This window comes from Hyalella azteca, unplaced genomic scaffold, assembly GCF_000764305.2.
Source record: "Hyalella azteca isolate HAZT.00-mixed unplaced genomic scaffold, Hazt_2.0.2 contig2234, whole genome shotgun sequence".
Taxonomy (NCBI): domain Eukaryota; kingdom Metazoa; phylum Arthropoda; class Malacostraca; order Amphipoda; family Hyalellidae; genus Hyalella; species Hyalella azteca.
The window spans coordinates 132,620-204,708 of record NW_025932517.1 but is presented as its reverse complement, the minus strand read 5'-3'; the positions used below and the strand labels follow the sequence as shown (position 1 = coordinate 204,708).

The following is a 72,089-nucleotide window of genomic DNA, read 5'->3' as shown; positions in this document are numbered from 1 at the left end:
ATTTCTTACTTGTGACCCACGAGGGACTATACTTACCTCGGCTGCGTTGGGCTCGCCAATAAGCGGAATTCTGTTATTTAAGGAGCAGTCAGCGATGCCAATATGGAACGTCGGTGCTAAATTTCCCTAAGCTGATGTTCGCGATGCTAAACACAACATAAAAATACTGGTACTATTGTTGCTGAGTAATAATTTAGTTTGCCTGACGATTTTAACATAACTAGTTTTTTTTCGATAATGATAAAAGACATTTATTGTACGTGAAGAATCCAGTTCATATGCATTCTCGTATCGAAAGAAATAAAATTATGATACATCATAAATCATTTTGGATTAGTACAGTACGTCAGAACCAAAAACTGAAAGCATAAAAAAACGTACTGAGTAATTGAGCACAATAAATCCACAGTAAGTAAGTTACAGACAAAAAAATACGAGGTCATCAGTCAAACAAATTATAAAGTTTTCAAATATTCAAAAATTCTAAATGAAGATGGTTTAAAAATAACAGTTGCGAAAATGAATAACCACCACGCCACCGATTTTCTCCAGTTTCGAATGCTAGTTAATTCGTGAACACATCACCAGAATTATATGTCATGAATGACAAGGTTACATTTATTATATTCTATGAAAGAAATAATTTTAACGTAAATTTCATCTCCCAGCATTCGTAATGAATGAGCTTGTTAGGATCACATCAGCACGTCACATCATATGTATGCACACAACAGATCTATTCCATGCACTGACTCACACAAATTCATGTACATAGTAAAGTCACCCTGGGTTCACAGCTCGCAACAAAACATCAAATATTGTTTGACTCAATCTGTGTAATATTGTATTATCTTAAATTTATTATATATATGTATATCATATTTCTTACATATTTTATATTATAAAAATCAAAAATTTCACGACCCAATCTGTGTCTTACCCATCATCTTATATTTAGTGTATATATATTATATTTCTTATACATATATTATTTTATAAAATCAAAGATTTTTTGACCCAATCTGTGCAATATTATATTATCTTATATTTATTATATATATATTATATATCTCATACATATATTACATTATAAAATCGAAAGATTTCTTGACCCAATCTGTGCAATATTATATTATCTTATATTTATTTTATATATATTATATTTCTCATACATATATTATATAATAAAATCAAAAATTTATTGACCCAATCTGTGTAATATTATATTATCTTATATTTATTATATATATATTATATTTCTTATACATATATTATATTATAAACATCAAAAATTTCTTGCCCCAATCTGTGTAATTATCGCAGATTTACCGGACGCAAATAAGGGGCGGCCATGCCTCACCAGACGCTGACTTGCAGCACGTGTCTCTGCCGTCACGCCACCTGCCAGTCTTTGTCTATCACACGACAAATTAATAATATCTCTCTTAATTGCGAGGAATAATTAATTACTTCTAAAATGCCAGTAAGCAAATGGAGAAAGTCTTTATTGTTTGAAAGATATTAGTAAGTAATTGCACAAATGATTAAATGAATAAAACACCGAAAAGTTAGTGAAGAAATGTTCTGTACAAACTGAAAATTATAATTAAAACTCTGAATAAAACTAAATCTCAAGAAATAGAATGAAAAATTTTAATAATCCATTGGAGTTATATAAGAATGTGAAAATTTAGACAAACCATATCATGATTGATCGATCATATAGACAATTTCTTGTCCCAAATAAATGTTTTCTGCAGGTATGGACTCGTATCAGCGATACGTCGATCGCTCTGCGCACAAGGCCCATTTGATTTAATTACACATCTGAACCTGGTCGCCTCATCACAAAATCATTTACATTTTGCATGAATACCAATCCGAAGAACAATTTCGGAGGAAATTGCCCAATGATTGCGTGGAGGCTTGGGCGAGGAGCTGCATGAACACCGACCTGTAGGATGGCAATGCAAGCAGACTCACTTTATTTACTTACAAGTTTTACGAATAAACGGTGCTGAGAACGGTAGGCCGTGAGTACAAATAGCGCTCAGAAATGTGCTGAAAATATAGAATAGTGTTAAGTAACTAGAAATTAATTTTAACCATCATTGATAGCTGGCTCTTTGCCCTCATCATACAAATCATTGTGTGATCTCGACAATCGGAAATTACTTGCAATCATTCATTCATGCACCAAAGAATTAATGAATAATTAATTGATTATTAGGGCTAAATGTAAAGCACGTAAAAAAAAGAAATTTCCAACCGAATTTTTCTTTGAACATTGTGAAATAGAAAATTTAATATGAGGCGAGCAGCTGAGGGTTTCGATAACTTTTAGGTTCACAGAAATCAGCTTACGAAATTTAGGTCGACTGCGCAAGCAAGCCATGCTATGTCCAGACGTTAGGCATAGTCCTCCCTATAACAAAGCATTGAATTTAAGTCTGTAATATGAGCAAACCTTGCCGCTCATTACGCCGACATCCACGTAGAAATACAAGCAGCAATTGCCTGTGTTTACAGGGCGTGATAAACGCGGCAGCGGCGACGTTGCGGTGGCACAGCAGCAAACGAAAAACAGTCTTGGCAGCTAACAAGAACAGTCTTAGCAACAAACAAAACAGTCCTAGCAACAAACAAAACAGTCCTAGCAACAAACAAAACAGTCCTAGCAACAAACAAAACAGTCTTAGCAACAAACAAAACAGTCTTAGCAACAAACAAAACAGTCCTAGCAACAAACAAAAACAGTCTTAGCAACAAACAAAACAGTCTTAGCAACAAACAAAACAGTCTTAGCAACAAACAAAACAGTCTTAGCAACAAGCAAGACAGTCTTAGCAACAAACAAAACAGTCTTAGCAACAAACAAAACAGTCTTTGCAACAAACAAAACAGTCCTAGAAACAAACAAGAACAGTCTTAGCAACAAACAAGAACAGTTTTAGCAACAAACAAGAACAGTCTTAGCAACAAACAAGAACAGTCTTAGCAACAAACAAAACAGTCTTAGCAACAAACAAAACAGTCTTAGCAACAAACAAAACAGGCTTAGCAACAAGCAAGACAGTCTTAGCAACAAACAAAACAGTCTTAGCAACAAACAAAACAGTCTTTGCAACAAACAAAACAGTCCTAGAAACAAACAAGAACAGTCTTAGCAACAAACAAGAACAGTTTTAGCAACAAACAAGAACAGTCTTAGCAACAAACAAGAACAGTCTTTGCAACAAACAAAACAGTCTTAGCAACAAACAAAACAGTCTATGCAACAAACAAAACAGTCTTTGCAACAAACAAAACAGTCTTTGCAACAAACAAAACAGTCTTTGCAACAAACAAAACAGTCTTTGCAACAAACAAAACAGTCTTTGCAACAAGCAAGAACAGATTGAACAGTAAATACTAACAGTCTCAACAGCAAACAACAGAGAAACTAGCACATTGGAAAAAGAAAGAGAACATGCAAAGAGAATAGAAACTAGGAGAGTAGAAAAGGTGATAAATAAGAATCGAAAGGAAACAAAGCAAACGGATAAAAAACGATTGTAAGAGAAATTGAAAACCATTTTTATTCCAAACGAGAGAAGAAAATTAACTAAAACATATAATGATGAGATGTAGGAGAAATAAACTCGAGGGTCTCAAAGATCGGCAATTCTTCAAACAAATACAAATGACACTTAATCAATGCATAGAAACAAGAAATGACAAATGAAAACATGATCAATACGAGGTAATGAATCTGTTTGACATATTCCAGCGGTGCTTAACGATTAAACGTCACCACAAACGAGACATCTATAACAGGAAAACAACATCAACGGCATCATCAATAGAAGCAGCGAAATCAACAACACCATACACTGGTATCAATAGTTGAATGAGTAGCGGCAGAAACAACAATATCATCGACATCATTAGTAGGAGCATCACTTGAAACAACACCAGCATCGAAAGCGGAAGCAAAATAATTAGAAGCGCATTGACGTAAGCAGCTGCGCTGACACAAATTATTTATTGAACTTTTTCACAACGAAGTGGCTTGTTCAATGCTCACAATTATAATACTCCGCCAGAACTTTGCTCTGCGAACTTTTTTCGCCATTTACCGATACCAGTTTCCAGTGTCGGCATCGAATGAAAATAATCTATTATTAATTTGATGACATACAGAATTTGTTCAGAGGCAATTCTTTGATCGCGCTTAAAATAAACTGATCAGGATCACTGTGCTCCATAGATGCCACCTCGTTGACCTGACAGCATCGCGATCGCGTGTGTGAATTCTACTGCGGTGGTGGAACTTTTTTAGGGAGTGAGTGGCAGCTACAGCCTTGCTACACCAGCAACACTAGCGGTAGCACTGGCATAAAAGTACCAACACTACCATTACCGACACTATATAGCAGCACTAGTGTAACGTTACTAATACCAGAAGCGATACCATGCTTACATAGCAACCTAAGAACCATAAGTAGAACCATCAGCACAAGCGACAGGTCTAATCCCAGGACCAGCAGCCGCGTCAGTGACAGCAGCCGAAATGCCAGCACCAACACAGGCAGGTCGGGACATGTTTAGCGCGTGTCACGCGGCCCTCGCATTTAGAATTGTTCTAATTATGGCGGTAATTAGTTAGCGCTCTAGGCCGCCTTATTAGCGCGTCTGCAGCAGCTGCAGCATACGCAATGACCGCCGTCGACCGCTCGCAGATGTCAGGGAAGTTGATGTCAGTCCTTCTTAATGAGGTGACCTGAGGGTAGACTGCGTACAGGATAACCTCGATTATTATGAGACATGGAACGATCATGGGTGGAGGGTCAATTTTGTCCCCAACTTTAGTGTGTGTAAGCCATTTCTGACTGCCGCGCAGTCATTGAGTCGCGATGGACAATTATGGCAGAATAGTTATTTTTCAGCTACTTTTGCATCAAAACGCACAAATTTTGGGCATAGTATCAATTTGTGGATTATTAATTATACTAAAATTTCGTGGATTATATCCTAACATTACTTTATAAACCAGTACACATGATAAAGATATTTAACAAACAGAAAGGTTATTTCAATCCATGACCGACAAAATCAAAGGTTTAGTTGGGCACTGAAATGTACACAGAAGTTCAGGTCCAAGCTTTCAACTCTCTAAATTAACTGGAAAATCAAAGTAAATATTTGCGCAGCGTAGATTACCTTTAAATCAATTCGAGTGACTCGAAACTTTCATTGCAAATTAAATAAGCTTTTACACCGGCTGCTAATGGAGTTTGTGCAAATCATGTTGACTACGATTTAACGCGACATTTGTAGGAAATAATACAGTGAAGATATATTTTGTGATAAAAATAATAAATATATAGATTAAAACTTGTACAAAAATGAAACTTTTATGTCAGATTAAAATAATGCTAGTTGTTCAGCACGCTAACACAGAAAAATGCATCAACAATTCAGATTTTAATTGGGCAGAAAATATTTAATGCATTAAGTACTTACGTGAATATAATACCAATAAAAAATTAAAAATAATTGAAATATAACTTAATTTGTAGTGAATTAATGAGGCACTTCGTTGAATTTAGAACACGTCTATAAAAACAATACGTTTTCTCAACATGCAATTCAAAAGGGTTAGAATGAGAGAATTATCATGCAGTTTTATGAAACTTCTAGACCCCATAATCATAATTCATACCACTGAAAACTGCATTCATGAGCCACGTACTATATACAAGATACATGCCACGAACCTTACCTTATTTGCCCCGCTGTAGAGAACAAGTTATCAACGGAACAATCTCCAGATAGTGCGTGTGGCGTGGCGTAGTCCAGCTACTGAATTTAGTTGGCTTTGATAACGCGAAAGAATTAATGTGAGGGAGCAGCATGCACGAGGCGCTTAAGTGTGGTTTTTATGAACTGCAGCGGCAATTAGCACGGTAAAACACTCGCTTTGTGCGACCTTCCTTAAAACCATAGGCAAGTTTAGCCAAGCAACCATTGGGCAGGCACTAGTGGCCGAAGATAGTCAGGCCTTGAATTCAATAAGGTACAAGTGTCCACTAAGGACATCTGAGTTACAAGGGAATAAATTCTCGACTTGGCCATGACCTGCATGCTCTTATAGCAACAAAGCAAATTATAATTATTCACGTAAAACACGAGTCGTAATCAAAGCTCGCAGCCACAATACCTAAAACTCTGCCATATCACTACCAGCCATTTATGCAAACTACATCGTAAACCTAAACATCTTATCACCAAAAAGCTGAACTGCTAATAATAATTAAAAATTTCATGGTTAGAGTTACGTAAAACGGTACATAACACTTCATAATTTATTTCAACGACAAGAACTTTATAAAATACTTAGGTTCTTCCCCACAGGATTTATGAGTCTAATTAAGAGAATTTCCTTTTCCGTGCCACGCATGGCAAAAATCAGGGACCGTCTACAATCTGACTTCGAACGGCCACCGTCCATTCGGTTTAGATTTCCACAGGAATTCAACAGAATGCACCGTAAATAAGAAATTAAAAGCGCAACGGCAGCTACGCGAGCTCGAAGTCAACACAAAAACGAAGGACACAATCCGCTGCACCGGAATTTTCAAGCATCGCAGCAAAACCGGAATCTTTACTCAGGACTAACGAGCGGATCCAGCTTCGGAGCTTGCCGCCCGGGGGGCAGCAAACAATAACCCAGCGGCATTGAAAAGCATCGACCGCGTCATGGTTGCCAAAAATGAGGCAGAATTATTTATGTATATGCGAATAAAATATACATCTTGTAATCATAACCGAAATCGTCAATACTGTTATAAAATATTATTTTTTTTTATTCTGCTGCACTATTGAAGACATGAGTTTTGGTCGCTTATCAATATATGGCGATCGCAGCGAAAACGTTGCATCCACGCCCTGCCAAAAACTTTGAAAAACTTTATCTTTTGTTGTCGAAATCGACGATGCAAAAACAACGGCTCCGAATATACATCAATATAAAAAGGAAAATTGACAGCGATTATACGCTAGAGGTTTACACATCGCTGCTTTTGTTCGGCACAAACGCTGCAAAACTAAAAGAACATTTTTGGCTAACCCTTTACATTGTGGCTCGTAGCAAAGTGATCGAAGTGAATTATATGTATTTAATAACACCAGGAATCCATCGAACTCATCAATTAAGAGAGAGGAACTGAGAGTTTAGAGTTACGAAATGTAATTCTAAACGAGAGGATCTGGCGAGCAGGCCTAGATTTAGGCAGGGTTCATAACCCAACCAAATCTAATTCAATAACAAAGAAATTGCACAGCGAGACATTCCCTACTGTAATGCCCCAGGGTCTTATTTATGCTGTTTTCAGTTTGATAAATAATTTTAAATGGACATTTTTCGCGTGAAATAATTGAGGCATGACAATAGTACAAAAGGAATAAATGTTCTATTGATTGAAACACATATTCTCTGTCAAAAGCGTGCAAAAGAGTATTAAAATCACTTGGCTGCTTAAGTAGCAAATTTACCAGGAATATAAAAGTAAAGAAAATAGCCAAAAATTTCACCATTTCTTATAAGAGAAAACGTTTCGGAGTCCAGCTCCATCGTCAGTTCAAAACCTAGTTATAGAACAGGGAACATACTTGCGCATCCCCCTCATTCAGCCGTACGTATTCATGCCGAGCAGTGCAACGTCCCGGTGTCCAATAGTGACTTTAGAGTTTTAGCCTCCACAACCGGTGTTTCTGACCTACGAATTTTAGAATCATTATATATATTTTTAAACAGAAGCCCAGTTTAAATGCTGCATTTAGTTCCTATCCTCTACAAATTGTAAATAGATAGTACTTTCTCTACATGTCATCTCATTTTTATTTCTGTTATCTTCGATTTTAGTTCTAATGTCCTCAAGTTTAGGTGAATTGTTTGAATGTGAATTTTAGGTTACTAATTGTTTGTACCTGTGTTCTAGGTTTTGAACTGACGATGGAGCTGGACTCCGAAACGTTTTCTCTTATAAGAAATGGTGAAATTTTTGGCTATTTTCTTTACTTTTAAATTCCTCGTGCAAAAGAGATATGAATGAGATATGAATATCTTTACTTTTAGAGATATGAATCTATAACTTGGTGATCAATGACCACAGTGATCAAATAACAATAATATTTTCTGCGAAGTGAAATTGTACGTAATCGAATATGGTTCTATTACACTGACGTATGAGAACGCCCGGTAGAGCTCAGCGATGCTTCTGCTAATTAAGCTTAAGTTTCATTAATCACAGGCTAGGGTCCTCCCCAGACATCGATAACAGCGATAAGCCTGAAAAAAGGGCGGCCAAACTACTCGTCAGCTAATGCAATGCAAGAATTCACGCTTCGCAGCAACATCCATCCTCATGAAGCAGTTATACACATGAAGCGTATACAGCGGCCTTGCGTGTCATGCTTCCATGTCTTCGTATTTAGTTTAGATTCGGTTTTTGGTACGTGTATATAGAAGTAGTCTCACTTTCTTTATTGTATTAATAACTTTGACACGCGAACCAGTGTAGGCGATAAATAAAAATTAGCGAAGATAAGATAATAATTGAACTTGGTTTCAAATTATTTTTTCAAATTTGGTCATAAAAATATTTATCTCTCGTAAACTATGATCAGCTTGACGTTATCTTGGGATTACCAATGAGAACATCGCGTGACACAAAAAAAAAACGACTTCACCTAAACCAGGAGGTGACTACTTTTCATTAGCAACGGAATATATGCGCGTTGCCTCAGGTGATAAAATACGACATCCGTCCACAAAAGAGTTTTTAGAAAAAAACTGTTCTTTTATTCGTAATCTCGTCACCACCTACAGTCGAGCTAAAAACAGAGGAAATGAACAATTTCAGAGGAAAATTGAAGACCAGCTACACAGGAGCGAGATAGCGACTGTTGAGCGACGACTGGCTGGGGATTAGCATTTATAATTAAAGTGTTGCAGATAATGCTTTGTACAGCTGATTTAGGTTTCCAGATGAATTAGAGGCGAAAAACTTTTTTCGAATTAATTGGTCATGCAAGAAATATACAATATTTTGCAAAGCTAAAGCAGACTTTTGAATTAAATTCTAATGATAAAAAAAAGTTTGACTTTAAGCAGAAATATTTCACAGAGGAAAGTTTGAAGAGCTCTCTCACAGATGCGGATTAATTACTTGAAATATGACGAGCTCATAAGACGCTTACAATTACATGCGTGCTTCATTAACAACATCAGCCAATTTAGGTTTTATCATGAGAAATTGCGGGACAATGACACATAAAAGGTTGAAGTATTTAAGTATTTTATCAGGAGACAAAATGTTTTTACACGTGAAGCACCTGCATGAGAGGCCAAATGGTCAAAGCACAGAATCAGAGTTGTTAATTGGATTTTGGTTCAAAAGATGAAATCAATATACAGTAGAAAGAATTTATTTCGACAAAATATGACACGCTATTCACAACAGACATGTTGGATGAGAAACGGACGGTGAAATAACACTCTGTAAAATACCTAATAATTTGCTAGTTTTGTAAAATAATAAAAATACTGTATTTATTAACACCATGCCAATGATCGCGGGAAAAAATGTGCAAGCTAAAAACTGTCGGGATTTGGGTACCACGTAAATGGAAAAGATTTAGAAAATAGGACTAATGCAAAGAAACGAGGGTTAATCGATTCAACTGCATAGAGTTTGTATCGAGTGCAGCCGCTGGCGACGTAACGTCGATTATCGTCGTAATTATCGTCGAAGGAAGAATGTGAAGCTGGCGTAGCTAGCGAGCAAAAAAAACAACGCAAGTTTCTGTCAACGAAACGAAGTTAAAAACTTCAGTCAAATGCTGCCACGTGAACGCAAACCTCTTGTTTGCCAGGCAGAAAGGGGTGAAGAGATGGCAAGTTGAAAGGTTCTGGAAAATGTCTTGTCACCATTAAGAAGCAAGAAATGCATGAGTGGGTGAAATGATAGTGATTAATTCTTAGAAGAGAGAAGGTATAATGGAAGTATAATCGTTGTGGCAGTTGCTTTGTTTTTTAACTTTTTGAATATTTATGTACGTCACAGGGTAAAATCTATGATTCGTTTCAAGGCAATAAATATACATTTTCGAGCAGAGATGGTGATGAGGGAAGATGTGACGGTGGAGGAGAGGAGGGTGAGGTGAAACTTTGAAGAAGTCCTAAGGGAAGTTTGCAGCGGGCGGGATTACACACAAAGTTCGAGTATCGAGCAAAGTTGTGGCCGCCAAACGCGAGGCTGCAAGACACTCGTGAACCTGAGACTGGCAACGATACACGCACACGCTCCTGGCGTATGATAATGCCACAACCGACACGCTTTTATACGCTCCATGTGACTACGTGTGCATGGCATACGATACACATAAAAGCTATGCGTGCGCAGCGCAGAGAACACGTATGTTCGCGCTATGTACGCTACATGAAAAGACCTCGCATGCCCGGTATGCGCTACACGCTACGATCACAGATGCCCAGTATTCGCGCCCCGTAATCCCGAACGCTTGCTAGATGAGCGCGAGTGTAACTCACGAGTCTGAGTAAACGCGGCCTCCAGTGTCGTCAGAAGATCAAGAAGCTCAATTTACATGCCCTGGCTTGCGCAGGTGACCGAGGCATAACTTCCACGACCACAGCACCACACATCAATGGTAACGTCAGTGATAACGAGACCGAAATGACAAATAGAACAAAACACTTCTTAAATAGGTTACTAATAGTTTATATTATATATTGTGTTGTCTAGACGAAGATTAATATTTATTGATTATGAGGTTTTCAAACAAAACCATTGGTAAATAGGTAACAAGTAATTCAAATTGTGTATTGAGAGGTTTTGACGAAAATAAAGTATGGACTATGAAGTACCTATGTAATTAATGTAATAAATATTGCGTTTTGTTGTTAAATTAACAAGTTACCAGTAAGACACAGTGTGAAGAAACTAGTGCATTGTAAATTTTTATGTTCAATATATTCTATTGTAATCTGAAAACGAAAACTCCTGATCATATTAAGGTTGGGGCCTATCTGCGAGGGCCACGAGATAACCTTTAATAACTCGAAATAATGACATAAAAATGATTTCAAAATGCGCCCGATTAAAGTAAAATTTTTCTCGGCGCTACCTCGGAACGCGTCGATCTGACCTGACGAGCGAAATGCAATCAATTTCGATTTAGTGGAAGTTTTTCAGCAATACAGATGCGTGAAGTGGAACAAATTTCGTCAGATGTTAGGGACGGGAAAAGTTTTCATGCAGGACTCAAATATTGGAATAGTTTGGGCGACGGCGTCACGTGGCAGCCAAACAGCGGATCGATGATCCATCATATTACAATCGGGCAGGATTTCTCAACAGTATTTGAATAATTTTCTCAAATGGATATAAATATTCTAAACATTCAATACCATATTCAATTCTAATGAAAGATTATATTGAAATTCAAAAATAATTTATAAGTTATGTATGAAATAATCAAAACATCTTATCAGTATATTGAAATATAAAAATTGTACAATGCATGATGACTTGAAAAGTATAATAATTTTATTTGAAATGTTAATTTTATCTTTTTCAAAATAGTTATTTACATGTAGAACGATTTAGGCTCTGAAACGATATTTTCTTGCAACGTTATTTTATGAATCCAATGATTATGGTGAAAATTCTGTTTCAGCCGATTTTCTGAGCCAAGAACAAAATTATTATATTATTGCTTGCCTAAGCAACGGTAACTGCACCAGTTAAACCCACTCAGTTCTTTCCTTACATTATTTTGCAAATTTATGAGCTCTACAGAGCGCCATGCAGTGCAAGGCGCTGCTGCAGAACATAATTTTTTAGCTTATTTACTCTGTAATTTCGAATGCCCGCGGATACCAATCAATGGTGCACGCAAGAAAATTAGTAGGGGATTATGATTGACTGATACCAAGTGCTTGGAAGTTCAGGTTATGGGGTAATCACAGACTTCGGAGTGTGAATAAGCGTGATCGCTGAGTCACCAGTATCAAATTACCAGACCATGCAACTGCGTAACTTTGACCTTACGTATAAGTACGGAGCAGCATAAGTCGTTACATGTGACTTGCTGTTCCTATTTCGCAGATACCAGGGAACTTTTTCACTTCGTTTCGAATCGAAACTTAATAAAGAGATAAAAAAGTTATGCTCAGATATATCCTGGAATGTATTAATGCTCAAAGTTAAATTAAGACAGGATTTAAGAGCAACATATTTTAAACCAAATTGAACTTCGCAGTTGTTGAGAATGAAATCTGAGTAGCACAAGCTCTCGGCAGAAAATGCAATGGCGATGCTTCAAAATGCAGCAAGAAGACAAAATTTCGTGAACAACAAAACTGCAGCAATCGACGAACTTTAGAAGCTGAAAGTTAGAGACGTTGTATCTTGAAAGATGATAATACAGATCGAGAATATCAAAATTGTCGCATTTTATTGTTTAAAAATATCACAGTAATTTTTGGAGCAGACTTAAACCAAGGAATCGTGCCCGAAATAAAACGAAAAAAACAAAGAACGCTGGGGTAAACTATATACTGAAAATGCATAGGGAATGCCGGTAATCAAAGAAGAAAATATTTACATGAAAATAAATATATAAGAATGTAAAAAACGACCAAGTTACTGCATTTTGTGTAAAAAATATTTATGAAAAGTATTCTTTTTTGCAGCCCAGAAGGCAGCCTTAACGTGCCCAGGTATTCGCGATGCAAGAAAGAAACGTTGCCCCAATGCAACAATCTCTGGTGGAGGCATTCGGCAGGTCGTCAAGCTCCGGTACAGCTCATTTGGGCTGGTCTAAAGTCCAAAAATTTCTCACCACTGCCCTAATATTCTTCACTCAACATCGAGCCGTGTTCGAAGGTCTCTACTTCAGAACTTTACGGGGGTAGTCTGACTGTAATTGCTTCAGAGTGGCGATTGTTTCGGCGGCCACGCCACTGCAATGTCAGAAAAAATGTCGGTAACTAGAAATCCTGGCTGCGCAGAAACAAAATCGAAGAAGATTTTTCGCTTGCGTAAACAGCCCCGGCCTTGTTGCTGGCAGCGACACCGAAAAAGGCTAAGTAAATTAAACTTTGAAATGAAACAATGACTGCTCTGCCTACAGCAACCAGATTATTGCTATCCGAGGGTATTTAATGAATTAAAAGATATTTGAAGAAACTAGCAAATAACTTTTTTTCCTTGATGAGATTTAAATTGAATAATTGCATGGTTAAGAAAAATAAAAAGTGTGGAATAAACTGTTTCCTGAGAAAATTTTCAAACAAAATTTAACATGAATATAGAATAAAACTTGCCAGGAAGCTCTTAACAGTATTTTGAAATTGTCCCAAATCCGAGAAAACGTATAAATTACACAAATTACACAAAAAAAGCATTAACTAAGACCAAATTTTCCCCAATTAGGCGAATTTCAGGGCAAATACTGTAAGCAATACCCTGTTAAACTGAACATAACATTTTCATTAATTTCGAAAGAATTATTTAGCATGTATATGCCTAACAAGCTCATGTGTAAAGCTAATTTCAACTGACAGCACGAGGGATGTATCCAAATCCAGCCATTGCGCCGATGTCGAAACCAGTGCTTGCAAATCCGACGACGTCACAAGCCGCACCTGCAAATCCGACGATGTCGAAAGCAACGCATGCAAATCCGACGATGTCGAAAGCAACGCATGCAAATCCGACGATGTCAAAAGCAACGCCTGCAAATCCGACGATGTCGAAAGCAGCGCCTGCAAATCCGACGATGTTGAAAGCAGCGCCTGCAAATCCGACGATGTCGAATCAGAGCCTGCAAATCCGACGAGGTCGAAAGCAACGCCGTCGAATCCGACGATGTCGAAAGCAGCGTCTGCAAATCCGACGATGTCGAAAGCAGCGCCTGCAAATCCGACAATGTCGAATCAGAGCCTGCAAATCCAACGATGTCGAAAGCAAGACCTGCAAATCCGACGATGTCGGTCGAAAGCAACGCCGTTAAATCCGCCGATGTCGAAAGCAACGCCTGCAAATCCGACGATGTCGAATCAGAGCCTGCAAATCCAACGATGTCGAAAGCAAGACCTGCAAATCCGACGATGTCGAAAGCAGTGCGTGTAAATCGGGCCACACGAGACAGCTGGCACACTCAGGTCGATCAAAACAGGTCTCAGGCGTCTGGCCGGGCCGGGTCTTAGGGCCGCGGTTTGTTTGTTCACCGGTCAGGGTTTTGTGAGCAGATTTCACGGCCTGAATGGCAGCAAACTGAGGCCGAGATACCGTGGCGGTGGGCAAATATCTGGTCCATTGACGGGGAACGCTTGAAGAATTCATCAAGCGGTATATCCAGAAGCAGTTTAGAACAAACAATTGAGGGAGCAATCAAAGAGAAGACTAAGTCCATTCACCGCTAAAGCTTGCGAGTAAATTTCGGAGGAGAGTAAATAAGCCAACTCCTGTATTGATTGGGGCTCAACAGTTTATTAGAAAAGAATAGAACGTCTGCTGTTCACATACCTGCGAGAAAATTACCTTTTCCCACTATTTAAATATTTAACAGTTAAGGTTAGTAAATTGCAATTTTCAGTTATCGCTTATTTTGGTTGAGTCTCTCAGATGTGTCATTCTTCTAGTGCGGTTGTTTCACTCTCTTCACCTTTGTACGGATATTGATGTAAATTCTAAACCTTTATTTACGTATTAAGTTTTGTTTAGAGATTTTAGACAAATCACTCATCTAATTTATTTACTTGAGGTATCGAATAAGTTCAATTGAGTAAGAGAGTCACTCGAATTAAGTGCAGAACCAGTGTCTATTGCGACCCGAGTATCTGTCTTCTCTTTTCACGTAATTATCCGCGCTATTCCGCACGTCTTAACGTGTGCATCACCTAAATTTTACCGATTCCTTCTCAATTTCAAATTTACAAGCTTTATAAAAGCTGGAAATAAATTACCGGGGCGCAATTTAAATCTTATGTTCATGAGTTCCAGCATTTATCCACTTATTCATTGCTTTATTTACGGCACTTATGAACACATATGTTAGGAATGATACAAAGTAATGTACTTGATCACAAAACTATGATCTATATAACATCCTTTCATTCGTCAGTGTTGTAAGTTGTGTACATTAGGGTAGCTACATAAAGCAGAGATTTTGTTTCTAGAATATTTGTTATTTAATCTAGCAAGGACAGCATGTGCCGATTTTTGCCAATTCATTAAGTGCAAGGTTCTGGAATCAGAGCAACTATGCAGTATGATACACAATCTTCAGAACTAAAACACATCGACGATTGTTGGTTGGAAGTCAAGTGTGTACAATTGACCCATAACCATTTTATTGTCCACTCACATATCAACTGAGTTTTACACTCACAGGTTCTTTAAAACGCGCATTCAGGGTTCACCAGGAAACTAACTCCATTACCCTCGCTATACGTTCGAAAAGTTTACTGCAAATGAACTGAAAGCAATAAAATGCAAGCGAAAGCTTGAACGGATTAGCAGAGCTGGGAGCTCCTTTTCCTGCGTATGGACAGAAGCCAAGCGCAGTCGTATTTTCGAGGACTAAGGAGGAGTTTGTACAGCGCTTTATGGCTGCAAACCTGGAAAAAAATGAGATTTGAAGCTAGACAAGATAATCCTTGAAATGGAGCAAGTTGGATTATAGTTGTTTATACAACAGAGCTTGTGGCATTATTGCATTGTGTTTGTAGAAAGTTCAAAAGATGCTCTTATTTCATTATAGTTATATGTGAAATATACATGAGGTTTGTAGAGATTTCGATAAAATAATCGAATAAATAACTATTAAGAAATAGAAAAAAATAGCAAGAAAAGTTCGTAATAATGGGGATGGAATGGCACAGGTGATTGAAACTAGAGAAAATTCATATGAAATTTTATTACGGAGTGACCGAATTTAAATATATCAACTGAGCTTGAGGCAGAAGAAAACCATCCTGGAAAGGTAAACGAGGCTGGACTCCAATAGTTTTGCACTTCCAAAAGATCTCAATTTTCGAGGAGCGGAAGCTGGAGTCAAACCTAGGGCGACTAAACTGGAAGTCGGAGTGCTGGAAATGCGCAAGAGTGAGGGGGACTGCAGAAGTTGGGAGCGTATAGAAGATGGCTTAGATCAAATTGTCGAGCCGTTGATTCGGTTAGGATGGTCTTCAGACCAGGCAAACTGATCACTATCGGGCACAGACAAGGTGGCTTGCGACTCACTGCAACGTACAGCTTTCTCAGACAAATTTTGAGAGCATCGCGAGTCAAGGCAGTATTTGAACCTAAGTGTCAGGTATTGAATAATCATGCACTAGTCCCAAAGAAAGCATTGATGACAAGATAAAATTGCTAAAAAATGGCCTATGAAATTTTAAATCGGGAAAGATTCTCAGTTGAAATACATTTTCAATAACAGTCGCGAATTCGAGCAGAAGATAAGCTTCCAGGCGGAAAACTCGCAAAATTCCTTCAAATTTTAACAGGCAATAAAACAACGAATCGCAAGGTTGAAAATCATTGCGCATTGCAAATTGTAAGCCTCCATCATCCCAGACACACGGTGTCTTCCATTACTCAGGAGCTGTGGCACCGGTGACCAAGTTAACAAGACTCCTCAGGCTGGCCTTCGTGTGGGGACAACATCGAGCTAATTTAGCGTCCAAATGGAACCATGCGAAGGTTGTGTGTTTTTCCTGGTCGAGTGGAAGCCGTGATGCATCAAGGTCTATAATCCCGCCAGATTTGAAGGGTCATTTTCGAAGTCACTCCTGCGTGAGATCCTCAAGGGAAGGCTGTGTCACGCGAGCCCTCTTTTCGCGTGCACGTACACAGAATGTCGGGTTTAGTGGCTTAATCGGCTGCCTTCCCTCACATGGAAGATCACTTAAATTACAGGGATGAGCTGTGATCGTCGTCATATCTTCACTTATCAGAAGATTTCTAAACTTTATAAACTTTCATGAACATAGTTCGATTTTCGTCTAACATGATCTTCGCAACATCATAAAATATTCGCATTTGACAAGTTCGTGCACTTTCCTGAGAAATTTTCGAAAGAATATGAACTCCAAAACTGAGTGAACACAAAGGAATCTACTAGGCAGAAAGCTAAACAGAGTTTCAAAACAAGCTTTCAAACATAATACATCACCGATCATCCGCAACCAACAATTTAGGAAGCCCTTTTCGCTAAAAATTCTAACCATAATATTATTGTAAAATTCGAACGTAACGTAATACGTACGGTATAATTCCTTATAAAAAGCTCTTCTCGATCTTTGCTTGAAGATCTCAGACCACCAGATCGATGAAGCAAGGATTAGAGAAGCAACATAAGCATCTTCGGGAGGTAAAAAGTGGGCAAAGTCGAGAAAGAATATATAAAAATGAAAGAAAATCTATAAAAACTGAAGTATTTCTGTTTAACGATAAATCACAGTTACAGGATAAATTATTAAAAAATATAGTGGGTTGTTTCCATCACACGAGAATTTTAATTAAATGTGAACAAACTTTTTATACATGCACATGAATAAACAATTTAACTGACCCTTGGCTAACAAGAGCGCATCTAATCCCGTCTCCCCCCTTGAAGTGTTTCATGCTTCGAGAGCAGCGTTGTTTTTCTTATGCACGTTGGCTGGAGGAACTACATCGTGCCTTACGTATAGTATTGGTATTGTTATCGCAACGCTCCAGTATTCAAAGTCGTATTGCTATCGCAACGCTCCAGTATTCAAAGTCGTATTGCTATCGCAACGCTCCAGTATTCAAAGTCGTATTGCTATCGCAACGCTCCAGTATTCAAAGTCGTATTGCTATCGCAACGATCCTGTATTCAAAGTCAGACCAGTCCAAGAAGCAGCCATCCTGTGGCTGACGGTGTATCGACGAATGTTTCCAATGGGGTCTGCAGACCATAAAGCATCGTGACGTCGTCCGCATGCGGCTATTCATCTTATGTAAATGATCTCGATGAGGAGAATAAAGGAGCTCCTTATGTACCGAAATGCGATGCATGATGAATATTTAACTGAACACTGCATCGCGTGAGCTAGGTCGCATGGAGGAACCGTTACGTGTGGTAGCGATGTTATTATTAAAATAATAAACGTTTCATGTCTTAACCCCAGCAGACTGAGAGGGGCAAGAAGTGAAATGGCGACAACTCGAATGTGCGGTAGAACATCTCAGGGATAGGTTGGGACAGCAATATTTATGTAAGAATTCATTATTCAATGGTTTCAGCGTGTAGCTGCGAACGTTTTCGTTAACGGCATCTTTTACTATTGAATTTAGAATTGATATCATCTCAGATATCATTGGGGACTCTCGTAACTTCAGCTTAATAAACGCAAGAAAAATGAACAGTAGGCCAAATTATTTGGACAAGAAATATACAGGTTGAGTAGATCTTAAAAATATGATTCCAAAAAATTCCATTGAACAACGCTCCGAAAAGATTGACCACAAGTCCTCCTGAACACTTGAAATTCTCGTCCCCTGGAACAGAGTTAAAGGAAGCTCCTCGCAGTAGCAATGCAGCTGAACCCTCGCTTGAAAGCAATAACTGCATAAAGCAGGCAAGGTGATCTCTAACGATTCTCCGCGAAGAACAATATTGCATAAGGCTGTAAAAACCCAGGCAATGAAAGCGATGGAACCCGACACACTTTACAATTCAGAAAATCAGAGATATAGCAGAAGGCAAAAATGTCAGTATATTAAATATGCACGAAGAGTGATAACAACAGTCTCGCTTTTAAAGTTATAAGAGAAGTAACATGGAGCAGGCGATTATTCTGGTATTCTGAGTATAGAAGTAAGTGCCTTACTACGGCGAATGCAGGAGAGTGATGAGTATCTGCACATGTACAGTCAGACCGAAGATGAGGGGAAGAGGAGCAGCAAAAACTCGGGTCTGATGGAAGACTGATATACTAGCTGTAGAGACAAGTTAATAAACTCAACATGGAGAAGCAACACAAATGCATCCAAGATTAACACACCCACCACTAATCCACTACTTCAAGCGTGAATAAAGTACATTAGTGGTGCATGATATTGAAACAGCACTTTCATCTAGATAACGTCGGCATATAGAAGCGACAGTAACACGCACACGGCAAATGATTGATACGAACTGAATCTTATCAACAAATTAGTATATTCGATGGTATTCATGCAACATACGAGCCTTTGTAGCCTATCTCTAGCAATTGTTCCCACACAACGGCTCAGTGCTTGCTTTTCTACGTTTCGTTCTCAAAATGAGATTAACAATAGGAGTCTTATAAACTTTCGTATTCAATTCTGACGAGAGACTGAAAACAGACAATATGGAACACGAGAATCCTTAAGCCGGAACATGCGATCACATTGCATTAAACAATTCCAGAATTCAGAAGAAAATTATTGATGGTACATGGAAAGCCAACCATCTGTCATTTAGAGCCTTGGTTGATCAGTCACGGAATTTCATCCTGGGTGGAGTCGTGTTCATGGGGTGGGGCCCTGAAAAACCTTAAAAGTTGAATTATTATACCATTTATTAAAGAAATTGGTAGGAAGTACGAACACGAAGAATTCTCTTCGGCTTTCGTACAAATGGTCAGATATCTTCACAACAAAGAATTGTATGGAAGAAAAGACTTCTCAACAAAGCAGATGATCGAAACTGATGCTTTTGGGCTTGGACGATGACAAAAATGTCACTATGTCGCAAGTTTTCATCCGATAAATACGGCTGAAAGATTACGCTGAAACTTCTTATGCTTTTTTTGCAATGTTTTTATCGCGATGTATGAAGCCATTGGATTGCCACTATCTTTCCCTAATTTTACAGTAACAAGAGTGCCTTCATCAACTATGTATTCCTAAGCAAACGAAGCTGGTTAAACTCATGCAATTCCATGCTAGTAACCCAGGCCAATATCGGGACTATACACGCGGTCGCCTAAGATCGTCTCGCATTCCAGCAGGGATTGCAGGAATTATTGAAGGGCACAGAGACCTGGAATGCGAGCGTATCGCAACTCAGAGGTCCGCATAAAATGTGCAGAGCCCAGCTATAGGATAGTGGTAGAAGCACCAAGTCAAAGCGTGAGGACATTCACACTTGAAACTCCTCAGTACAAGCCAGACGAGCCAGTCACTGTGCCAGACGAGCTCTCAAATAAATCGAAAAAGTTTCTAAAGCTTCTGGTCTTAAATACAGCAGACTAGCGGGGTTCGAGGTTTATGCTCTTGACTGCCATATTAAGCCCGATTGAGCACACTTTTTAGGTTTAATTCAAAACGTAATTATTGTCTTGAGTTTTCAACATTTCATAGTTAGGTATTGTCGTCAGAGTACCATTAACATTTTGATATCAATTGACAAAGATTCCAAGAAGAATTGCAAAATTAAATTTAGTACCGTTTATAATAGAGTACCTAGTTGGGAGACGGGCAGAAACGACATTTTTTTTACTTTTTTATTGGCTACTATTCAGAACGGGAGCGATAAATCTATTGAACGGAATTTCCCTGACGGAGGCTTTCACTTCGCCTTACCTACTCGCGTTTCCTTTCCAGTCTTGTTCAAATCGACATATTCAGTTCCGTAGATTTTGTGAGGAGACCTTGCATGCGCCCGTTAATTTATTAACATGTTTTCGAATGAGGTACACCATATGATAGTATTCGGTCCAGCAGTACACCGTCCGTGTTGTCATTATTGAAGTGTGTTGTTCGTATAGCCTGGAACTGGTAATCGAGACTTCAAAGAGGCTTGAAGAACTGAAAATGTATTGATCTACGATAGCAGAATATAAAAAATGCAAGCCGCATTAAATTTCAGGATTTGTTCTCCCTGAATCAATTCATTTCACTTATTAAAATAAATTAGATTTGATTACATTACTTGCCATGCTTTTTATGATTGTATGAGTTTTAATAGAAAACCCACGCAATATTAGGCTAAGTTTTCTGGTTCTGCTTAACTTATCTGCGAGTGTATAACATCATGGAATGAAAAAATAACATGTCAACGCTTAAAACTTTTTAATTCACTTATTCCAAAGTCGGGAAAATAACCAAGCGAAAAGCCTAAATTTTTTAAGCGAACCAAGACCCTAGCTTCAGGCACTGGAATGAAGCAAACGGGGGGGGGGGCAAACTGAGGAGAAGGAAGGTTATTTAAACAAATTGTCGGTGGTTTGATTGCAGCTACGGAGAGCAATAATACCAGCAATGCCTGAAATTACGCATGTTGCAATAGGTGCAATTCCTGCCGACCGTATAGGCCATCCCGCTACGAGCTCATCCAGAATTCCGGCGGCGCGACCCTGGACTAATATCTCCTTTGTCAGCCCGCCAGCCGTGTAGTTTTTAATAACACTTCCGAGATAAGGCATAATTAAATGAAAATAGCGGCAGCTGGGATTAAATGCCGGGAGATGGGGTCATGGACTAGGGAGGGAGGTGGACTGCCGATCTTGATGGGATAGAAAAATTAATTTTGATACCGATTTTTAAAATCTATATTTTATGTAACTTCATGTATCATTTCCGATGTCAGATAAAAATGACCCTACGCAGTTGATGGTGTGAAATTAACACAAAGTTGCCTTTATCAACTGGTTGACATCACATGAAGATATTTGACTGATATAAATGCAAAAAAATTAATGCAACAAGCCCATTTCAAAGAACATGCATGTGTGCAAAATATAATAGAAGAAAACGTTAGAAAAAGTGATGACAATATTCAATATTTCGTTAAATATCGAAGTAGACGACGTGATAAGAGTAATCATGTGAGATACGATCTTTAGCACCTGGTAAGACATCGAAGAAGCTAACGATGACCACAGCTAGAACACGGCCAAATCCTATAGCAACCAAACAAGTTATAAAAAAAAAACATTGAAAATCAGAGAGCCTTGCTATATTTAGGACCAGATAGCAAACGAACTTTCCGCAGGAAATTTCCGAGCAGAAGACGAACGTTAATGAAGGGAAACTTGGAGGCGACTCATAAGTCATGGCAGCCTCGCTATCATGGCTGATCAGACTCACACGGCTGCTACGTACGAGACTTTCTGTCTTGCTTTGGGCCAAGACAAAGAGCGCTATAGATCAATGATAGAAATACGGCGGCCGGATGCGTCGAGTAACACGCGCAAACAACATTTGTTTTAGGCGCTACAGGATCGTTGGAGCCTCGTCGTTTATTTCCATGGTCAAAACAACTAAAGATTGCAATCCGACGTCCGGCGCAGAGCAACGAGCGCTTTAACAACGCCATTAAAAACCTTTGCTTTTATCCTCACGTAAAGAGTTTTCTGATAAAAAGTATTTATTCCATGGAAAATACTTCTAATATAAAATGACAATTTCTAATAAATCATGTTTAGCCGCACGCAGAGTTGTTTCTACTAATGGGTAGTTTCGTTCGATTGCGACATGAGGAACGGTTGTTGCAAATTAAGAACTGTGCGTTCGCATGTTTGCTTATCAAGAATATCGACGTCAAGGCCAGTAAGGTAGAGTCCATTGCTACTTTACTTAATTAACGTAAGGGATATATATATATATAGTTTATCGCTCAATACATTTACATGACCTTGCTCCGTTGAACGAGACAGAGATATCGCGTCCAGAGCAGGACTTCTATATTTACGGATGTGTACCAGCGTGATGAATGCGCTGGGGCCACAACTTATGACTGGTCAGAGATAAATGTATGCAGTCTCTAGCCACCTCTGGTATAAATCTCACTGACATGTAACTGAATAGATAATTTAATAACAATATAAATTGATATTCGAAATGCATATAATTTTCCTGCGGATAAATGAACATATTAAAAAACTATAAATGAAAACAGTGAACATGGAAGAAAGTGAACACCAATGAGACATAACTGGTTATTTTTATATTGAATCTTAATGGGAAGTTTAAGGTTTTAAAGCAGTTTCCTATGTAAGATCAGCCATTATAGGAGAGGATAGAAGATAAACGTAACATGCATTATAGGAATATAATGATGTTACATAAATTCTTGCCTGAGAGCGGCTACTGGAAATCCGTATATTATCATGAATGGAATGTCAACCAACAAACGTTTCTTCAGCCAATGCTTCAAATCGGGATGAATCTACGGCTGTCGTAGAACTTATGTTCTAAGGAGGTTTATAACTTTTATGAGGGCAGCTTCCTAATTAAAGTGCATTAAGGAAGTATTTGCGGATATCTGAATGAAGCAAAACATATGCAAGTAAAATTGAAAGCGTTGACAGCTACGAGTACTTGGGCGAGTTTTGATAGTACGCTACGTGAACCATTATGACGTGTACTACGCGTACTAAGTACACGTAACGTTAGTCCACTACGTGTACTAAGACGTTTTTCGGTTGTACGTTCCCAGGACTAAACTGGTGCATGCGGTGGCTCACCGAAGATTGCATTATATATATAACTTGCCCTTTTTAGAGAGAAAATAATGCTCATACGTCGGGAGCGAGTCAGTCTCATCTGATTTAAAGTATTCCAGTTAATTTTTCAATCTAACGTTGGGACTGTACGTTGTTGGGATTGTTTTCAACAAAATTTCCAGAAAAAGCGGCACATTTCTATTCAATAATTAACATTTATTAAAACATTTATACATTAACGAATTGAACCATCTTCATCTACGTGCAGGAGCAAGCAACACGCAATATCAATCTTTACACGCAACCATCCACACAGATGGAAAAAAGTGGAACCCTCTCTTCCATTGCCTACTATGAACGACACTGTACGGCCCATTGATTGTTCGGGATTCTAACGACTGCCTCCCCATGTAACCAACTGTCGTGTGCTCAAAGACCGTCATGCCATTCAGCTGTTTTACCGAATACAGCGAGCTAATTTCCCCTAATAAATGCATACCACGGCAAGAATGGAATTTTTAGTCCTAAAAATACTTTGGTAGCGGCACCAGAATTTGCATGATTCGCTTCGTCTTCGAGCTTGGCTCGTCTGACTCTTTATCTTATAATCCATGTATAATTTCAGCGGGTTCATGTCAGACTGTTGTAATTCCGAGGCTAGGAACAGCGGATGTTAGCAAGCTTTGATGAAGCAAGAACTTCAAATTAATGAAAAACATTTAAAAGTAAAGTATTACGCTCGGAATAAATAACATGGGTTTTCAACATAGCTACATATTTCAGCATAAAATCATAATGAGAAAACATAAATGATATAAAAAAATTAATGGTTCTTGCATATTACTTTCAACACTCAGCAAATGAAGTTTGAACAGCGATCAATGAAAATCATTACAAAAAATCATCAAGTCTTGCATCAGAATCTGAGAAGCAAAACCATTTTTTATTAAAATGATACCTATTTATCAAGCACAGAAATAAAAGGAAACTTGATTTCTCAGGCAAACAAACTATATTTTTCTCGCAAAAATTATATACTGGAATAACCATTTAGATTTTCACGTGGTATCAAAACGTCCAACTTAAGGGCGCTATCTTTCAAAAATAAGAAACATAAATAATCAACTACGTATTATAAATTCTACGTTTCTTTAAAAACAATAATAATTAATGTCAATAATGTTTTATATAACAAGAAGACGTGGCTCAGCCATAAGCAGTTAGGCCGGTGACTGAGCAGACCATTCGAAATGAGATCATTTGCAGGGCCGGACGCTGGCGGGCAGTTAGCCCTGGCTCTGTTCCAGGTTTTTTCTCATCGCCAAGTCTGGAAGGAACTCTTCATCAAGACTTTTTGGGGCGAGCGATAAGCTTGACGTTGAATTGAAATGTTCTGCATAACAAACCGTATGGAATGGAAACTGAGCACTTGCATGACAGCCACTAAATCATCTGACGTCTCAAAAAATCAGAGAATTTATTATTATAATGCAGGGAACGAGCAATAATGCTGCAGATAACGAGCTATTACTCTGCAGAGAACGAGTTATTATCCTGCAGAGAATGAGTTTTTATCCTGCAGAGAATGAGTTTTTATCCTGCAGAAAACAAGTTATCATCCTGCAAAGAGCGAGCAATTATCCTGCAGAAAGCGAGTTATTATCCTACAGAGAGCGAGTTATTATCCTACAGAGAGCGAGTTATTATCCTGCAGAGAACGAGTTATTATCCTGCAGAGAGCGAGTTATTATCCTACAGAGAGCGAGTTATTATCCTGCAGAGAGCGAGTTATTATCATACAGAGAGCGAGATATTATCCTGCAGAGAGAGAGTTATTATCCTGCAGAGAGCAAGCAATTATCCTGCAGAAAATGAGTTATTATCCTGCAGGGAATGAGTTATTATCCTGAAGAGAACCGGTTAGTCGATGCATAACACCTACAATTTGTTTACGTTGAAAAGACCTCTGTATAAAGAAAATCTGTTTGGACTTCCTTCATGTTAACATAACATCAGCACAATTAAACTGTCCCAGCTCGCCAGATGAGAACTTAAGAGTCTCATGAATCTGCCACATTAGCTTGTATATTTCAATATGTGATACTTAGTGACGGTCGCAGAAGTTGATACGGAGTTAGGGCAGTATTTATGCGACGCCCTGACGACGCTGGTTTATCTATGGCTGGGACCGCCTCGCGCATTCATTAAATAGGACTCACAACCACATGTTCATTTGATCCATTCTATCATAACTGATGAGGGCGAGAAGTTTTACGTGATATGCTAGTAAAAATTCAACAAGCAAAGCTCCTATCCAAAGTGACATACTTAATTTTTTCTCGTTGGGTTGGACTTCTCATGAATGGAAATTATTTATGTGAAAATGAAGGATAATCTCGTGATGAACCTTGAAAAATTAAACCTTGAAACTTCAGAAGTCGGGACTCCTACTAATAACTTACAATAAATAACGGTAAAGAAATTCAGAGAAAATTGATGGTCTTATCCTCATGACCAGAAGTTTTGGTCAATATTGAAGAGAAGAGGCATGGCTATAATAATTCTTCATACTGAAACAAGAACAAAATTGACGGTGAGTGAGGCATGATTGATGCACGTACAGGTCAGGAATATCAAGGCTCGGTCAATTTCGCAGAGATCAGAGCGCTGCTGAGGAATGGCCCTGTCAAAGAGCAGCGTTGTTCACTGTATGGGTTATTTCTGCTGTGCAGTACCAGGTTAATAAATATTTATGAGTGAAACTAGAATAAACGTAATCAAAAGTCCGAGAGCGCATAATAAAAATTTAAACGGTCGTCAAACCAGATACAAAGTAGGAAAAACGTAATTTCTGTAAGGAAAATAAATTGGCGTATTCATGTAGTATTTCAAGCGTCAAAATTTGCATATAAAATCTCCGTAATAATACATCGAAACACCTGTGAGCCAAAACTTAATCCTATTTCATGATCCAAGGCCACTACGAAGGTAAATTTCAGTGGCGCGCATAAATGTGAGCCGTTGACCCCTAGTCGACACGATCGATGGGCGATTGAGAACAAAGCTTTACGTAAAAATCAAATCGATTGTAGGGCAAATCTCGGCACCGACGTTTACTTTAGTTAGACTTAACATGCTATCGAGCAAGGCTGCTCGAGCTGCTTTCAGCGAACTATAGGTAAATTATCCTGGTTTTAGACGAGTACGAAAGTATTGTATTTAAAAGCTGGGAAAGCTTCAAATATGCAATTTGTAGAACCAAGACCATCAGGTTATCAGTTACAGAAGTCATTTACCAAATCAGATCAGTCTTGGTGTTAGTATTTCTCACAGACGCTACACTAAAATAATTGAAGCCGGTAAAAGTTTTGTCATAAAAAAATAAAAGTCGCGGAGTAATGAATCTTTTCAATTGATTCTTTTCAATCTTCGTGAAAGACTTGTTGTAATAACCTGAAGGTAACAAGCCAAACGAACAAGGTCGCAAAATAATGAGTAAGGCGGAGTAATATGGACAACGCAGGCCATTGAATGAAGAGCGACATGTTTTCAGCTAAAGGACATCCAGAAAAATGTGAACCTTTAGAAGTTAGTTCCAACTTTTTGTCATAATTGAAAGAGATGAGGAGGAAAGTCTTCAGTTTCCATGGTTCTATAAAATGGAAATTTTTAGAACGCTATAACGAATAATAGAGATGCCAGTAGTCTTTTCGGAGTACAATACGAGTGAAAAGTATTGTTTTATAGAGAAATGGAACTCATTTTCTAGAGTAGCCGGCCATTTGCTGTAGACTGTTACAGGGCGAGCTATAAACGAACTTTTCTCTGCCAGCAGCGAAGTGATGTATGTTATGCGCTGTCACTTTAGAATGGACCAACTGAAAGAGTTTCCATGTAATACGTCAGGGTGGAAACTTAGAGAGACATTTTCGTAGGGGACCATCGGCGACACATTTATTTTCCATCGGAAATCAACCGTCAACTCCAAGTAAAATTAGTTGAAGTACTCACAGTAGAGGAGTATATTTAGGAGTGAGTAGCTGTGATTGATACAATGTTTGGAGTTGCATGAATGTGTACGATATTCAACAAAAAGAAGACGATCGATAAAAAATAATTTGAAGATTTAAAACAGCAAAAATATTTATTTATTGGAATAATTCTTATTATTTCTAAACCTTACCGCATTCCGATGCGATAAAATGAGAGAAGAAGAAGAATTCTCTTCATTCCCATGAAGAGAAAAACATAGAGGATTGTAAGCTGAACCTCAATATATACCTCAAATTCATACCTCAATTAAAGGTATAACCCGGCCCACTTCCCTTCGGCAATTCTATTATTTCGCTAGAAATTTTACTAGGCTGATAAAATGTCAAAAAAACAGCTCTTTCAGGGAAAAATCAGGGAGAAAGTGGTTAATAGTTAAAAGAAGATTTTACTCGTATTGGATATCAGATATACGAAAAAATAAGAGCATGTATACAAATTAAATTGAAATCAAAATGTCTCGGGAGGATTACAAACGAATGACAAGTGGAACTCTTCATCCTAGTGTGACACTGTGACAAATCTTTCTTATAAAACACTAATTAGATGAATGCCAAATCATTCCCTCGATCACACAATACTAAATAACTGAGATATCACAAGTAATCAATTTTTGTTTTCAAATAATGAAAAAAATGTATTCCATAGGCATTAGTTTTGACTTGGAACTTTGGAAGCAATGGAAAGTGATTTTTTGGCTACCGGAATAATACTCTACCGCGTATAAGCTTTTCAGTATCCCGTTAGAACAATATGATGCCAATTAATGTCCGGTATACATGGAGTGAAGCAAGGGACCCAAATACCCATAGAGTTGACACTAGTGAAGAAGAAGAACAGATGCGCTCAAGTGGGACCACTAATACGAGTCTAAACATATCAATTACCGGTCAAAAAAATCCGTCTGTCATTACCTAAGAATCGAGTTGAACTAACAGGGATAACTAATCATATCAGGCACACTAAGGAAGAGGAACGCATCAATAAGTCTGTTTACTCGGAAGCAAATCAATTCCAACCTTTCCAAGGTACATTTTTGCTCAGCATGTAGAAAAGTCTCGGTCACATCATGAGACAAGGAAGCTTTGGCTCAAGTTATTCGCTGCTAAGAAGCTCAAGAGACCATCACTCGCATCGCGTATTTAACAATAAGAGCGTCAGAAAATGTAACTTTTGGGAGCCTTGCGCCGCCATAAAACAGCGCTCGCATTGTTGATTAGACCGCATTTTTGTTAGTGTTACAGAATTGGCTGCGTCGTTCCAGCCAAAAGAAACGAGATGACATTGTAAACTAGATGACGAGAGCACTCAAAAATGCGGATGAGATTAAGGCAAAATGAAATTCCCTGTCCGCAGATAAAGAATTGCTGGGCAAAAAGTAAGTTTTATCAGAGAAGACATGAGCGGAGCTTCAAACTATTTAAATCAACAAGTTCTCTGTGGGAAGAATGCAGCGAAATAAATAATAATCCTTCAAACTGAGATGAACAATTCGATAAATCAGAGCTCTTTTTAGCGCATTTTCTCATTTATAGAAAAAAGGCGCTATTGTGCTCGTCATGTCCGTCCGTCTGTCTGTCCGTGACCACGTTTTCGTCGACGAGAAAATGCGCTCTCTGTCACTCACTGCAGTGAGTACTGAGTTATATTTTTTAATGTAAGTTATCGTTTAATTGAAAAAGAAAATAAATTATAACTTATGAAATTAGTTGCGTGGTATCTAATACCAACTCGCAACTCAAATTATTTCTACATGACCAAGCATTTGAAATCACATACACAAGAACTTTAACCGAGTAGTTCTTGAATATTATTATGATGCAGTTACTGAATATTATTATGATGTAATGTTCTATCAAGGGCTGAGATTTTATTTTAGAAACCGAGACCTGCTGAATTTTTCCATCACATTATACATGGCCAAGTAGTCCTATAGAGATAAAAACGATTGAGGCATGCAGCGCCTAGGTCAATTCGAGGTAAATAGATCTGAATAGAAGTCGAAATAAAACATGTACAAACTGTTACATCATCTTATATGTAATATGTGCATATATACATATATTAGTCAAAATTTGTGAGTTTTTGCAGCCTGGGGTCTTAAATATAACATACAAAGGCTGTTGGGGCTCTTACTCATCGCACTCATTCAGAATCCTCATCATGACAAAATATTACCTGGACCTGGAAATTTATTCATAGAGGGAGAATTGCAGAACTGGGAGGAAAGGATTGGAGCGAATATTGCAATTTTTGCTTTAAATTCATACATATACATATATTGTGTAAGAATTGAATTGAATTCGAAATGCGTAAAGTAATTTTGAATGTTTTTAAAGGAGAGCGTAGAAATTTTATGCAAAATATGGGTTGGAAAAGTCTATCTTCAATTAGCATGCACTTGCTTCATTATTATTTATGGGATTGAGAATGGTAGGTTTCGGGACAACGGGATTCTGAAATTGCAGGAATTATTGATTCCGGCCAACGCCAGACAAACCTGCAGGTTTAAGACAAAGGAGAGTTATTTATAGGACAAAAGTTACTATTGAAGATCGATAAGAGGTTAGTATGATAATTACACGGCCGAGCATAATTATCAATTGATTGAGCCTCTTGGCTGTCAAGAAAAACAATGTTGCGTAAAATCCAACTTTAAAAATACATTGATTTGCTGTGGCATGCATGAATGCAAACATTTTAAAAATTAAAAAAAACTATAAATATCGAAAATGATAACTTCCAAAATGATGACACTCATATAAATGATTCCATTTAGTGTGTTTAACATTCCATTACTCGTTTACTAATCGGACAGAAATGTCATGAAAGCAATTTGCCAATTAATTAATTAATTTTGTTTTCAACTTTTTCAAAAGGAGGCCTGATAAAAATTTAACTCAACACACGAATAAAATTGAAAACGAGGTTAGGAAATACAACAGTATTACAACTTTTTCAATTACGTTGACTTTTCCGCATTGCTTCCGTTTTCGTCGATGAAGCGCAGGTCGCCATATTTCCGACGTTGCTCTCACACATGCAACGACCGCTAATAAACGAATGAATAAAAGGAAACATTGAGAGCACTTACACGGCCTATGAGTCTCGCAAGGAAATTGCTGCACTCGCAAGCAAAAGGAAAACAAATTGCGAGGTCACCGCCAGTTTGGGCGGCAACAAATAAACGCGCCAACGACGTGTTTTTTGCCGGACTCTGATTTGGGATTGCCGACGATTTGCCCCACGACGGAGTGAGGACAATTGTCGTACAAATAACGCGGAGGCGTTGAGCGAACGCCAGTCACCGGCAATATTTATCTGGATGTAAATGCCTTCCGGGTGACCAGGCCGGTTATCACGGAAATTGTTTATCGTTATTGAACAATAAGGGGAGGGTTACTTCTATGATAGGTGCTGAAATTACTCTCTCCTTGCCTGTAGGTTATCAAGTGATTTTTTCTTGTCAATCAACTATGTATTGCAAGACTTAAGATCAACTTAAAAAAAAAACAGAAAAACTTGGACACAAAAATACAGTGGAACAAATATGAATACATAAAGTTTGAAAAAAAAAGCATTACAGTAGGTTATTATTTATAGACACCAATTAATTGCACAAAACATGAACGGTCATGTTGAAAAAACATATTCGAAGGCCAATACGATCATTGTGATGAAAAAAGAAAGAAATATACGGAACAGTGAATTGTTTGAAACTGTGCAAGAAACTTCAAACGCAACACAAAATAGATTATGTGATCGTATTTTTGGAAAAAATGAATTATGGAATGGAATCAATAACATGTTTTATTGAAATAGATTATGGGAACGTGTATATGAGCGAGTTCTTTGGTGAAAAGAAAATGCCTCATTTGGATGCCAAGAATTCATTTAATGCTACGAGGCCAATTTTTCAAGTTGTGGGTGATTTATATTTGATATCAGGCGGAAATCCTAATGTTCGTTTGCTTACGATAGTTAGACTCGTACATATTTAACGTCTAATAATCTCAAATTTTTCGATGCATTTGCAAAGATGACTTTTTGAAAATTATAAAAACTTTCAGGAGTATTCCTGGAACAATAGCCCACCGAGGTGGCTCCTAACACGCGAGAAAAGGTAACAAGAATTACAGAAGCAAAATAGAATTGGCAGAAGAAATGTCGTCTGCTGGAATAAGCGTCACCGGGTGGACAGTAGCCAATACACTGAAAAAGAAAAGGCTTCGCTTATTCTGGACCAGGAGAAATAATCTCTATACTGAAATTATTCCTTCTATTACTTATTCTCCTGTCTCAATTGACGAAGAAAAAGCCTCGATTCTGGCGCAATTCTATTGTCAAAAGTGCGTGCTAAGGAAATAGATCCATCATGAAATTATGTCCTCATATAAAATTATTATAATTATTACTGTAGAATTTGGAGGTAAATTAATTTTGCTTACATTTATGAGAACAAAATATCTACGGAAGGAAGAGTAAAACACAGAACTCTGATTTGACGTTGCTTTCCCTCCACTGGCCAAGAATACCTCGATATTGTACGATAATAAATACGATAAATACTGCAAATTATTATAAACACCCTGAAGACTGCGATGAAAGATGCAAAAATATTGGACTGTATCATATGGAAAGCGATTCCAGTAGCACTTCCGGACAGAGAAGCGAGGCGATTAAAAGGTATGGCGTGATCGTATCAATTAGTATGGCCTATTTTCCTCTATCCACCTTAAATCATAATAATCTTAAAGAAAATTTAGTAGGAAATATATTGACCTAGGCAAACGTAAAATATATATAGACGGTAAACAGTCAATAACGCCCACGACTGGAGCACCAGCCTCTAGGGAAGAGGCCGGCTTTTGGGACAACGTCTCGCAGAATCAGATACGTTATTCTGGCAGGCATGTCAAGTTACCGCCGGACTTATCGACAGTAAATGTGACAAGAAAAACACTGCGTTATTAGTGCCTCCAGTATGGGGGCAGTACTTTTGACGACACTGATTTTGAGTGTTAAGAGATAAACTTCAACAGATAATAAGCAGTAAGAAGATTATATTCTTCTCGCTGAAAGGAATATACACGAAGACGGAAAGTGATAACGTCATGCCATGTCTTTACTCACGTCCAAGAAGTCAAGTTACTGAAATATTATTATTAAAGTCCGTGGAGTGTTTGATATTTTATAGAATTTCTCACAGGTCTCATATTCCCAGTTGATTAAGAAGTGAACGTTTCCATGCAAACAATAGTATTTCGAATTATAAATTTGCTATAAACTGAAACTTTCCCGTACTTCCATAACGATGAAGTTGAAAACCTCAGTCTAACAGATAAAAATGAATGAAACGAACAAGAATATATGACAAAAGCGTCGTTGAGAAAAAGTGGTTGCGGTTGCAAGCTGTAAATTGCTAGCATCCATGGAATACCAGAACGGAGTAAACAAACAGCAATAAAACAAGATAATTGAATACAGATATGAGAACAGGAAATAATGAGTAACCAAGTAGCATTAATGAAGTTATTGACTGTGAAATGAAGCAATAATCCACACAGCAGCAGCAAGAAAAAGGCAAGCACGGTAGCATGCCAGGCATGATTCATCGCTCGATTGCCAAGCCCTGCCAGTAATGAGAGCTGGGATGACGGGAATTAGATCCTATTGTCGGGTCATCCTTGGGAGTGGCATCAGATGCGAAGTCGATGATGCCTCACTATTTGCGGAGCGATCCGCAGCCCAAGAAATACCGGTCGCAACGATGACGGCAATTCCGCAGAATGAGCGCAAGTGCACAATACATCGACGTCCCCAAATCTCGGCATAGCAATCGAGAGGATGTCTGGCAGCGATGTGAACGGGTGGAGCAATGATAAGACCGGGCCATGAGGAAGAAAATGTAACATCCAAATGAGATAAATGAAAAAATTTAAGGGATGCAGTAGAATGAGAGAGGGGAGTGGCACTGACTAGATTTCGAAAGGAATCCGTTGAATATATTCGGTTTGTTGAGTGGACATAAAGAGAATATATTTAATTCAGAAATAGGAATGGATTACGAACAACTAATTGCATTACAGCTACACCATGCAAGCACCACAGACAACATTCAGCAACCAATATCATTTCCATCATCACGATTGTTAAACGCACGACAACCAAGCCAGCACCACCACCAACATCGCAGCCTCTACAGGCCCACAACTCATTGCCTAATCATCACCGTAACCGCCTATATCATCACCCTAAAGCCACCAGTATCATCGCTAACTACCATTACCCTCATCGTCACCCCACTGCTACCATCACCACCGTTAGCCACTTCCACCATCGTCACCACAAAGCCACCAGTATCACCACCCCCTCCAACAGCACTTCTTCTAATCAAGTAGCTCGTCCTCCACTAGCAGATTGCCGCGGCATATCCGCTCCCGCAAAACTCTTTTGCTCCTCTGAAAATCTCAGCCGTAATATCCGTGGTGCACACGACGACCGAATGAATCATCTTTAATTATTGAATAAGCAATCCTGAGAAGGTGGTATAAAACCGAGCTTCGGGAGTCCGTAGCAGATACATGTATCTCAGCGCGTAGGTTAATTAGAAGGCGTAATGAGTGGTTGCGTTGCCCTATGTAAATAGAGACCATGAGACTAGAACCTTTGGGCATGTTTCTATTCAATGAAGCTCGTTGAAATGAAGGCTCGTAAATAACGGAGCTAGCCTAGCATGCAGGCGCTGTACATCATCTCTAATCTTACGGCCAAGAAATCGTCTGCGAGGAAAATTAGTGCCATTAACATTTACTGGCGTAATATTTTCTTAAGAATCAAGAACAATGATCGAAATATGAGTGAGTAGAATTTGCAAGAGTAAACTAGATAGAGAAAGATATGTTGGAAAAACAGTTTAAAGGAAAAAAATAACGGAGTGATGTTAATGGGTATAACTTTGGTGTCAGTAACATATTAGGAGATTCATGAAGAGTATACGTATACAATTATTGGGTAAAATGTTAAGAATAGCATAGGTAAGAGAAGTATTATCGGCAATATTAGAAAAATGTCACAAATTGTAGGTCAGTTTATATTGCTGACAGACGGAGAAAAATTAAAGATGCTCAATTAGCCTTATTCTAGAGTCTTATTGTATCACTTTACCTACTACTGAAATGCATAAGGCTGGAATTCACTGATGCGCGTACAGCTTGTATTGAAAATCTCCATGGGTCTCATGGATTAGATTTATCAGTAGCTATTTGCATTAAAAATATAAATATCATCTGAAAAGATTCAACCATATTCCTATAAATGTAGTCAAAGGAAATAATACTTTCAAATGTCATCGAATATGTTGAATGAAATGGCAGTCATTTCATTAATAAGAGAACGATAATTATTCGTTAAAATTGCAAATTTTATGTTAGCTTTATAAATTTATAATTTAAAGAATATATTCTGACACTGAAAATAACAAAATTTGCACAAAACTGTCAATTGAATGCTTTTATTAAATAGAAGTAGAGCGATGTTTGCTGATGAAAAGTGCGTATAACTGGGGCACCAACCAAGTTTCTGAAAAATACTATACCAGTTATCCGAAATTATGTTTACAAGAACTGAGACTGCAATCATATTAAAAATACTTTTTAAATAATTAAATCATTAAAATAATAAATATATACTCTATTTAAATATGCTTATTGTATGATTGTTGTAAATAATATACTCTATATTAAATATGATGAACCACTGACGAGGGCCTCAGCAGTTGGTCGCGCGTCAATACGGGCCCAGCGTGGCGGGAGCAGCAGCAGCAGCAACAGTAGCAGCAGCAGTAGCAGCAGCAGCACTAGCAGCAGCAGCAGCAGCACTAGCAGCAGCAGCAGCAGCAGCAGCAGTAGCAGCAGCAGCAGCATCAAGCAACAGCAGCAGCACCAGCACCAGCAGCGGCAGCAGCAGGATAGCCGCCGGGTCAGGGCAGACGGCGGTATTTCACCCGCTGTTGTCTTGGGAGCAGCAATCACGCGACAGTTCCCAACGACAAGTCACGGACAGGTGAACAAACGCATGACGAATGTCGGGTAATATATTTGGTCTGTTAACACTTCCGAACAATTTTAGTACCGTATTCATTGTTCAAGCTACCAGTTTCTGTGTCTGTTCATAATTCATTTGTCGTCTATGAGAGAGAATTTATGGTTTTCAGACATAGATACTGAATGGTATTGGAATCGAAACCATTATGTATTTTTTGCAAAAAAATTCAAAAAGTCCACATTTATTAAGCGAGATGGTGTTCTAAATTGCCTAGTATTAATTGAAAATGATTTTGGCATGTAGATGCGGGATTTATAAATAAATCAGAGAAAAAATTAATGCAGGAATAAAAGACTCAGGCCAAGTATCGTTTTAACTGAAGACATTTGGGCCTTTGGGTACACTTTTTTTAAGTTTGGCCGTGCCGCAAAAAACATCGACCATACAAAGGCCACCTCATACGCCCATATGACCTACAAATGTCAACTAACAACTCATATATTTTACATATTCTGTCACAAAACACACATGCCTCACGGAAGGCCTCCCCGCCACACGCAAAGATCCTCGCGTGCAGATCCTTCCTTGCAATCGATCCAGGTAGGCAATTTCAGCGCACGATCCTTCATGCAATTTTCAGTGGCATTTCTAAGCTGCAACGCAATTTGTACTGATAATACCGAGCGTAATGTACTAACCTCAGGTCTAATGTGACTCTCATCATGAAATGTCTGGCCTGCTCCTAACAACGCTGTGTTTTTCTTTAGTTTCCCCCCGTGCAGCCAAAGCTAGAGAAGCACCGTGGCAGTAAGGTAGAAGGAGGCCAGCAAAATTAAGGTGGCGTGAATTTTTTTATTATTTTAAGTTTTGCAGGAAAAATTCAATAAAGAAACACACACCGTAGGAGTGTCACAGTCAGAATTTGGAAACCGTTTGTTGCAACTAAGCAAAACGAAATATTCCAAAAAATATTAATCACCTGAATGAATAAATTCCTAATTGACTGCGAGAGACGGACTACAGGATCGTTATCAAATTTATGATTGCAGTAAAACTCAATATACAAAGAATTCTTATTAGTAGTTTCGTATAATTCATGGAGTATGTGTACATCATCGAATCCCTCAAATATGAACATTAACCGCAAAATTTCTGCGACCCATGTAAACAGGCAAATTTTAGTGAATAGCAAATGTAGCGATCAAGATTTAAAGTTATATTTAAAAAAAATTCTATCTGCTCTAAGTGGGCGATCAAAAATTACCTTGAACTTAAGTATTACTTACTATATTCCAAATATTATTTGAAAAAGTCTGGTACGGAAACAATAATGAGATACTATTGAAATTACGTAGTACAATTAGACGATAATTCAGAATAAAATCGTATCCGGTAATTATGAGGTCAACATAATGCAGAGGTCACACCGGCACCTCTTACCTGATCTTGTGCTGGCCGGGCATTTTGGTAGCAACGATACTTGAGCCCTCGCGGCGCTTGCTCTCAGCAAGACTGCATAATCGATCTCTGATGGCAGCGGCCACAAATCTTTTGCGGCCAAAATAATGACGATGGCCGGCAAATCATGAGAGGCGTTGCGTCCTCATGCATGTGCTACTGACGTCCTCGAAAGGTCAGATCCGCGTTAGCATGACTGCTGTTCAAATAGAAATGATCGTTTTTTTTATAAAGAGTCAACTACAAAAATATTGAAGGCGAGCTATAATCCCCGCCAAGATTTTAAACGACGTTAGACGCAACTCGCAGTAAAACCTGTATTCATGGTATGATAAACTCAATGGGTACACGTTTTCTATCAAAATAAATTCAAGAGCTCCGAGAAGAGCAAGTTCTTCAAGTTTAGTAATAATGCTCTTAATTGGACTCTTGAATAGATACTTTCCTCTTTAGAGTTTACGTCAGAATGAAGCTAGAGAATAATAAAAGTTATAATCTTAATAATCTCCTAGCATGAGGAATATGATTAACAAGAGTAACGAGAAACGGGGCTTTGGCCGGATCGTGAGTGAATAGATGAAGGCGAAGCCTGAATAGCATCGCGTTTAAAAACGACACGCGCTTCATAGACAGGAAGACCAGGCTGTCCTGAGTGATGGACCCCGCACGTTACCGTGGATGTCTTGAATAATTTGCACCAAAAATTTACTTGTAAGCTCATGCAGAGAACACGACGAGCTGAAGGGCAGGGAGCTGCGTAAGGCAGAAATTGGTGAAGTCATGCGTGAGGAGCAGTTGAAAAGAAACCTATTATAACGTTAAAAACTTATAATTATATTTTCGTATATAGGCGTAAAATATAAATTTCAGTTGCATTTTTATAATGTGAAATTTAACAGTTCACATACTGTAAGATCAATTGTAAAGGGTAAATGAAGTAATTGAGAATATATCACGAAGAATAACCCAAGATCTAAACAACAGCAATCTATTTAGGACGACAGCGGTCGTTCGTCACTTCAATCTAAAGCTCGTGCGATTAATGGAACAACTTATTTATATAATGAAATAACATACAAGCATGATACAATTTATAATCTTATTTGAAAAAATTGATCAGTTAGCAGTGAAATAGCCATGCGATGATTTAGTACTCATCAATCTTGACTCAACAATCTAAAGTATATATAGATAGATTTTGAGGTACTCCATGTTATAATACCCCGATGACAGCCGTACTGTATCAATATAGATACGACGAAAAGCCATGGGCTATATATATGACAGGAAATGAAACATAGAAGCGCAGGTATCGCACAAGGGCCATAAATGAAACGAGTTTGCATCTCAAGCCGCGAACTCACATCTCTAATCGTAACGTGGTTTACAAAAATCGCATACCAAACTTATTTAATAACAACAATCATGTAAAAGAATGACGCTTAGGAACATTTAAGCTGCAGACCATTGGAAGCCCAGTTATTTTAGCGGGATGAGCCACGTTATTCAATATTTACAAATTCGCGTGATTTTCAAACCATGAGAATCACACCCGTTTACTATTACCTTTGCATGAACTGGACGCTGAATGTCAAGTTTCGGTTGAATCATACAAGTGCGCGCAATCAAGTTCAGAGCTAAAGCCCCGGATAATTGGTTTTGACCATTGCGGCAGTTGCTTGAATTAATTACTGTCTAGTGTAGAAGGCAAGGCAATAATTGAGGCAGGAAGTTTTCTCAATTGGGGGAAAGAAAGACTGCGCTCCAATATACTTAGAACTTCAAAGAGACCACTTAGAACGCTTATGTGTTTCTTTGCTTGGCTAGCGTTAAAGTTTCGAAGTAAGATGTTTTCAGAGGCCACTGGAGCGGGCTATTTGGAAGCTGATTTGCCTCTCCACTTAGCTGCAGTTCAGACCATTCAACTCTTGGGTCATAACATTACCTTCATCCTTATCGCTTGCACATTACGGGCGTAACAATGTATTAAGAGATAAAAACCATTACGTGGGCGCTTGTTAGCACCACGAAACACTGGTTGATCGCGTCAAAAACATCAACCGTGACATAAGTACAGAACAGTGTGTTGTAAAAAAAGTACGTGTAGCTCAGATGCACGTTACGGTGCTCAACTATTACAACGTCACACTGGTAAAAAATTTGTGCAACCCGATTGGCAATTAAAAAACCTAATTCGAGAAGGTTTATACAAATAGTTTTTTTAATAAATAGAAAAATATTTACTTCTGAAGAGCCCGAACTTGAATTATCGACAGACTTGGGGAAATTATTGAACTAAATTTTGAAAATTCATGATGATGCTTGAATATAATTATGAGAAAGTTTATCAATTTTTGGCTCAACATCTTGCACAAGTTAGTATTCGAGCCTGCAGCCATGAATATGGGGTTACTTAGTGCGGTCCAAGTCAAATAAGTGAGACTTTGAGAGCCAGAAGAATAGCCCCAGAAAAACTGAAGAGAGTGAGGAAAACAGAATTAAGGCTACGACGAAAACTAAAGCCTCGGGACCGTAATTCCGAAGAATGGAACGAATCGGTGGCGAATACTGCATGCCAAAAAGCCCATGCAGGAATTTCTGATAAATATTGACGAAGAATTTAATATGCTTGACCAAACTGCCTGTGAAGCAGTGTACATATGGGATTAATATATCGAATCGCAAAATATCGTATAGGTTTAGAATAATAAATGCAATTGCGTCCCTGCGTATCGTCATACACGTAACTATATACAGGCGCGTGTAAACTGTAGCTAGAGTTTTGGAATAATGCAGAGTATAAATCCTGGGAACGAAACGAGCAGAAAATTTTTTAATTACTGCTATATTGCAGGGAGAGGACAAACTTCGAAAATTTGAATTGCGCTTTCCGACGCCAGGGTCGAAGGCGATTATAAATTCGCCCAAATAAGCGGATGCGTTCCAAACGTCAAAGGCTTTTTTTAATTCAGAAATTATAACGTGGCTTCGTTTCACAGAAGTTGTACAAAAACAAAGATAGAAAATTTTAGACCATTAGGCATTGATATGTGAAAGGCAATGTCAGAAACATTTAGGCTATTATGAAGCCGGTGCAGGGAGGGCTACCATTATGAGCTATTCGAGTGATAAGCAACAAGTGTTCTGCAGTGTAAATAGATAACAATAGAAGTATACGAGCTTACTAGGCTGGCGGAAGGAAGGGCAAGTTTTGAGACGGAAGGACGATATGATTTCCAATTGTGAATTGAAGTAGAGTAATAGTTAATTGACACTGAAATATCAAATTGCTGAGTGAGTCATGTTGTTGATTCTCAATATATGAAAGAAGTGTGAGACACAAAAATTTATTTTCTCGGCAATGATACATATGTATTGCTTCTGGAAATTGTGCTAAATTATTGATTTATGGTACATTAAACGATATTTTTTAAGTTTACAACTTTTGTGTCAAGTAAGGTAAAATTCAATAAATTACATATGATCTTCATATAGTTGCTTGCATATGAGTTTAAATTCAGAAGAAATTGCACAATTATAACATGAATAAATTATTCAACAAGTCAATAAGGCAGAGCTTCACAGAGTCACAAAAAAGTAGCTTCCAATGAAACTAGCTTAGAAAAAAGAAACAGATGAATTAAAATTCCTGTTCATTGTAGAACTAATGTGTTAAACCAAAAATACGGGTTTAAGGTATTTTCTCAAGAGCCAATATTTTAATACAGTCAAATAGAGAACGCTTCTGGGCCTCGATCAGTACTTCGGAAGACGTACGTTTTCAGACACAGACTTGGGTATGTTGAAACAAAGACAAAGAGCCATAATTATGCCGAACAAATTACACCGTAGATTGTTGAGTAGAGCAGCGCATATCAAACTCTCCGATAAGACCAACAGAGAAGCTAGACTTGTGCTCTCGAAGACATCATTAGGTACGCATTTGTCCAGCCTTGCATGCTCAGCAGCATGTATTATGCAACAATTACGTGTATCATTAGCCCTAACATTCGTAGGCAGCACGCACGCGATATCTACTCCGACATAAAAATCGGTCGTACATTGCGGTGAAGTCTTTTAAATTCGGTCTTCCATTGGTTGCTTTAACTGGTCTCAAGTCGAGCACATCACGTCGTCAAAATAACAGAAGCCATAACGTAGATTTGATTTGAAATCTACATGTGCTTGAATGTCTAGTCGCAGACCGCGTGCAATCTGTCGAGGGGAAGACGTAAAAGCGCAAACCATTTAAGAAATCGTAACAATGCACGAAGCTCAGCCACGTGGCATATAGTCATTTATTGCCTGGTAACTCAAGCGGAGATGAGTAGTAGCTCAGTGACGAGGGTGCTGGGTTGTGACGTGAAATATTGAACAAATGCTCTCAAACATGTAGTGCAGCAGTGGCATCACGCGCTGGCAAGTCGTATGGCAGCGGCAACATGTGTTGGCAAGTCATATTGCAGACGCAACATGCGTTGGCAAGTCGTATATGGCAGCGGCAACACGCGTTGGCAAGTCATACGGCAGCGGCAACACGCGCTGGCAAGTCGTGTGGCAGCACCAAGACTCACAGCTCAATTCTATTGCATCGTGCAGCGTCTCTCTATCGCGTAACTATTGCATCGACAGCTGCGATGGCGCGAGACCTCCACAGCGGCGCGTATAATTGAGTATTGAAACCCCTACACGCAGAGGAATGTGGGCCATAAAGATAGCAGGCACAACTGTTCAGGTCCCTTCGATTGCTTCGAGTGTAGCCTCTCGTGTGTGCCGACTGGCCGTATCAATAACTTGTTGCAATTATACCCGATGTTGTATTCCAGGCATACGTAATTGACCCTGAGATTCTTAGGAACCTGTCACTAGAGACTGCAGTACTTCCTCCTTATTGAAACAGTATTTCATACTCCTGCTCAATTTCCGCAATTATCAATTAAGAAAAATGTCTAGGCTAAATTCAGCACAGTGAAAACATATCAGTAACGAGAATTGTCCATGAAAATTCAATCCAGTAACGGAATTAAAAAAAATATTTGTTCCACAATTATTTTGGGTCGTCAACGCAGACCTACATATTTATATATTAGCTTTAAATAACTTATGACTAACAAGGCTGTGGGCATGGAAGATGAAGCTGCAACCATGGCAGCCAACTATGTACGTCTGATCTCATTAGGAGCACATATGATGACCTGATCGCTGGATCGATCGCGGTAATTAGCCAAGTCCGTGTTGCACAGTTGCACAGTTCAAACTCAGTTTATTACATCACGATGTGTAAAGACGCGACTAAGGTAATCGGTATCAATAATGAAATCCTTTGTAAGGTCAAAAACGGACTAGTTAACAACGGAAAAATATTTGTGAAGTCGGGAACAATTCAAATGAAGTGAAACGAATAAACACTGTAATAAAATCCGTAGAAAAAATGAGTTAATAATTGAAAATTTATTTGAATTAATATTTTTGTAAAGCTTCTGCGAAAACCGTCAGTGTTTGGTGCGCCGATAGGTCAATAAATATTTAGTCATTATTTCTGGATATGAATTATATAGGACACTTAGACCTTGCAGTACTGAAAGAGGGGTGAACGCTTGACATTCGGGAGAGAAAGTTGTTAATTTCCGCCATCTAGAAATTAAGTATGAAGAGTGATGAACACTAGGAAAGAATGAATGGAATCAGCAAAATTGTTGAAGGCTTTCTAGCCATTTCTAGCGGGATTTCTAGAAAAGGCGGGATTTCAAGCCATTTCTAGCGGGATTTCTAGAAAAGGCGGGATTTCTAGCCATTTCTAGCGGGATTTCTAGAAAAGGCGGGATTTCTAGCCATTTAACAAGGGTGGAAGTGAAGGAGTGCAGACATTCTGCCAGGGAGGAGAGTGGGGCGGGTGAGGCTTCGAGTTTTGAACGCGTAATGAGAAGAACTTTGGAGTTTCGTCGCAGCAAAACTTGTTATAATTTCACTAATTGCCGACGATAAGTGTGACCCTAATGCTAGGCTATTTATCCTCAGATTTAATTAAAACCTTAATAAACGGACGCGATGTGAGATACTTGCGGTAAATTCTTGACGCCACTAGAGGGACTCGAGTACGTGTTCGAGTGTCCATTGGATTGGCCTGGTCACCTATCACGACCACTTGCTGACACGCTCCGAATGATGGGACATTTATTTGGAAAATATCGAATTTGGAAAAGTCATTTCAAAAGTTTGTCAAGCGATCGATTTATGCATCGAACAGTTTTAAATGTATATTTGCATGTATTAAGAAAAAGTTTCCTGTGGCACTTACATTTTTCTTTCCTGTTGTATTCAGACATACATTTCTGATGTGTAAATACAAGTTAGCTATTATACTTTGAAGCACAAGTCCACATTGCGTGAACACAAGTTTTCCGGTCATCAAATCATGGAGGGAAGTAGAAGTAGTAATTTTAATTCCTGGATGAAACTGCCACCTGTGGTGTATCAAAATGACGTGTAGCAGTCTTTTTCATAGTGTCGTATGATGCTCATATAGCTCTAGCCCCGTATGGCTTCAAACTACGGCACTGAAAATGGACATCTCTTCAGCCCTTCTGTTCTCCAAACCACCAAATGAAAAAAATATGTGGCCCAAAGATGTGCAAAAATATGATAATTTTTAGATCTTTTTCGTTTGCAGAGATAATATTTTTGCTTCAAATCTCACTAATTACATAATATATCACTTTTCAAATAACATATTACAGGTTAAAGGACATATTACTTATTATAAAATATAATACTCTTGCAAAATAGTTCTCATCAATCCTTTCGAACCGATTACCGCGCAACTGCAAATCAAGCCATGAGCTCCGGAAGCGCTTGCAAATAAAAAAATTTAAAATCAGTCAAGAAATATAATAAATAAAACTGGTCATAAAATGAACTGTACGCGTAGCGTGGGCGCCAAATGCTGTCATCGTGCCAAGCGACATCATCGCGCGAGATTTGATTAAAAATGCGATACTTTTGTTCATAGTTCGCAATCTTGACGAGGAGAAAATTTAATTTATGCACATTAATAACACTCATTGCGACTTTATTGCATTGTTCACAGAGACAAAACATCTAATGTAATCGTAATTAGCAAATATTAGGAGTAAGACATCGATACTGAAAGTAACTAATTATAACAATGAAATTATGTATCCGAGATTGTTGTATCTTTTCGTGCCCTTCACACATTATATTTAACGATGAAATGTTGAAGAAATTAATTTCTATTCAAATCCTTGAGCTTGACTTGAGTCGTTGATCTTTAGCAAATTCAAATTCAATCCTTAATAAGCCAGCAAAGAAGCTTCACAACATATCACCCTGGCAACCAATTACGATTTGATAATTTATTCGCTTAAAAACGTCAACGATCATTTAAATTGGAGCGCATCTAAGTCAAATAATCCGAAATCTAAATCAAAAGAAACAGATTTGAGAGCATGACGGCACAGGCATCGTTCAGTCAGCGATGCTTTTTGATTACAATTACAATTTTCATTACAATCCCCCCAAATGAGGAATATGATCAAGACCCAGAGCGCATTTTGCTTGACGACGAGATGAGTTCACTGCAATATTCGGTCTTCAATATCGCGCGCTGCAAGCATAATTTAATACAATTAAAAGCTACATCCGTGAGCTGAGCTGAAAGCAATAATATTCGCTTAATTAACTGGACGAAAAATAGCTTCACAAAGCGAGCGACGAGACCGAAGATAGCAAAAGCAGGGCACGCTTCACAAAAAAACCTCGTGTTGTTATCGGGGTTATGGATCTGATCGCATTTGGTCGCAAGAAATAATGGAAATCTGCATACAATGAAATCCTGGAATTAATGCGAAGACTCGCGACAGCAACGAGATGGAAATATTCATATGAGGATTTATCTATTATTTCTCCAGAAATTAGAGGAAAAATAACCTTAATCGCTATGCTGTAATTAGTGCTACCTGAATCGAGCGCAATGAATCGCAGAGGATTAATATCCGTCGCGTCAGAAACAAATGTTTTATATTATTCAGGAATAAATGGATTATTATACTTTAGGAATTAGGATAACAGTCAGGATCCCAAACATAGTGAATTTCATTTACATGGATAACGAACTCGAAGTCAAACTAAGACTGTCCTGACAAATGAGAGTATAACCCAATAATCCGTTGATGACTTATGTATGGAAAAAGGTGCTACCAGACTGCGTGTCAGTCCATGTATTCAACACTAGTGCATGGGGCAGCGGCAGCAGGAAAATAATTCAAAATCGTTGATGTGGCGTCAAGAAGAACCTGGGACGCTCGTCAAAACTCCAGGCTAGTTTCGGTTACTAGAATCAGGAATGATTAGAATTGAAGATGGCATTTCTCAACAATATAATAGCAAAAATGTGTTCTTACTTATTAGAGTGAAGAATAACGCTGTAAAATGGATTGCACTGTCGAAAATTGAGAAGCAATTCAACAGGTGACAACCGAAAAAAATTTGCGCCTTTCCTTATTCAGTCGATATTTTTGGCGAAAAAAATGCGATATATTGCCAACGTTTAATGAAAAATGTATAATTCCGCAGATGAATTTCTGAACTTCTACTGAAATTCATTGAAAAACTCTCGAAAAAATTGGATTTGATGGCTTGAAAAGGCAATTATAGAGATGTGAAGTGAATAAGTCTTTCCAACGGACAATGAAACTCTCTACGAGACTTGCAGTAACAGCGCCCTGCAATCACTGACAATTCTTGCAGGACTTCCTACACGCGGTATGTAGCAAGTCTCGTAGAGAGTTTCGTTGTTCGATGTAAAGACTTAATCACTTCACATCTCTATAATTGCCTTTTCAAGCCATCAAATCCAATTGACAAGTTTTTGTCGAAGCGAAGTAATTCTTCCAGTCTTTCGCAAAAGCCACTCTCTCGTTATCCATGCAACGCCGCCGTAAAAAGAAGAAGAACCAAAATCGAAAATTTTATTTTGGACAAATGAATGGCTCCAATGAAGCCTGGCGTTCGATCAATAATGACAGCAGAAATATAACATTTACCGTCGGATGCAGATCAGCTTTAGCCGCTCTCATTCTGGAGATCAGAAATTGTAAAATATTGTCCAATTAGTGAAGGTATTTTTCATATGTTCCTGGGCATTGACAGCGGCGTAAATATTCCAACAGCGAAAATTTTTGTACAGCAATTTTTAAAACCGATCTGTACCAACATTATATCATGGGTAAATTCTGATAGAAATGCCCTAGATCCAAACTGACTTCAATGGGCGGATTTCAGGACTCTAAATCCCATATTAATGATACAATATTTTATTCATTTGCATTGACTGCGGAAAATGGGAAAGAGATACATGATTGGTGATCGCTTCAAAACTATTGTAAGCAAATGCTAACTCTGAAGATTATCATGAGCAATTGTTTTTTGTGCGATTCAAGTAATTCTGTGAACTCCAAAATTTCAAAATTCCCCGATGAATAAAAAAATTGCTGTCAATAAAGTTTATCAATTATCAATCTGCGACTCTTAAAATGCAAAATTGAAGGGAAAAAGAACTGAGAAATACGTGGTAGAATCTTGCAAAAGTGAAGAATGCCAAGAAGTCTGGGTTTGATGCTACACTAAAATTCTGGAATAGAAAATTTCTTTTGACTTGAAATCGAAATTGAAAGAACTATATTCTCCGAAATATTCATCCAACAAAAATATACCATCACTCTAACCAAAGAAGGTGGAGCCAGTAAGGTAGGAATACCACCGAAACCCGATCAGCGTCTTCATCAATTTGAATAACGATTTTAATTACACTTTCTTCTCATTTTTTCAGGACTAGACAAAAATCAAAATAAATTAATTGGAAAGGTGTGATCGAATTTTTTGTGCAGAATAATATTCAACGTATAACTGAAAGTCTTGTCAGAACCACATATGCTACAAGAAATTTCAGCAAACAAATAGAATTTAATCTCTTTAAAATGAAATCTACTTTAATATATATAAAATCTATAAAGAATTTAATCTAGATAAAACAAAAAGTACCAAATAAATTGCAGAGGCCTACGAAAGTTAAGAATGGCAGGAGCAATGAATGTTTTGAAAGAAGAGATCATCTTCAAAAACTCGCACAAAATCTAGGCCAGTTTGCAAACTCCGGCCTCGGAAATCTTTGAAGCAGCTTCTCTCGTCAGCAGATCGGCACATCAAAAGCTCTGATATTGGCGTCGCGCGCTTGTATTGATGAGCTGCAACGAACACTAGAAGCTATACAGACACGATACACCTCAATCAACAGCATGACATTGTGATATCAATTGCAAAATTTCCGTATGTGTAATTAATGTAATTAAACTATTATTTTAGAGTCGGAACAATTCTGAAACAAAAGTTATGTTGAATAAATTGAAAAAAACTCGTTACATGCAGAATCTCGACATATATAGATAGATCCATTCTATATACCTATCATTCAAATAATTCCCCCGGACACAAAGAATATTCTCAAAAGCTACACCAATATTTACATTAAGTTTCTCAGCGTCTAAAGATATCGCAGAAATCTAGATTCTTCAATGGCATTTCAAAATCACTACGTTATCCCTTAGTTTCTCAACACGATTATTTCTCTCAAAATATCAGAGAAAATTTTATTCTTTCGATCACTAATTTTGCAAAAATGTAACTGTAATTTGTCGGGACAAATTTAATTCCGACTAGGCGAACAAAAAAAAAAAAAAAGACTTCGCTCACCGCGAACCACGATTTTCTCCACCCCTAGAATATCCTCACTCAATCGATATAATTTTTCCCGAAGTGATCCGATTGGAATTTATGCGCAATAAAATCAGAGAAAAATACAGGGTATCAAAGTCAGCTTCATTGGAATTCTTTATCAACAACAGATGAAAAATACTGACAAATTACCGAGTTGAGGATAAGATTAAAATAAATGAAGAGAAAAGCAGGACTATCAATGCACATCAGCAAAGCCATGGCATAACACACGAGTTAAAAGAATCGTCTTTTGCGGAAGTTAAGGAGGGAAATGACTTACAAGTTCTCAAGTAACGATAAAAATGAAGACGAGTTCCAGAAAACATTGGAAATAAAGAATACAAAAAATTATTGTAATGGCAACTGCCCAGGAGAGGCAATACTCTGCAATAAATACATAGAATGCGTTAAAAATTGATAAAGAATGAAGTAATTAGCATATTGAATGAAGTCCAAGCAACTACATTTTATCTCGTCTCAGGTGGTATTCTCATCCAGGTTATAACTTGCGATTTATCTGCGTCAATAAATGAATGGATTGCAATACGAAGGAAAGAGAAAAAAAATAGTTATGAAGAAATATAAATTCTAGGTCAAATTTGTTGAAGATAAAGACACCATGAAACTTAATTTTACAATGAAATGAGTGTAAAATTTGTTAAAAAATAGCCCGACGATCTACTGACGGTAAGCCTACTAGTAAATAACTAAACAAGTTTAATAAAAACCAACATATAAAAAATTTGTGGTGGTTCCGAATAAAGAAGAATAATTAAAATATTGTTTAGGAATGAGAGCGTGTCAAAAACTTCAGAAAGCGTTTGTACAATCGAATATTAGCTCGAATATATATTAATGTTATTTGAATTAATTAAGCGACCAAAGATAATTCAGTTAGGTATCGGGTAGAAAATGAATATACCTTTATCATTCAACATCATGAGTAGAGAATAACTCATTACAGTAGACAACGAAAATTTGGAACAGACTATCAGAGGGAAGAATAAAATCGTTTCAAATATGATGAATGACATGTTTATTGAAATAGCATGTTTAATCAAATAAATTAATTAATTTTGAACTATTTTTGACTAGAGAGCCTTTTTATGACGAAGCTATACACAATGTATTATTATTCATGTAAGAAAAATAAATGAGGTGAAATATGATCACAACGAGACGTTTTTTTTCTAGTTCATCAAAAGTAATTATGATTTCTGCGTAGACAGATAATGGAGTCAACGTCGATAACATTCACGAGTAGATCCCGAGTCTTGTGGCTTGAATTAACGTCTTCAATCTTTATTTTCTGTTTAATTTGAAAAGTTTTAAGCCAAGAATTCCAATTTTGGGAGCACTTCAGAAAGAGAAGCAAAGATGGAGCCGCAAAAACGCGCCTAATTAATTTCACTTCGAAGCCATAGAAAAATAAATCGAAATTCCAGAGAGGCAGGATCTGGTAACGTTCGAGTAGCTCAAGTATATCCATATAAACTTTAAATTCATAAGAAGTCTGTGTGAATGATACAAAATTAATGTTATTTTCGAAATATCTGGCCATACAACTTCATCATTCTATAACGAGGACCTAAGGAGAAGGTATCGATTACCAAGACCTATAGCCCTGAGCACGCAAGCATAACATAATGCCAGGCCTACAGCTGCCGGCGTAGCCAGACTTCGACGTATTGGGTCTCCAAGCAAACTACGCTACAGCTCAGCCAACCCACAGAAGACATTTAGCCAAAAAACTGCAATAAATTGTTGGTACATAAAATGTGATCATTATTGAAGGTAGTTATAAAACTTTTGACCGAATAAATCTATAAAAAGGTAAGGAAAATCAAGTTCCAACACAGTTAAATGGGCGTACATCTTATGAATGGATCAAGGTTAAGCATATATGTACTGAAGTATGGAACACATTTTCCGTAGACCTCTTTATAAGTAGCACAATATCGAACAAGCATTCTGAATTATTCAACACATATCTCTTAGCCCCTCTGAATCCTCAACTCATATCTGAATCATTCAACTCGTCATGGATCCGTTGTTTTCCTAGACAAATATGCAGGCAATCACTTTAATGTCCCGGGGAATCTCGTTGCGGCGCGGCATGACACGAACGTCAACACTCCTGTCACTCACGAGGCTCAAATGAGCTCTCAATTAACTGCATGTCTGTATAAGCAAATGCGACGACCTCGTATCTGTCATATATCACTTATGTATGGGCTTTATTAATAACATTAATAATAGATATAACGCAAGTTTTCAAAACCAAAAACGAAAAGTTTTGAAGAATGTAAGAAAATTTGAAAGTTCTCCAGAACTTCATAGAAATAGCAACGAAGGCATTTGGTCATGCTTTTCTGAATAGATATATTTCTTCAAAAACTGCGGTGGAAATGATGCAGTACTGGTATAAAAACATGAAGCAATAGAGCAGACCAAGTAATTAATGCGTGTAGATGACTCAGTACACGCAGACACCGTGGAGTGACGACCTCGTAATGGGCCACGCACCACGAAGGTATAGAGTGGTTTGTCATGTGACAAAGGCAAGAATATAATGATTACAATTCAAACACTCTTCTCTTTACAGGCCGTAATGAATTAAAATATATATTTACAAAAGCCAAAATAAATTTATACCTCATTCTTACATATGTAATTAGTAGTACTAAACTTCATTCTGGTGACACGGAGTATCTATGAACGACCAACAATATATATTACCTTTTAGCTGTAGAAAGTATCGATAAACGTTCACAATATGTCAACAGATACGACGCATAAATATTTCACAGGAGAACTGGACACATGAAAGGCCAGAGTGTGATTCAAGTCTGGCTACATCAACAGCAATTCTGACACCAGAATTCTATATAAAACAAACCTTGTAATTCTTCTCTCAAACAAAAACATGGCGAGTAAGCCGAACTAACACAAAGATCGCGAAATAAAAACAACAGAGCCAAGTCGCTGGTGGATGTCGTCTCCAAGATTTCTCTCCGAACGGAATAAAGAAATTTTCAACATGCGGTGCGAAACGCTGGTGCCTCGACAAATTAGTGTTAAATTCGTCTTAGTTATAAATACTTTGTTTCAACCTGTCATTAAACTTGCCGCTAGGTGCTAGCATAACTTAGTAGGTACATGTTTTAAAAATAAATAGAAAGAATGAATTTTATAGATAATATATCCAGTAAAATTCTCCACATCAACCTTGGTATACCGTTTAGTGTTATACGTAATTTAGCGCAAACTTTAAATGCACCCCAGGATTTCGGCGATGCTGACATCATGGTGATCCTGCTTTAGGATACCAAAACGGGTTAACTTTGAATAACGAAAATTGGGAAGAGAATAAGAGTAGATCAGAAAAACACGCCGACGCTTCCGTCTTAGACGAGAACCACCATCGAGGTGATCAGTTCTTCTCGCGGGGGCCACGAGGGCAGAGGAGACTTGGAAAATAATTGAACCTTGGCGACCTCGGAGTAAAGGCTTGCAGCAGTGCTGCAATTGCCGGCAGTGCTGGAGCAGTGGCTTGCAGCAGTGCTGCAATTGCCGGCAGTGCTGGAGCAGTGGCTTGCAGCAGTGCTGCAATTGCCGGCAGTGCTGGAGCAGTGGCTTGCAGCAGTGCTGCAATTGCCGGCAGTGCTGGAGCAGTGGCTTGCAGTGATATATATCACGGATGCGCCTAACGGAGGCAAAGCCTGCTATTCAACGTCCGATGGCCCAGTAAACCTAATTCGGAAACTTTTATTTATAACATTTTGAAAATAATTATTGTGTATAATCATGCAATCAATTAGTAAATGATCAATCTTCGAGTATTGGTCTTCGTAAAGATCAAATTAGCAAAGCTCATTTAATTTGATATTATATATTTAACATATATTTACTTATTCTGAAATGAAACTAAAGATATCGTAGACGGAAATAATCAAGTTTTTACTCTCGTTGGAGCGAAAGTGTCAGCGGACTGCGCTCCTCCATGGGCAGCAGCTGTCATGAAGTTCAGAACTCGCGGGAGGCCGTGACGACGAGCCACCGGCCAACGCTGGACAACTTCCAGGACACTAACCCCTATAACTTCTAGCAACCTCAGTCCTCACAACTTCTAGCAATCTGACAAACATGTACATACATAAACACTTCTGAAATAATCATGTAATGTCAAATATATTTCACGGTAACACGGAGAAAAATGTCACACTCAATCGTGCTTCGATAACCCACAAGAAATTATATAACTATTATATGTTCATTATTATATTATTATAACATGATAAGTTCAATAATAATAACCGCACTATATATTATTATATAGTGCGGTTTTCATGTACTCAGTATTAATTCATGAACGAAAGATATACTTCTGAGGTAATATAATGGAGTTAGGAATCAATTTTCATGCAAATTAATTATCTTGTTCAATTATAACAATGATTAATATACTTTTAAAGGATAGTAAATATGAGGAGCGTTGCACTATAAGCAGGCTGTCAATTATTGCGATACTCCGAGAGCTATTGCAGCACCTTGATTTAATTAAGCGTGGTCACGCTAAATTGTAATTCAAAAATTAAGAGTATTTCTAGAGTCGTGTAAATTTTCCAATCCAATGATAAAAACTAATTGCTGATATTAAATACGATGGATTGAATCAATTTTAACAGATGAATATGCAAACACTTTTCAAGAGAAACGCACAGATTCGAGCAAACAGGGAAAGCATTAAATTGCTGCCATTCAACGTAATGAAGCGAGGGAGAAAAAGACCTGCTTAAGCCCGTGATCCGTGACGGCAAAGAAGAAATAAAAGCAGGAAAATCTTAGCGCATGTGCAACTCGCACGCAATCACGTAACACGCACGCGAAGTCAGCCGGTGCGTCAACACGGTAACGTGCAATTACACGTGCGCCAGCAGCAACATCGTCATGACAACGAACGTAAACGAATACTTAGATAAACGGGAGGAACTGTCATGAGATACGGCGGAGGATTGAGACTGGGGAAGGGGTATAATATAGAAAACTTAAGTATGAAAAAAATAACGTAGACATTATAAACTTTCCTTTCGATTAAACAAAGTTAAATTATTGAGAAGCGTAGAAAAACTGTTCTGTGGACAAGCTTTTCGGCCTGGCGAGACTTGAAAAAAAACACTAGCCCCTATTATAGGCGATCAGTGTGCAAACAAAACCAAAGCGACTTCAATCAAACAAACCCAAAGATTCGCGATACCTCAAACCCAACTGATCTCATAAAGCGGACCGAAAATCAGAGCAAATTGCTGCAGCGACTTGTGCGCGAAATAAAACAAACGCCAAAATATAAAAAAATCTCATCAATTCAGCGAGGCTGAGAATTCAAAGCTGCGCCCTGAAATGCCTCAGCAACGAGACTCTCTTGCCTTCTCGGCCGTAAATGTTGGAAGCCAAAATACCGGTGCATGCACGACGCGGGCACGCTTTAGCCGAAGCTTTGTTTTTTGTTTGAATTGACACAGGCGACATCCAATTGAGTTTCTTTTTATGGGGAACGTTAAGTGTTTGGACCGGCAGTGTAATGAGCGTTTATAGCGCTAAAGTGCACCAAATGAGGCAATGCACAACTCCAGTTCTCTCTAATGAGATTGTGCGCTATTAGTTCCCAAAGCCACGTAACGTGCATGGATTCGCAAGCGCCAATAATGAGATTCATTATAAATGAATTTTCTTTATTTTATCGGGCGTACACACGTGGATTTTAGGGCACCTATTCCACATTGAACATTTTAAAGAGTTGCTAATTTACAACCACTAATGAGTCTTTGATCCTTCCTAAATTCATGTTAATCATTTGGGTTGAAAGCCTCATTGGCGATAATATTAAAATCAAAGGCTTTTGCCGCTTCATGATTTTTTTTCTCCCATAAGAGGGACAGGAATTTTCACATGCTAAATTCACCATAGCGCAAAAATTATTTGTAAAAGTTACAGGAAAAAATGAACATATCACACAAAACAGAATTCAAACTTTAATGAAAAATTTAACAACTCAAATGATTGTTTATGAGGACGACAATCTCAAAATGATCCCCGCACATTTTTTATGCTCTGCGGCTCAGCGCAATCCTATCAGAGGCTCACGTTGCTACCGCGAGCACATCGCAGGCTTGTTCTCTGCATATGACATTTTCTCTGGATTCATTAGTAGTTTTCGAAACACGGTAATTGTCCAATTAATTAAATAAATTGATTCAACTTGGAGCAATTTTCTACATGAAATTATAACAACACGAATGTAGTTAATACTTGAGTATTCAATATATTCGCCTGTTATTGTAGAAAAAAAGACGATCGAGAATGAACTCCACCCAAAAAATTGCGAGACGAAATACCCAAAGTATTAAGTTATAATAAATTAATGTCAACAGTTTTTACTTATTAGTTCAACAAATTCTTCTTAAAAACGTTTCACAGAACCCATGTTACTATCCCAATTTCTTAATCATCAGAATATAATGGTTTGAGGAATATACATAACTAGGCGCAAATAAAAAAAACAGAACATTTTCAAATGTCTAATTTATTTCTGGTAGCGATGCATTATATTGCACATTGTCAGGACATGCAGCTAGCACGTGGCGAGAACGCGACCACGAAGACGAGCTCTTATTTATGCAGTGCATTTCATCACTCAAGCGGGATGACGTTTTGACGCTCCTTGGAGCTTTAGCTCAGACACCGCAACGCACGTCTAAAAAAAATTTGCACAGTTGCGTTTTCATGAGGCGTTGGAAGACCTGAATCTTGCCGCTTGACCTGATCCGTCGCGGCACTAAGGCTCTGTAGCTCTCAAGAAAGAGGGTAAATGAAATGGAAATCCGAGTTCATAGAGGTTGAATGCGAAGCAAAATGAAATCTATGGACAGAAAGTTTAGTAAAGGGATAGAAGCGACAGAAAAATAAGAGATGAATTAATTTGAGGGTGTTATACAATTAGACAATAAAATAACATTTTCGTATAAATGCTTTCGAATAAATATTAAGGGTAGGAAGAAATATAAAGAAGTGCTTAGCGTTAGCGAAATGTAATAAATTTGAAACAGGGAAGGAGAGAAAGGAGAGACCATGCAGCTGATGTGACAGAAATACCTGCTTTGAAAAAGAAAAAATAGAAGAAGATTTAGAGGCCACTAATAAAGAGCCGTCAGTTAAGGGGTCCCTCATTTCAACGCAGCATGACAGCTGTCGGATCTCCAGCATCAAGGCAAAGCTTCTGCTGCATGCCAGGTTTGCATTTCTAGCTTGGGCCATGCTCGATATTTTCGCATGTACTTGAGTTTGAGAGGCTGCAAGCAGCACTGTGAAGCCAATTTTATCCGACATTTTCTGCTTGAATATGATTGTCATTGGGAAAAACTATAACGTTTCTCATGCAGAGAATCTGGTTAAGTACAGGTCGAAAAAAAGTGCAAGAGGAAATGAAACAAACTTTTCTTGCAAAGATCAAAATGGGATCAATGTATGATGTGACTTCGAAACATCATGTTGTTTCGAAGGAAACCGAAAACACTGGGACGACATGAAGTCTTCTATTAAGATTACAAGAAAGTCTCCAATCATCTAACATAAGTAACTACAAAACGAAGAATATAAAAAAAATGTTCAATTCGGTACGCTAGAAAAACAGATCTGAAGACAAGCAGGAAATTTCCGTTCATTTCGGACCAACAAAATTTCCGAAAATACTGCAGACTTTTACCGGACGTTTCGATGAAGCTTTTGGGCAAGACCAAAAGACGAAAGTCTTCAAGGAGCGGCATGTGTCCGTGACGTCCAGCGTGGAGGCAGAGGTTCTGGCACGCCAAGTTGATATTAGGAAGCAGTAGGGGAGGTCGTTAAGGGGACGCAAGGGACAAACTTTATGATATCTGCAACGTGATCGATTATGACTTATTACACACACGCACACAAGCGCATACACACACAACACAGCAGCATTTCCTTAATGACTGTTGTGGCTTAGGACATTTTCTGAATATTTAACGTATATGCCATTTAATTAAGTTAGAGGAAAGGTAGGAATCGTTTTCTCGTGACTCCAACACCAACCCGTGCACGCCGCATAAAGCTATCAAACTTTTAGAACATATAAAACAATACATTGAAAAAATATAAGGACAACAGATGAGATATTCTTGTGTAATTATTACATTTACTCAAGCATCTGTATATGTAAAGTTGATTTCCAAACTCATTTATTTAAATTTAGGGCTCATTTGTTCAATGTATTTTGTGTATATTTCGTATAGTTAGGCATTTAAATAGCTTTTATCGAATTAGTAGTACTGGCTCATAAAGCAAAAGCTCTCATTTTAAGCTATGTTATCCACGACACAACTACGGAATCAACAAATACAACTAAAATCTGAACTTATTTCGAAAGCTGGTGCTAATCATTCAAAACGATAAAAAGATAGACAAATAGTTGTCTACCAGAGATCCCAAGTACAAGTAAAATTTACCATCAACAACAGTATTCTTGAAGTCTTGACGGTGGCATGCATGAAGGCTGAGTTGGTTATAAAGCCAGTATTTTTTACCCGTCTATACCAAGCGCTGCCATTTGAAGACACTTGATGATCTGCCCCAACACTAAAAATATTTGCAGTTTTCAACATTTATTTGGCCCTCTATTCAGTTTGGTCGGCTTATCCAAGATCATTTGCATGAGGCGCGCTATAGCCAGGCACAATTAGTGCATAAAAAAACATACCATTAAACTCTATTAGAAAATTTTATAGGTATTGATACGTTCAAAAAGATAACCGAATGGTGGTACTGCGAGGAGAGAATTTTAAATTATATAGGTACATAAATGTCTATATATTACATTACATGCGCTGAATAGCACCAAAATAATCTAATTTATAATGTACGACTAGAACTGCAAATAATATCAAGTAGTCGCAATTAATATCGAGAAAGGTATCTATTCACCGATTTCAAATATGATATTTACACTTTCAAAATCTTATTAATTAAATAATCCTAAATCTGAACCAAACAAGACTTCTTCTATAAACGAGATTGCAATCCAACAAATATAGCAACCGGCAACTATTCAGAATTTTAATCTTTCTCAAATTTGAATGCCGCTCTGAGCCAATCGACGTCTCGCATTCATCAACCGCCGCTCACTTTAAAAATTTTAATTTAAACGAAATTTGCGCTAGTTTCCACAAACCTCCACCAGAAGTCCGGGCCAGAAGACGAACTCCTCGTCTTAGGTGGACGTTGAATTCTACGTCCGTAAGTACGCGCTCCTATACACTGACTAACCGCGCGTGTCTTTGTTTCACTGTACAGTGAGAAATATGAGAAAATTTTGACCAAATACGTAGCGAAATCGAATAGGTAGCAAGAAAACGCCGCACAACCTATAGGAGAGACGATTATAGACTCGACGAGATAAGAAAAAAAATACATTATTTACTATATAGAGTGAGAAGAATATGCAAAACATACATATATCCTAATTCGTATGCGATTAATTAAAGTAATAAAATTTGAGAGCAATAAACACGCTTATGCCGCATATATAATTCAGTATCACTTTGGCACGGAAAGAAGTAATTTCAGACGCGAGTCTTGACTTTGATCAAGAGGTTCGTTGCGTCTTGTCACGCATCAATGAAGCGGCAAACTCATGAACCCGAACTCTCATTAACCACAAAGTCGCTATTGATCTCAACTTGATTTACTTTGAAACTTAACTTCAAAGAGGCGTTACCTTCAATCGGACCCGCAGAGCAAATCAAGGCATCATCAAAGAGAATGGAAAATTGCTTATATATGATTAACAATTACCTATATATATATATTTAATAATTGGATTACCAGAAAATTCTCAGTATGTAAAAAGAGCATTGAATTTTATCCGGAAAAGTGTTTGTCCTAATTCGATCATTTCATCTAATAATGAAACGGATAATCTTGCTGACGTGAAATGCAACGTCATCGTAAATAATGATATCTAGCAATTAATAAGTATTTAAAAATAATGACACTGTAAAAAACTAAGTTAATTCTTGTAGATTAAGTATAGGAAAAAAATGACCCGCGCAACGGTCGAGGGAAACTTTTTCTGTAACTTAGTATAACGAATACCTAATTTTATCATAAGATAATTGTGCTGAAGCCAATTATCACAACGCAACACTTTCAAGATATACAAGTATGACTGAAGCATAACTGCATGCATTAAAAAGAACCAATAATAATTGTAGTAAGAAAAGAGCACGTACTCCTACAGTGCTGACATATTAAGAGCTTAGCTACTTATTACAGATAACTTATACAGAACCTACGTAGACCATCTTCAGTAGAAGAAAAGTGATTCAACAGCTGTAGAGGAATATATACAGATTAATTGAAGAATTTCCTTGCCTACTCAATCAGAAAGTGTTGATAAATCACCTCTTGATGTTAACACAGTTTTAGATTTCACAGTTCGGAAAAAAATGAAAAAACGGTCTTCCCGGCGTTCTAGTAACCAGCCGCCCTATGAAAATAAACAGTTTTGCCGTTTTTTTTGGATTTTACACGGGTTAACAGCGTAAACTTGGAAAAAACGGCAACACGGTGTTTATTTTCAGGTGCCGGCCGCTTACTAAAACGCCGGTAATACCGTTTAACGGTGATTTTTTTAACAGTGTATATATATACTTGATAAGCAATTTATTTAAAGTATTAAGTATCTAATCGAAGTTATTTAGAAGACATTGACAATTATAATCAACCTAGATTATAACACGACAATTATATAACATACATGAAGTTGCCAAAATTACTTATAATTGTTACGATTATGTTGATGTATTATTTACCCTAAACATTTATTGGATATGCTCGTGGCTCAAGAGAAAATCCAATTTGTCTCTCGAACGGTCAGCTCAATTATTCCGTTCGAGGCGGGCAGACGCGGCAAGAGTGAAATTCATTCGAAATGTCCAACGACGAGACGTCTCCGGGGAAATCAAGATCATTTACTCGCCTGGTCAACGTACACTTACCCCTGGGGTCGAGCAAATGCTCGGGCTAACGATTAAACTCAACCAAATACAATAATATTATACACACTTGATGGTTTAGAATTAAAATGAAAGTCTTCTAAAATTTTGAATTTAGCGTGAGCAATGTTTCGTATCACAAGAGGTTAAGAGGGAGAAGCGAGAATTATTTTCGTGGCGAGCAGCGACTGTAGCACAAATCCGAGAACAAACTTTGCTTACATGAAAAACAACGTTGAAAACGAACATTGAAACGTTGACAAACATTTGTCGAACTGAAAAACGTTGACAAATATTTGTCATAGAATCAAACAAGTTAACAAAGCACAAATATAATGATAGTTTCATGAAAAATTCCTACCTCAAGTCCTTGGAAGACGGCGGTACACCGATGCTCGGGAACGCTCCTGTCGATCTCGACGACCAGGCCTTCGTATCCTCCATCCACAAACTCCGGCTGGCCTTGCACGAATCTCGAGCCTAGCACAAGCAAGGCAAAAATTCCCCATGAAAATAAAAATCCAAGTCTGGAGCCACACTCACGGTCTCTCGTCAAAAAACCATTCGGTCGTCCGAGAAAATTTTGCTCAACCGAGCTTCTAGCGCAAAATTCATCACAAGGCGCCACTGTTTCCTGGCTTGAGTTTTCAACATTTGTTTGCCTTGCATCCATGCGGTCTCTGTCGTTCACATCACCTCGAGGAACAGCTGTATTTAAATGGGTATTGATCACATCCGAACTTTCTTCGTCAGCGTTCACGAGTCGGGATTGTCGAGTATAAAAAGACTCCAAAATCACACGATTGGACGCCATAACGTTAGGAACCGTAACGTCGTTAAATTTAGTCTCTAGTTTACCACAAAAGCGCTGCAAAGAGTTCTTTCTGAACGTATGGCCCGCCATATCGGATAACAATTCCAGAGCAGCTACTGCTAGCCTCTTGATGGCCCCATTCTTTTCAACGGCCAAGGTAAAAGCTGAGATTTTAGTCTGTTTTGTTCATCTAAAAGAACATTTTTTAATTGTTTTAAATTCCGTGCGAACGATCAAGATATTATAACAGCAATTTATTCTGGTGTATCACTCATTAAAATTCTGGTATAGGCGCTAACTATAAGCCCTGAGGGATGTAAATATAGACGAGTAAATTCACAATATTATAACCAATACATTCATCATTAATTGTAAAATCCAAACCGACCTTGACTAACTCCTGAATTCAGAGTCAAATTTTATGAAGAATCAAGTCATATGCAACTCGCGCCTCGCTTTGACAACCTGTGTATTAAATTTGGTAGTTGAATGCATGGAATACAGCGAACGCTGAGTCGGTCACGGCAAACATCATGTACGTTATAAGCATTATTTCTCAGGCAAAATTCAAACTTAGTTACAATAAAGTTCAGAAGGAGATCCATTGAGACTGGGTAAGTGTTGTTAAAAATATGAACCAATTTCCAGCTAACGAAAAAGCACATTTCGAACATAAAAATAATTCTACATACGACTTGACGACAATTTTAATTTCCCAGTGGTATCTACTTGTCAGGCATTCGGCGTACATAGTGAATTGCAAACAGCGTTATCATTATTCATTAATATCATGCAAATATATGCGACCAAATCAATAGATATAAGGTTAGATATTTGCCCCGGCAACGCGGCCCTCGGCATCCAGATTTATCCGTCTAATTAACGTGAGGCCAGCGAACTTTTTACCTGAGCCTCCCACCACAGCAGAGCCTCAACAATCATCGCTAGGGCACAAACATAGGCCTAGTGAAATTGCAATGAGAAATTAAACGATGAATAATGCGCCTGGCTGAGGATAACAAATCAGTAAATCAGTATGAGTTGAATAATTATGATATAATGGTATATATAATCATTGTTCATCATTTTGTTTCAATTACAAAAAATAATGATATAATTTAATGCCGTGCTTCACTATTTAGACTCTACAAGGTTCAAAAATCAACGCTGAGATGACAACAAATATAAAATGATCTTTATACTCCCACTAATTTACATGAGCTCGAAATAATTTGCATATCAGTAATCACAGCGATTGCTGCAGACTCGCCAAAGCACGTCACGACATTGGAAATTCCTGCCATCAAAAAACGAAACTTTACAATTAGCCCATCACGAATCAATTAAAAAACGCGCATGATGAACATAAGCAAAAATTATTTCTGAAATTAATGATCATAATAGCATTAACATACTATAAACCTACTTAATACCATCAACTTACGAGCAACATAAATGACGTAATGAATAGATAAAAAATCATGCCAAGTTGGTATGATTTAAACGCATAAACTAAGAGAGTAATGACAATGATTTGCTTTTTATTATGCACGATGCGATAGCTAAAATTCTGGAGAGTTCGTCTTTTGTTTCACGTCATGAAGATACCCAGAAAATTGCTCTGGGACAGAGAAATTTTCTCAATTAGAAACTGCTTTTGTTCGTTGCTGGAGTCGAGAGGCTGAAAATTTTCTAGCTCCGACATAATATATAGGCTCTGAAATTAGAAGTAAGGTTCAATTATATTTTGAACAACAGCTTTATGAGCTACATGAACTGCAAACTTTGTGATTTCAGAAACCTCGTTTTAGAATTAAGAACTCGTTTTTGCGCAACATTACCCGAAACTATTCTCGCGGTTGTTGAGAACTTCAAGATAAAGCTTCTCGATCCCGATAGGGAAGATCAGAACTCTGATTAATGTTTCAGGAAGATCAAGAACTCGATTAAGATTTGATGTTGAGCGAAGATTAACATTATATATCTAGAGCTTAAACTTCTTCTCAAAGTAAAATCATACAGGATTTAAGACAACAAGTATCACCAAAAAATGACTTTCAGGGTGAACAAATAAAGGTTAAAATAAATTTGGTTTATGACGTCGAGAAGAAAAACTAACGCATATCGGCATATGTTAAGAACTTTGTAGCATACACTTAAGATAAAGGTCACCCACAAAGCAATACGTGACAAAATATAACAAGTTGAAAGATCAAACGATTGGATAACATGATACATGCTATGAATAGCAGTATAAAGACCGCGAAATTCAAGTGTCAGATAAAAGTTTCAAATGGATTTTCCTCAAATAATTAAGTCACACAATGCCAAACCACTGATACTTTACTCGTTCATGGGCAACTTTTTCGACAACCCGTCAATAGAAAAATGTAAGCTAGCCAAGCACCATGATCCGTGGGTCTGGAGCTCAGCCAACAGAGCGCAGCAAGGCAGTACCTCCCTCCTCGACACTCAGCAACTCACTGGCAAGGGCAAGGACGCCAAAGTCGTGCACCGGGCCGCGTCCGGCGTATCGCGATGCAACACCCGAAACGCTGATAATTCCTCAAACTATTCTCCATGAACATCTGACTGATTTAACAATTTCATAAGCTCAGTTATTTTCAGATAGCATGAATATCAGATTACCGTTCGATAACATACATTTTTAAACAATATTGATCTGAATGCTTATTCCCGCATGCATTATCACGCTAATAAATATAAACGAAGTGACTCTATAGCCTTCAAAGAAAATAGAATTTCGTTGATAGAGCACCAAAGTTTTCTGTTTGTACACTGAATCACGACAGTAACTACAGAACTTAAGCTATGTCCAGACCAATCGCCCCTGCACGTCCTATTCTATGGGCATAATAGAATAGTTGTTGAACGTCTTAATGTTGATAATAGAATATTTATTGAACGTCATTATATTGAAACTCAACATCAACAGTTGAGGTGTTTCCTTAAATATATTCAACTGACAAGTCAAACTTGAAGCCACATGGAGATATAAAAATTTTACTGGGACGGGGAAATTCGATTCCCCGACATCTGAATTCAGCACGAAAATGATCAGGCATTTTCATTTTATTAAAAAATAATAATTTTCTAGCGTGAACTTAACTCTCAAACAAACCTAATTCAGTGAACACAATGATCTCTTAAATTAAAGAACACGAATATAAGGCAATATGTTTCATTTTCTCTCTCTATTCCTTGCACTACCATTCATCTCATGAACGAATTACGAATGTAGGTCTTGTAATTCCTATCACAATAACCATTTGATCACTAATCCCTACGGTCTTGCAAGCATGACTGAAAAAATGCAACGTAAGCTTATCATCGAACTTACGACTGAAAAATTAAAGGTAAGATCATAACATTGAACTTAAGACTGAAAAATGAAGCGTAAGATTATCATCATTGAACTCACGACTTAAAAATGAAGCAACAAATTTTATCATTGAACTTACGACTGAAAAATGTGGAGCAAAAGATTATTATCATTGAACTTACGACTGAAAAACTAAGCGAAAAATTACTATCATTGAACTTACGACTGAGAAATGGAGAAAAAGATTATTATCATTGAACTTACGACTAGAAAATGAAGCGTAAGATAATCATCATTGAACTTACGACTAAAGAATGCAACGTAAGATTATTATCATTGAACTTACGACTAAAGAATGCAACGTAAGATTATTATCATTGAACTTACGACTGCGTTAAAATGTTTCAGTTCTTGTGTCTGGCACGGCAGGCGCGCGCGTCTTTCTCATTTCCTGGAGAGCCGCTAAGCCTCGTTGCTGATGCGCCCATCTTGCTAACCCCACTCTTCATACGCGCTAAATTTCATATTATTTTGTATTGTGAACGCAGTTTTTTTATGATTTTAACATTTATACCTTAATATTTCGAGTGCCCACGAATTTTATCTGTAGCAACTCAAAAAATTGTATCCTGCCCGGTGCCTTGATGTGCGAATAGTTCTTTTTTCGGGGAAAAATTAGGTACTTCGATTCTTCATTCAATTACTCCTTGAAAATTCAAACAAAATTTCCAATTAACTTTACAATTTCAACGTTTGTTTGTGTTATATATACAGGTTCAAACTAAAGTCAGTTATACTTACGAGTTTTAATTTCTATCATCAGCCTTAGTTACTTACATAGCTTTTTAGTACTTTATAAATGCTGAGAAGGCATTTATAAGGGAAGGAGGGAAGTTCACCCTTGCGACATTCCAGAGACGACTGGACAAGTTTTTTGAGAGAGATCCCAGACTGTCCAGTAATGGGAAACTACCCTCAGTAACTGACAAGCAACAGCATCTTGCATCAGCTGGCCCAAAGGCCAGCTGACTATCTCCAGCCGACTATAAAAAAATTGTATTTCAAAATATACGGAACACGTCCAACGTTACATTCGGGACCCGAGGGCGGGGTGACCTGCCTATAGCGACGACTCGTAGACGGAAGACGACGAAGGCGGCGCATCAGCGTGACCGGGGACTAGGAAGTAACAAACTCATCGTAATGTCATAAGGTTATTCAAGAGTTCCAGTCCAAAAAGATTCATCGGGTGGAATATTTTCTCCGTCCAATGTATTAAAAATCAGTGAAAATGTATATTGAAGAAGAAAAAAAAGCATGTGTGAAATTCAAAATATACCTGACTATTAGGCGATTTTAGCTTACAGTATTTTTTGCAAACAGACGACTATCAAAAAAAAATAATTGTCTTTCAAAAATATTGAAAATTTGAATTTTTTTAATCTAAATCCACCAGAGGCTGGTTGAATATCACAAGAGTTTCGTTTAAAAATTGCCTATTAAAATTATGAATACAGTTTTTTTCTATACACATCACATCTACAAATGAAACCAATCAATGGTTATCTGAGAAACTAATTATTATTTGAAAATTTTGTTTTATCCTCAATATCATATAATGAATATCGCTCCCAATATTGTTTAAGTAAGCAATATTACTAATATAGCTTCCATAAAAATGTGTTGTACATTCTTAATATAAGATTCACGTCTTATTTGTTATTTTTGACTTGAATAATAATTGTTCTTTACCTGATAGACGCCGTCCATTACATAAATAGGAGCAAGCCCCAGTTTATCTCGCATTTCCAACCACATTTTCAAAATCATGTTCAAATAGAGCATCATGTCATCGTTCCCAAGAAGAGTATCGTAGAACTTTAAAGAAGTTTGCAGGTGCAACCGAAACCAAAGTGAACATCGCTCAATGCGGGATTCTGTACCAGACTGAGAGTCGAATTTCATGTCACCGCGCCGGATGGTCTGCAAGATTAGCACCTAATATGGTCTGCAGCCCCGATGGTCTGGTAGACAAGCACCCAATACAGTCTCCTGGTCCGATGGTCTGGCAAACAAGCGCCAAATTCAGGTCTGCAGGCCTGATGGTCTGGCAGACAAGCACCTAACACAGGTCTGCAGGCCTGATGGTCTGGTAGACAAGCTCCTAACACAGGTCTGCAGGCCCGATGGTCTGGTAGACAAGCACCTAACACAGGTCTGCAGGCCTGATGGTTTGGCAGACAAGCTCCTAACACAGGCCCTGGTCTCCAATCTGGACAGGAATGCTGTGAATCTGTACGCCTCCTACACAGAATCTGAGCCCATAACGCTCGGCGCGATCTGGGAATGGCGGCGTTTAATGACAAAGCAGGATTTTGGATTTCTTCGGGCTCTGAGGAACTGAGTAGCCGTGGATCAAGTGTTTGGTGGAAAAATGCGGTGTAAAAAATAATGTACTTTTAAAAATTTATCGCGAAAAACGATGCTTATTTTATTATCATTTACGAATAACTAGACAATAACAAATGAATTTTATCTACATTTTTGCTACTACAGAAAAAGCTCTGGTACATAAAATAAGAGATTAGAAGAGAGATTAAAAAGATAACATAAGATAAGAGATTAGAAATCCGATGGTCTCCTTTATTTCAATTAGGCATACATGACAATATACATCAAATAGTATGCCAAAGGTTCCAATGATATTTTGTTAACTTAACCAAAGCCCAACTCTTAATCACACGGATCTGACGGCCAATCAAAATATCGCTCTTCTTATTATCTTATAACCTTTTTTCATGATATTATCGTTCATTTTATTATCTTTCAACCTTCCTCATCATATTATCGTTCATCTTATTATCTTACAATCTTTCTCATCATATTATCGTTCTTCTTATTATCTTACAACCTTTTTCATGATATTATCGTTCATTTTATTATCTTTCAACCTTTCTCATTATATTATCGTTCATCTTATTATCTTACAACCTTACTCATCATATTATCGTTCATCTTATTATCTTTCAACCTTTCTCATCATATTATAACATAACATAACATAGTGATGTCGGCGCCGGAGTGTAGGCCTGATGCGGCCTGTCGCCGATTCTTTTCCTTTTCGTGCCTTGTTCACAGAAGATCTAATATCGTGTTATTTGCCCGGATCTTTTCATGACTGGCGATAGTTTGAAGTAGCTACTAGACTTCCACCGGGTTCGATAAGGAGCTAGGCATTTCAAATCTGAACATATATTTTTCCATAGCTTTATCTAGTCTGTTCTTGAACGCGTTCATACTTGGAGCGCCAACGATGTCATCGGGGAGGCTGTTCCACATGTCGGTGATTCGAAGCGAGAAGAAATTTTGTCGCGTGGAGAAGTTGCAGCGCAATTTTTTTAGCTTATAGCCGTGGCCCCTGGTGTTGGTTCTTGTTTCAAATTCTAGTAACCCTTCAGGGACCTTGTATCTGTCTCTTATACACATCTAGATGTGTATAAGAGACAAGTTTTTCACTGCAGTGCGACAAACTTTTTTAGCTTGATTTCGAGCTCTGGCATACAGGTTATAATCAGACTCGCTGCGAGTTCGTAAATAACGCTTGTAGGCTTCTTTCTTGGTCTTTAGCTGAGTCTTAACTGCACTGGTCATCCACTCGTTCATCTTATTATCTTACAACCTTTCTCATCATATTATCGTTCATCTTATTATCTTACAACCTTTCTCATCTTATTATCGTTCATCTTATTATCTCACAAACTTTCTCATCATATTATCGTTCATATCTTCAAGCGGCGTAAGTAGCACGAAGTAATTAGTCCCATCTATTCCACCCATCCCTGTTACCCAGCATCCTCTACTCCAGAGGACATACAGTACATCAGAAAGCCCATACATCCCCGAGCACCATACGACTTACCCATGGTAGAACTATATACTACTACCAGTTCAACCATACGAGTTACCATTGTTGCATGTCCAAGGAGGGACCACGATGGGTTGGCACGAGTCGGAGCTCGCATGTGACTCGCGCTCTATTAGTTTAACGCGACGGCCGCGGCCCCCATCCGTCTTCCTTGCAGTTCCCTTCACTCAATTTGGGAAAAGCCGCGACCGTACAAAACCAAGGCTGTGATTAAAACCTCGCACGCAGCCTCGTACGGTCTGGAGGCACGGCAAGCAGGGCAAACGAGTCCGTGGCAAAGAGCACAGAAATGAAATTCAGACACTAATTGGCTAACGACGTATTCGCTGGTTCAGAAGAAGCTATAAATTGTATTGTATGTAATCAAAATTTTTTGTGATGTTTCTCCTGACAGTGCAAATTAGAAGACAGAGGCAAGTTGAGTTGAACTCGTTGTACTAAATTCTTTCAATAAAATGTAGTGGAAAGAAACTTCAGGAAAATATGTTAAAATAAATTATAACTCCTTCCATAACCGTTACAAATTATGAAAAACTTGTAACAAATTATTGATATTTAGAGGTTTCCACACTCAATATAAAATTTACTTCTGCGCCATTTGCATTTCTACTCACAAACTGAGTGGAAAAACATAACAGAAAACAACGTTCCTCTTTCAAAACGCAATTATGGATGATGGCGGAGGCAGGAGCGACGCTGGTGTAGAACACCAACCATTCAGCCATTCATCATGCAGACGAATGAACGACTGCGCCGTGAATAACCAAGCCGACCACTCCCGCGCGATGGATGAGTTCTATGGTCGCTAATTTGCTAATTTTCGAAAAACTTGTCCCAATTCTCGGTTTTGTATATTTGTGCCTATTATTAATTGAAAATTGCAACTGAAGATTTTGCTGAATTTCAAATTGAATAAAATAAATAATAACATTTTTATTCGTTTAGTAATCAATCCAGTCAACGCAGGTTTCCTGCAGATAATTATTCCGCTATTTCTTCTGATGAAACTGGAGTTCTATTTATAAAACTAGGCAGCTATCAAAGAATATTGTCGTCTCCAGTTTAATTGCAGAGCATTTAGACGGAGTATTGGTTATAACCTCGATTAATGGCCGTCTGAATTCCGATTATGATGGTTGCAGGAAAAATTTCAGCCCAGAAATACAATTCAGTGGCAATACAAAAAGCTTGTCGAAAAAGGAATAAATTAAAATGTTCCCATTATGTGAGATAGTTCCAGAATTTAGCATAAAAAATAACACAGACTGACGAAGATTCGAAACATGGGAACAAAGACGAACAACTGTAACTAATGTGTCGGAAAAGCTTAACAATTTTGCACCTTCTTTCTCTGTCTAATTTTATAGGAATAGACATTTTTGTAATATAAATATTCGTACTTAGTTTGCCTCCCGAATAAAGATGTTAGAAAACTATTCATCAAATACAGATCACTCCAAATAATTATTAATAAAATCCCAAAACATCCCGATTTGTGTTCTAGTAATTCTAGCCTGAGTTTTGGACTGATCTCAACCGAAGAAAAACTTCGACTCCAGATCGTGCTTTCAAAAATGAGCTCGTAATTCCGTCAACCAATCACTGACGGCTTTTCAAACGAAAACCGTCAATCACAGACAAGAAATCGCCCTGTAATTGCTTGCTACATGTACTTAGGCCGCTATGTGTATTAGGGCCGCTACGTGTACTCAGGCCGCTACGTTTACTTAAACCGCTACGTGTACTTAGGCCACTACATTTACTTAGACCGCTACGTTTACTATATAGGCCGCTGCGTGTACCTAGGTCGCTACGTGTACTAGGGCCGCTACTTGTACTTCGGCCGCTACGTGTACTAGGGCCGCTCTCTGTTCTAGAGCCGCTACGTGTACTTAGGCAGCTGCGTGTACTAGGGAAGCTACGTGTACATAGGCCGCTACGTGTACTAGGGCCGCTACTTTTATTTAGACCGCCACGTGTACCTAGGGCGCTACGTGTACTAGGGCCGCTACGTTTATTTAGATCGCTACATGTACCTAGGTCGCTACGTGTACTAGGGCCCTTACGTGTACTCAGACCGTTACGTGTACTTGGGTGAGTTTTGATGGTAAGACAACTCTTACCAGAACGGCTTAGTTTGCAAGAATCTCAGGTCTTGAATTTTATCAAATAGCAAAAAAACTAAATGCCCGACTGCGATGGTTAATTATGTTACCTATGTTTTTACTTCTGTTCTGTAACTGTGACTTTTCAAAATTTTTTCAAAACTTACAATTATGAACTCAATTGACCTGATACCTCAAAATTTCAAACGGCCGAACATGATTTTTTGTTCATTGAATTTATTGGCTTGAAAAAATACATTTTAACTTACAGCTTGGTCGACATGGACGCATTGTACAAGGCAGAGTTCGTGAAAAGGTTAGATGACGACACCGCATGAATTTTGTAAGAAGTGCTAGTGTGACGGACCTCTGAAGATCTCATGGCATCGACAAAATAAGTATTTAGAGCTGCGTTATCCATCACTCCCCGTATGTTCTATGCAGCTATCGGGCCATTCATGAACTAAAATGAGTCATGAGAATCGGTCTCAGATTAAACTGTCCATCACAGTGTGTTTGATCCTGATACTTGATTTACGTGACTTAGAGGAGAAGGTTGTCGCTCTGGCAGTCGCTTAGAAGAGTAGGTTGTCACTCTGGACAATTAAGACGTGAAATGTGAACCAAATTTAAATAATTTCTGCGAAAATAATATAAAATTAAAATTAGCTTTTGTTCATGAAACAATATGTTTCTATGTGTTGAAATTAAATAAGTATTTTTATTGTCAAATAAGTGAGAACTTCGCAAGATAATAATTGCGATTTTAGCCTTAAAAGTGTTAGTACCAAGACTATATAGAGCAACGTCCAGTAAAATTATGCTGGCTACTCTGTTATACTTACCGATTAAAGCAAACGAAATGAAAACTTTTAATCAAGATAATACATTTGCTTAATAATGACGAATAAATTGGTGAATAATATGTATGAATAATACGCTCTTTGTGCCTCTCTTATGTGTTGGTGAAACTAAATTCAGGGAGCCTTATGTTGTTGTAGACGTTCTTGAGGAACATTCTTGGCGATTTAACAATTTTGGATCGGACAAAAAGTCTTCAATTTTTTAATTGGTTTCGAGCAAACAAGTAAAACTAAAAAACTTTTATTATCTTCATAAGTGAACGAATGCTCCATTTGACTAGGGAAATTAATAGAATTTGTCTGGGGAATTTTACATTACATTAGAAACTCAAGACGAACAATCGTCGGAGTCGCGACATGCATAACTCAAATCTGAACAAATATCATAAAAATGTCATAAATTCTTAAAGATCACTGTTCACAAATAGCTTAATCCAATCCCCATCTGCATTAACTTCACCCACGATGTTTCCTCGCATAATAGAGCCGTTTCAGTCCCATTGCAGTCGCTGAATAATTAAGTAATCTGTCAACTTTTCTCCAGGCTTAAGTTAAAAAGTTGAAACTTCAACCCCCATTCCGCTATGCTGACGTCATGTGAGTGTCTCCACTGAAAGCTCGACTTGATTAAATTCTGACTACGTAATTAAAATAATTCCGTATATACTCTGACTTCGTTATGATGATGAAGGTTAGACTCACTTCTATATTAATAATGCTACACTGAACTGACGCATTTGCTTGATTGGGGATAAGTACATATTAAAATTCATCAAGGCATCAACAGAGTTGACATTTATCACCACTTGCATATTTTTAAGAGAAGTACTGAAATATTGTTCTGATACGCTTTTCTCTCAGAAAACGCAGTTTTACTTCGTATAATCCTCATTATTAAATAAAAAATCTTGAAGACTTTAGCATCATTGCTCTAAGTCTCATATTAGGCCTCGCATTGTTCACCATCGTCTCGACAAATTGACCGAGAATAAATCAAAAGACGGGATCGGCCTTCACTCGGTGAGCGGTAAAGGGTTAAGGGGCAATTCTATCAGTCGCAAGCACAGGCTTCCAATTAAGACTGGGTTGCCTGTGCGTGATGCTGCATCGCTCTCGCCGATGCCGGTCTCATTATAACGCTAATTAATTATCAGAAGTCGACAAGGAATCGATCATTGGCTATCAGTCTCCGCAAACTAAGGCTTTATAGCTACCGCTCTCATCTCATCCTACACGGAAAGTTTAGGAAAATTAACAAAAACAAGTGAACGGGAATTGAAATAACAAGTGAATTAACGTTTGGGTTTAGTTTATTTGACATTAGATTAAGGTAAATTGGGTAAATCATTTCATCGAAACCATTCGATGAAGAGAGGTTGGTCAGTATGGATCACTCGATTATAGATTTACCATATTTTGCATGTTTTTTCTCATGAACTCCAAAGATTATATCTCCTAGGCCCCAACTACGAAGTCTCGTGTCTTAGAGAATACGATGAGACTCAACAAAAACATATTGAGAGAAAAAATATTTGTACCTCAAACAATTCGCGCTGTCGTTGTATTGGATTGTGCGAGAAACAAGCTTATCACTAGCGAACAAACTTTCGCAACTATGATTCAAATTCTATCAATAGTTTTACTTGGTCAAACAAACTAAGGAAACGCAATCATTTGCAAGCGACAAATGTTTTCGTGTTCGGGAATCATTTGCGTTATTTTTTCGACACGTTTTGTAATAAAATAGTGATTAATTAATAATTATTTAGTTCGATTAAATTATATATCAGGTTTTCAATTGAATCATGACACATCACGTTAGGGATGGGCACAAATTTTTCAAAGTTTATTCCTAGGCGTAAAGGTAAAGCCTAGCTTTAACAATCTAAATTTCTGGTATTTACGTAGCGATGTAATGACTCAAAGTCAGCTCAGATACAATGTACATTTTCCCCCGCAACTTACGACCATTTCCAGCAAAATACCAGCAGTGCATTTAGGGTGCAAAGTGGATGGTTTTAAGGGGAAAGTTACCAGTCGTTACGGTGATGCCAGACGGAAATGTGGTGATTATGACAGGAAAGCTCCTGCAGGTCCAACAAACCTG

The 72,089-nt window shown here is 37.9% G+C and overlaps 1 protein-coding gene across 1 annotated transcript; it reads right to left on the bottom strand.

Annotated features, from left to right (window-relative positions):
• Positions 1-12,957: 12,957 nt before the first annotated feature.
• Positions 12,958-60,048, bottom strand: LOC125179498. The gene is made up of 4 exons (XM_047885505.1): positions 59,294-60,048; positions 55,623-55,716; positions 13,632-13,983; positions 12,958-13,030 (listed from the first exon to the last, which is right to left on the bottom strand). Exons 1-4 carry the CDS (start codon positions 59,834-59,836, stop codon positions 12,958-12,960), a joined length of 1,062 nt encoding a protein of 353 aa, XP_047741461.1. The 5' UTR covers positions 59,837-60,048.
• Positions 60,049-72,089: the final 12,041 nt, after the last annotated feature.

Bases quoted from the DNA above. Each gene is read 5' to 3' on its own strand.
- LOC125179498 (XM_047885505.1), bottom strand. From the start codon at position 59,836: ATGGCGGGCCATACGTTCAGAAAGAACTCTTTGCAGCGCTTTTGTGGT. The intron at 13,984-55,622 runs GTAAAAGTCTGC...TCGGATTTGCAG, and splicing joins AAGCTTCATCGAAACGTCCG to GCGCTGCTTTCGACATCGTC. The intron at 13,031-13,631 runs GTCAGTTGAAAT...CTGACATTGCAG, and splicing joins TTGGATACATCCCTCGTGCT to TGGCGTGGCCGCCGAAACAA.